At 40.1% G+C, this 66,001-nt stretch overlaps 1 protein-coding gene across 10 annotated transcripts; it reads left to right on the forward strand.

Annotated features, from left to right (window-relative positions):
• The first annotated feature begins 5,778 nt into the window (after nt 1–5,778).
• RNF182 (ring finger protein 182) lies at nt 5,779–37,631 on the forward strand. Of its 10 annotated transcripts, none has more exons than XR_003993890.1 (7): nt 5,779–6,273; nt 12,333–12,471; nt 17,110–17,238; nt 22,625–22,797; nt 29,015–29,095; nt 33,880–33,998; nt 34,459–37,631. XR_003993890.1 is itself a non-coding variant. In XM_030502357.1 (6 exons), exon 6 carries the CDS (start codon nt 34,679–34,681, stop codon nt 35,414–35,416), a length of 738 nt encoding a protein of 245 aa, XP_030358217.1. In that variant the 5' UTR covers nt 5,779–6,025; nt 12,333–12,471; nt 17,110–17,238; nt 22,625–22,797; nt 29,015–29,095; nt 34,459–34,678; the 3' UTR covers nt 35,417–37,631. The 10 variants fall into 10 exon arrangements, 2 of the variants coding, with proteins under 2 accessions (XP_030358217.1, XP_030358225.1); XR_003993889.2 differs by having other exon boundaries at nt 5,779–6,025; nt 34,459–36,747; XR_003993887.1 differs by having other exon boundaries at nt 22,625–22,804; nt 34,459–36,171.
• The last annotated feature ends 28,370 nt before the right edge of the window (nt 37,632–66,001 follow it).

Here is a 66,001-nt window from a genome sequence, read left to right on the forward strand (position 1 = left end):
TGTTCACTCAGGCACAAATGGGTGAATGTGGCAGGGGGCCATCTGTCCATCCTGGATGAGAAAGTGAATCTGCATATCAGGTGAGAACCAATATCATCTGTTGTCACATCTTCTCACCCTAATCACCACCAGAAGACACTTCAGAAGAAGTTTCAAGAAATTCAATAATTTGCTCAAAGAGGAGTTACTGTTAATGCTCCTTTCCCTGTCCCTCTGGCTTAATGACAGGCTTATGCATTGAAATATGATGGGTTTTATCCCTTTACAATGTGTTTTATACAATCTAGTCTTTTCCTTAAATTTTATCTCATGTAACAATGAAAGCTTTCACTTTAATAGATAATATTTCCTTTCATCACTTTCAAATTTAATTCCACTGGATGAATTCTTGTTCTTAAATTATAGGGGGAAGATGGGGGGAAAGTAGCGAGAAATGTAGGATTTATCTTCTTTTTGCCATTCATTATTTTTTATAAAGCTCTATCATGTCCTTTTTTCATGCCAGCCCTAAATATGTCTAATTGTTTCAATTATTTCTCCAGATACAAAATTTTCTCTCTCAGCCTTTAATCATTTGCCTGTCTCCAAATGTTCCCTGTATCTGCTATATCTATTTTGCAGTCAAGTTCCCAGAACTGAACAAAGTATTCAAGACGTAGCATATAACTGATCTGTGGGAATTACAGTATTTCCAGTCTGATTTTTTTCTTTCCCACTAGTATTTTGTTCAACACTGCTATCCGCTGAACTTTCCACAGTAATGCCAGGATCTTTTTTCTAAGCAGTTGCACTCAATTAAGATCCCAGTAGGTTGTGTGAATAACACAAAATACACCATCCAGATTTATGCTTCCCTACCATTAATCCCTTTGGCCACTGCAGTGTTTACTTAGCTACTTAGGCTAGGCTTCTCTTCACTGTCTCTGAGGCTCTTCTACAGTAAGCAAAATTAAATAACAGTATGTATTCTGTTTGTTGCCACATCATTTTACCCCTTTCTGGATCAATAATTTTTTAACATGCCCTTTTAACTCATGTGTTTCCTTGAGATGCCATGTTGTTGCAGGAGGCCTGTAAGCATATAAACTTAACACATGTCTACACTGCCCCACACAGTGAGTATAAGCACAGTCAAGCATGTCTGTAATGGTATAGCACCACACTTCAACCTGTACAATGCCTTTTTCTCTGCAGGCTACTTCACTGAGTAGCTGTGGTATCTCAGCACAGCACTACATAGTAAAGGGCAGGCATGGTCATGTTGAAATTCAACCAGATAGTGGGTAATCATGGAATCATAGCATGGTTTGGGTTGGAAAGGGCCTTAAAGGTTCCAACCCCCCTGCCAGGGAAGGGACACTCTCCACCAGACCAGGTTGTTCCAAGCCCCATCCAACCTGGCCTTGGACACTGCCAGGGATGGGGCAGCCACAGCTTCTCTGGGCAACCTGTGCCAGGGCGTCACCACCCTCACAGAGAAGATTTTTTTTCCTAATGCCTAATCAAAATCTACCTTCTTTCAGCTTAAAGCCATTTCCCATTTTCCTGTCACTATATGCCTTTGTGAAAAGTCCCTCTCCAGCTTCCTTGTAGACCCTTTAGGTACTGGAAGACTGCTATTTGCTTTCCGATAGCTTTAAATGCTCAACAGTACTTTCTCTCCCACCACAAGTTTGGATAGAAGCCATTATAAACCACTGGTAATTATTTTGTTAAATGATCAGCTGCAAGTCTGAACATATTTATACATACTTGATTTTCCTTATGCCAGTATCTCCCCAAAGTGGTAAAAAAAAAAAAAAAAAAAAAAAAAAAGGTATAGAACTAGAAAGGCTGGGAACCCAAGCATGTACCCCACATACCATGGATCTGGTAATGACAGTGCTCCCTCACATGCCCTCCTCCTATTAACAATCTTTTCGTGTCCCTCATCTCTAAAAAACACTTCCAGCCACTGCCACTGCTGCGGTGGCTCTACCCAGCAAGAGGTGCCTGTGAGAATCAGCTGGCAGAGCTGGGGAAAGAAGGCCTGTGTCCCTTTGGCATTCCAGTCCCTTTTGTACTGCTGTAGCTTAGCCTTTTCAGGACATCCAGAAATCTCAAGCAAAGGTTTAAAATACTCATTTCTGCCAAAGGGAAAAAAAAAAGAAAAAAAAAAAAAAGAGGATATGGCTGAAGAAACACAATTGAAAGATATAGCCCTGAGGAAAGCATAGTTTCCTTTTACAAAGCTAGAACCTAGGAGTTCATCCCCTATTTTAGCACATTCATGTTTTATTGCTTCCTTCAATTATCATTTTAACTCATTTTCCAGGTTCTGAAGTCTCTAATTCACAAAAGGATCACTAGCCTATAGACACAGAAAAATGGTTTTGCACCATCTCTTGACAGAATTATTGTTACAATTATTATGTTACTTAAAATTTGTATTATACCTAAAAAGCCACAATCAAATTAGGCCCCACTGCATTTGCCAATACCCAAATGTGTAACTAATGGCATTCCAGGCCCTCAGGAAAGACATTTAATTTCAAGGTAAACTCCTTGGGGCAGAAATTTTTGTCCTGCAGGAAAAAGGTCCCTGCAGCCTCTAGGTTGCACCACAATCCTAATAATAATAATAGTAATTGTAACTAATATTATTAGTATTAAATATTGTTACTTCAATTTTACTGCAGCTTATCCCCCTCTTTTGTTTTAATATGATGTGCTAAGAATGTATTTTATTCCTTCAGCTGAAGCATTCTTTATTTAATGTTTCAGTGTGTTTGCTCTGCTTACAGGGAACAAATAGTCCAACCAAGTGAGTGTTTGATGGGATGAATGGTTGTTGGAGTGAGGACAAACAGTAAAAGAGAGGGGACACCGACAAAAGCTGTTCTGGTCCACATGAATGTTAACACTTGTTCAATGTTCCTTCAGTACACTGAGTTACTGGAAAAAATCACTTATGCTGAGAAAGACGCACATGTCACTGCAGAGTCAGAAGGTGGCAATGATCGTATCAGCACACATTTTTTTAAATGTTCTTTTTCTTTTTTTTGTCACACTCCCTCAAAGAAGTGTATGTTCCCTAAAAAATGCTGCCAGAAGGCATTCCAGTTGTAGATTTTAAAAGTATTATCTTTAACCCAAACTGAGAGAAACAAGAACAAAATGCCAAAACACAAAAGCAGGATAGCTTAGTGATAAAATGTTCCAAAATGTGATGCTGATCTAATACTGATTTGTTACTACAAGGCAAAAGTTCAGTATCTTTTTTGTTTCATTCAACTCATAACTATAGAAATACTGTGACTGCAAATAGCCTGAGCATCAACTTGGCATGTTTGCACTTAGTGCCCTACTTTGTAAATGCTATCGCAAAAGTTATGATCCAAATGACATTAAGCTAGTTAAGATCAAATACATTTCAAGCAGAATTAGAAACAAGAACAGATAACATCACCACCACCACCCCCCAAAAAAAAGCAGTAAAACACTTCACAAACACCAGAATGGTGACCTGGCTAATGATCTCTCCTAAAGATGCAGGTGATATCCATCTATAAAAATGGCTCATCTCTGTGAGTAAAATATCCTTGTAACCTTGACAGGAAAAGTAATCTAGAAGGCACAGATATCTGCACAATACTAAGGCACATCCTATTGTGCCTGCCTGGGAGTCTTTTAAGATATCACCCAATTGCCTCAATTGCACCTTCTGGAAATACTATTCTTTACCTTCAGCCTAAAGAGGGAAACATGATTAAAAGTCCACGTGTAAAACCGCATTGAAGATTAAAAGCTCCAGGAACACATGGGATAATACTAGTACTCAGGTGCTTTGTGTCAGTGAAGACTGGATAGTAAGTCTTTCCTTTCATATTTTTTAGCCCTTCCTGTGCTTCCACCTGGGAGAAAGTGTTATTAAATTCTTTTGTAAGAAAAATGAATGATCATAGCAACATCATTGTGTTTCTTGCTGTCAAAACAATGACCATTTCTTTTAGCAACATCAGTGTGTTTAAATTCTCCCTTCTCTAAATACATCTTAGGCTAAAAAGCATCCTTACTCTTCCAAAAGTTTTTAGAATATGAATTGATTTCCAGCTTTCATCTTTTTAAAGAACTATATTTATCTAGTTCTTTATTTATATTATGAATATTGTTAGTCCATTTGATTAAAAGGATGAAAACATTCTTTTATATACAAGAAAAAAGAGAATTTCTCCTATGCCATAAGATCCCGCACATGGCAGATATTTCACTTCCCTAATGTTACTCTTCCCACCTCAAAACAAGCAAATTTGCTATAAGGTAAAAGAAATAAACAAACAAAATTAATTCAGCTCTGCTATGCTCTGACTGGATTTATCTGTTCTTAACTGTAGAATTAGTATTTAGCATACAAATTAGATAGATAAATATGTGGTGACCCCCTGTCTTTCATACCCAGCCTTCTGTCTCCCTCATTTGTGCCGTCATTGTCATTCGGCTGTGTTACAGTCTGCCAGCAGTTCTGCTGTAAGACACGTTGTTTTGTGAAGAGCTCCTGAGGAGGGGGTCTTTCTTGCCTCTGGCAAACTCTTCCTAAAGAGTATTTTCTGCAGTGTGCCAGCAGCTCTTGGCACAGATGCACCAGCTCACAGTGACTTGCAGTGCTGATACTTAATAGTCATTCCCTGTAGCTTAGCAGTAGCTGAGCTGGATAATTGCAGCCCCTGAGTTGGCCTTGCACGTTGGGTTTCTGCTGTTTGGCAAACTTGAAAGGCCAATTTAATCAGTATAAACCAGGGAAAGACAAAAGGAGAGATCCATCTTGCACTTCGTAGGATATTTTATCAACTTCACTACTACTGAGAGAATAAGAACGTTTCAGGGAGAAAAATTAGAATAGGTTCAGCAAACTGATACCACTGAGCCTTCAGTAGATGAGGAGGAAAGAAAGAAAGGAAGGACTCTCTTTTGTCAGTCATGCCAAGCAGGGAGAAGGATATGAAGATGGCATGACACCTGTGACACACCATAAGCTGTTGCTGTAGGAAAACATGCCATCCCCCAGGCTCAGGATAGTGCAAGGAAGACCCTGAACCTCATAAGTATCAGATGCAATGGTATCTCCCACCCACCTGGCTGCTTTACATTGATGCATTCTCAGCCTTTCCCTCTTCTTCCTTCCCACTACCCGCATTTCCCTTTGTGTTTGCTGTCTGCACAGCACCCAGGACAACAGGTCCTACTCCTCCTCGTCCTTACGGTTTGCTGCATGGAACAAATGCACCGCAGCAGACAAAAACCCCACCGCGCCCCTGGATGTCGCTTCAGCCACCACGAGCTACTGTCCAGAGGGGTCTCAGCAGCAAGCTCCCACAAGAAAGCAGCTCCTCAGCGGAGGAAGTGGAGCTGTATCACTTTTACAAAATGAAACGCTGTTGCTAAAAAAGTTTGGTCCATGGTTTGTGGGTTTGGGTTTTTTTGTGGCAAACTGGCTGCAAAGGGGACAGGAACGGGAGTCCAGATCAAACCCCGACATTTTGTGGTGTGGATGCTTCCTGGGTCCCTGTTACCCTGGGGTCCGCTCTCGGAGTGGGTGAGCCAGGGAGTGAATGTATCCCCCTGTGTTTGGGAGCAAGTGTCCCTGAGGAAGCGGCGGCGATGGGGCGGAGGCTGCTCAGAGCGGAGAGTCCCCATCTTCGCCCAGCGAAGCAGGCTGAGGCGAGGGCGGCAAGGCGCCCTCCCACCCCTCGTGGCCGGGCTGGGCGGTGCCGGGGGCCGGCTGCAGGCGGAGGAGGAGGAGGAAGAGGCCAGGATATTCCTGAATGAACGTCTCCCTCCTCACCCCACACCGGCGCCCGCCTCCCTCCCGCCACTCGCCGGTGTCGCTTCGAGGTGCAGCCAGTTTCTATAGCGACGGCGCTGATCCGCGGCTCTTCCGAGTAGTAACAAAGCCGGCCGGCCGCCCGCCCGCTGCCGCGCCGGGGCTGAGCGGGGACGAGGCTCCCTCTCCCGAAGATACCCCGCCCGCCTGCGGCGCCCCGGACAGGTACGGAGCGAGGGTCTCCTTCCTCAGCGGCCGCTGCCCGCCCCCAACGCGGCTGGGCCATCGCTATGCGGCCGCGGCGCCCCGAGGCAGGCGGCGGGGCGCGGGGACCTGCCGCCGGGTGACGGCTGCGGGAGAGGCTCGGCGGCGGGCGTCGCCTGCGGGGCGGCTGAGGGAAGGAGGAGGACGCGTCCGTCCCTCCGTCCACGCCTGTGGCAACTGATGGAGGAGAGCGGGGAGGAGTGCCTCAGGTACGCCCCGGGCGGCCCCGCTCTGACTCCTCCTGGGCAGGGCCGGGGGCACAGCGGCGGTGCAGCGCCCGGATCGCCGCGGCTTGCCGGGGTGGGCCCGGCGGGTCGGCTCCGCCGTCCCGCGGCGGCGTGAGGGCTGCGCTGGCGGGGAACGGCACGGGCGGGCTCCGCGCCCTGGGCTGCAACCGGTGGACTTGGCTTTGCCTCTCGGCCGGGGACAGCGCTTCCCCTCCTCAGTTAAGATCAGCCTCGGTAATAGTGTTGTTATTGTTGTTGGCTTTGTCCCCCTGGAAATTTGGGGGTTGCAAAGTTTGATTTGTTCAGTTTTATAAAGTAACGTTGATAGCTTTAAAATACGCTACTTAAAAAAAAAATAAAAAAATCGACAGGGTTGATTGGTATTGAAGAAATTACTGCTTCTTTTTAGGAGTAAGTGTACTAGAAGGTTTTACACAAAATGAGTCTGTAGCTTTCAGAGTCAACCTAGCTTATTCGAAGACAGAGCTACGGTAAGATTGTAGAGGTGGTAAATGCTTGCTTATCTCGGGCAACCAAGGTTAGTCAAGATTTAGCCACCCTTAGACTCTGAAATACTCGTGTCAGAGGGTCGATGGGAAGGTCATTAACAGGAAGGACAGTTGCCTGAGCAATGTGTGTAGTGGCTGCATGAATAACATCTAAATCGTAGTGGTTGTATGAATAATCATGCATTTCAAGAGAAGTTTAAAATTCAGAGCAACTTCCCAATGATAACAGAACGGCTGACCTTGCATGATGAGGTCCTAAGGAGCATTAAGGTTCGTTGCTGAGTGATTTAGGAAATAAACTAGTCGATGGGCCAAGGCAAAATTGTACTGTGGCATGTATGCAGCCAGCAGGATGCTCTAGACAAGAATCTTCTTGGATGTGAACAAGAGAAAATAGGGAAATAGTAGGTGAGATGAGGAGAGTGTGGCTATCATAGTTACTAAGTGGGTGGACAAGAATCAAAATTTTAAGTAACACATACTCTAAATATCAGATTTGATATTTAAAACACTATACATAATGTAATCAGCATATCAGAACCCAAAGGCTAAATATTCACTGGAAGAAGTTTGAGAAGTATAGAAAAATAGTGACTGTTAAATGAAAAGTGGAGCTACTGATACCATTTAAGTAAACAATGTGAAAATATAGGGTGGAAAGAGAAGATACAGCTCTCTAGCAATCATGAATACAAGCAGCATATAAAACAGAGACAGGCATCTCTTGAAAGAGATGTGTAACTGAAATCAAGTTTTAAATAAGGGTTAATCAAGGTTAAACATTTCTGAATATAAAAGTTAAATGAGTAATATCAGCAACAGATAAAATGGAATGCAGATCTACTTTGTTAAAAACAAAACCAAAAATAAACAAACAGAAGTGGAATTTCTTACTTATGTTGATTGCCGTGGTTTGCCCAGTGTTTATAAGTGTTTGTTCTTTGCTTCTTTCAGAAGTGCCACAACAGTTGTTTTGTTGAAAAAGTTATAACCTTCTGAATAACCTCTGTTTTTCATGCGACACTGAATAGCAAACTCTCGAGTTTATTAAATGTGTAAAAATGGAGACCTCAGATTAGTTTAGCATGATGGAAAATAGCATTTCAAGACCATACTCTGGGCTATCTGAAATTGAATGCACCTAGCAAGAAATAAAAGGTCAGCTGTATATAATAAAGATCTGGGGACTGCTATTCCCTTAGCTGTGTGGCAGGGAATGAGAAACATCAGAACTCAATATAATCTTGCCTTGAAAGCTGAAGGGATAGGCAAAATATTTATGGTTAATGTTCCCATGTAGCATTTCAATCCTGAAATTGTTCCATGTGGAACAATTGCAAACTCCACTTGATGAAGTTAATTAGAGATAAAAACAATGTAGTAGTTAGTTGGGGCACTACCAGGAAAGAACCCAATAGCCCACTGTAGATATGTCCCATAAAACAGGCTCTGACATGTATAAGCACTTCTAATAGTCTGAACAGTTCTAGCACTTAGATCGCAGTCTTTCTGACAGTCATTTCACACCTTTCTGATGCTCCTTGGTCCAGACTAGGTTTACAGGAAGCCTGTTGTTAAATTGTCATGAAAGCATCCTCTATAGCTGTGCACTCTGCACAGTGACATAAGGCCGCTGCAGGAGTCTGCTTGCCAGTTTTCCTCTTGCTTTAATCAGTCTGAGTTTAACATGTTCGTCTATATCCTAGGTTTAATGACTCTCGGTTAAATGTTTTTCTGGAGATGCATGTGTGCTTGCTGTAGCCAGCGACATCATCTACTGTCTAGAGACTGTGATTTCAGTCCTTCCAGCAAGGTTGCTAAGGCCTATTAGGGATCCTCAGAGAGCAAAGCTCGGGAAATTCTCCTGTGGCCTTTGCACGCATTGTGTGCTGAAGCGCTTCCTATCCAATATAAGCTACTGTTCTGACAATAACATAGTATTGGCATATGCATACCTTAGAGTAGTGTAACACATGATAGCTGTGACTTTCTAGTATACAGAAAACATTTGCAAGCGTGAGTGCTGTGGTAAGCTGCAAAGAGCTCAGGCCTCCTGAAAATATACCTTAGGTTTCAAATTCATTTGCAAAGATACACAAAGAAGTACAAGATTTGCAGCCTTTAACCTATTACAGCTCTACAATTGTTTAAACCCAATCCTCTGTGGTTTCATTCAGCTTGGTTTTCCTTCAGAGATGATGTAGCACAGCATTTTAGTCATAATAAGGGCCATAAGTAAACATGCCTTTCCTTTTCCTGTTATATCTTTTTCACTGTTGACAGATTAATCCAGTTTTTCAGATCTGATGGTGGCTTATAGCTAAATTATTTTGCAATGAGGGGATGTTCATGTGCGAGCTTAACTTTCGTAAATTTCCAGATGAATGGAAGTCTGTGGTAACTCTCCAGTCAGAAGTCTTTTATTACCTGTCTAGACAAGATCTACACAAACATTCAGTAAAAGCTTAGATTACACAGCAGCAATTTAAGTATAGTCTAGGTAGTATGAAAACCTGAGATGCTCCAGTATCTCCAAAGTATTGAGCAGAGACTTGAAATTCATTAAGGCTTTGCCTTATGTCTGTTGCCATTTCCAGGAAATCTAGCCTAAGTGTAACAAAGTTGTGGTTCTCTGAAAGACTCAGGTTCACAAGCATTTGGTAGATACGTATTGCCTTTGAAAGTAGTATCTATAAAGATTACTAATGATGGTGCTGCAGTGTTCAGAAATTGGGGAATGGCTGGGGATCAACTGTCTTATCTTTCAGCTTTCCTGTCTCAATTAGGAATTGCCCAAGTTATTGGGAGAAATGGCAGCCTGGCAGAAAGAAAGGGGGGTGATAATCTGAGATCGAGAGCAGCTGTGTGGAAACCTGAAAGGACCTGAAGGTCTATGGAACAAGGTGGGGTTTGGTCTGCAGTCCATGATGGAGATGTAGCCCTGGAGTCAAGGGGCATGGTGGTAGAGAGTTACCTGGCACTGGCATTAGGAGTCAGGTTGAGATGGGACTGGGACTAGGACAGGCTGATGGAGACCCAGACAGGAAAATTTGTATTTTGCTGTGTGCTCACAGTGGATGGCCCAGTTAGGGGCTGAAGGCTTCTTTTGTAAACCTTCAAGGCTTCATTGACAATATCTGTGGCAAAAGATATTGGTCAGGAAAACCAAACCTTTCCATAATAGTTTCAGGGCAGGTGGTGTTCCAGGCAGGGGAGCTCATCTTGGCAGGCGGTTCATGGCAAAGAAAGAAACCTCTTGTTTCAGATGATAGATGGATAGCCAGTCTGTAGCTCTCAGGCAGGAGATGTGCTCCTGTGAACAGAAAGGAAATATTCCCCGCTTGGTGACTCACAACCAGTGACCTGATCAAAGTCTGCTTGAAAAAGCATCTGTCCTTGAAGCTTCTACTGTGGAATAGCTTTATGTGAAAGTATAGTTTGACCCCTGCAGAGCTACCCTGCAGGTGTTTACCAAGAACCTGCAGAAGTCATTTGCCTCCTCATACATGATGGGGGACCTGGAGTGTCTCCACAGTAGTATTCTGTGGTGGAAGCAAACCTCAAGCTGATACTGGCCTTTCACTCTTTAAACAATTCCTACAAGTAACTCTCAAAAAAGCTTGAAAAGGCTTACCAGTGCTTCTACCACTACTGAAAATATTCAGCTTATTTAACTAGAATTTTATATGAACACCTTAAGCAGAAATTTTGGGTAGTGTTTGAATCACCCTTTGTCCAGGTGGAGTGTTGTATAACATGTGTGTGTAATGAGGGCTTTTATCTTGCTGTATCTTTTCAGTTCACTGAATTACAGTCATATGCTGTTAAAGTGACAGCCAAACGAAAGTCAAAGAAAGAAACAGTGCTGTGTTCAGTGCTAGGTACAATGAGTGGGCTGTGGGGCCCCAAATTAAACAATGAGAATAAACCAAAGCATTCGCTATAATCACAAACTATCCTGCACACTCAATGAAGCTTCCTGTGGAAGAAAATTATGTGTGATTGTATGACTAAAACTGTATTGTAATACTTATATTCAGTGGAAAGCTGATGCTTTGTAATGCTGTAGTACTTGGCTTTGCTTTCAGTATATTACAGACATTTTACTGTGTCCAGTAAATCAAAGAGTGTTTTCGTACCTGATGCTTTATTCCTGTAATCAAGTTGCCTCTTATTCTCTAATAAACTAAACAGATTGAGCTCTTTAAAGTCTTCACTTGAAGGAGTTTTATTCAGCTCCTGAATAATTTTTTTAGTGACAATCTCACTGTTTTTGAAGAAACTGTCCAATCTTTCAAGATCCTTTACAGAATGTGAATATCAGAACTATGCAAAATATCTTTGTTTACTCTTACCAAAGCATAAATGGTAATGGTATCTAGAGCTAAAAACTAGCCATGTTTCCCTTCTCACCCATCCCATGTTGCGAAGTCCATGTTGCTAAGATCTCATACGCAGTGATTTGTCCTCTGTGATTTCTGTGTCCCTGCTCATTGCAGGGGGGATGGACTAGATGACCTTTAAAGGTCCTTTCCAACCCAAACTATTCAATTTCATTATTCTATATTCTTTCAGATTATTTGTTTTGCATTAGACAGTTCCCTATTCTCAAGGACTGGTTTGTTATTTCCAGACTGTGTATCAGGTTGTATTCAGGTGCATTTTTGTTTTGGCTGTTTTGCCAAATAATTCTGTCATCCTAATTATTTACGTTTCTGCCAGATTTTTGTGCAATTCATACAATTTATCTGAAGTTATTTTATATTTCTCTCAAGTCCACTAGTGAAAACACTTATTAGCCTAGTGCTCAGCACCCCCTTTAAAACATCCCTATTTGATGATCCCTTCTGGCAGGCATTAGTGGAGAAATGTCTGTGCATTTTATGACTACATGCTTCGTTCACAGCGTGAGTTAGGTACTCAGTTTATGTGAATAGTCATACCTTTCTCTATAGCAATCTGATACAATAATAATGCAACTAGAAAGTACTTTATTGTTAAAGAGAAATGCTATTTTCTTTTGTTAATTCCTCATTTTGTTTGTATCACTAGAGCAAAGTTCTTAGGTGGAAGCGCTCTCTGCATTTTTTGATATTCTAATGTATGCCTCCTTTCTTCTATGCCATCTCCATGGCAGAATTGGAGTTGTCTTATCCTCCCTATAGGTCTCTGAGATAAATCCTTGATGTTTGTGCTATTAAGTTTAAGGTCAATGCCTTGAATAACACTTGTTAAGTAAATGGAAATAACATATAATCTTACTACTCAGATCTATCTAAAAAGACCAAAAGGGAGAGCACCTTCTAGCGCTATAGCTTATGTTATTCCTCACTGGCCATTAGGTAATATTTTACATTTGACAAGCCAGGCATGGATATCTGTTCATTTAAAGATCATCTAAGAATGAAAAAAATAATTTCTGTCCCTCTTTGTCTTTTAAAAATTAGGAACAATATAAAACCCACTCTCTTTATACCATAAGTTTCTCTTAGCCTGAAATATTAACACCTTTAAATGCCATGTCTCCCACAGGACAAATTGAACAGAGAACATACCAACCATGAATCATCTGGCTTTGTTATTAGTCAGACACTTTGGTCATGGATGGATGGATGGATAGATGGATGAATAGATTGAGCCCAGAACTGTAAGCCAGCCTGGCAGCTAGCAGGTAAGTCCCTGGAAGCTTACCAAAATGCTTTCTCAAGCATCACATCTCTATTTTACATGTTACATTTTGCCAAATCGTATCCTAGAATAGATACATCTTAAGATGATAGGATCACACTTAAGCATATATCTACTTTCAGTTGAACTTAAGCATGTACATACCTGTACATGCTCAAGTAGGGATCTGAAGAAGAATGCTTTCTTGGATGGCAAAACAGAGAAAACAGCTCTTACAAGACTCGGAGTGAGGCAGAGCTGAAAATTAATGGTGTGCAGGTGATGTAAAAATGAAGTAATAATATTGCATATTGATGGATCCCACAAAATCCTACATGAAGTATGTTTCTAGTAAATATTGTGTCGTTGGTGTCTTAAGAATAAATGAAACAAACTCTCTTACATGGCTGCCTTGCCCATCTATGCCATGCGACAGGCAAGTTAAAGCTTTTTATAACCCTAGAATGGAGAAACATTGAGTGCAATGGTGTCTCCCTACCTTTCACTGGTATATCTCCCAAGATAGGTTGTCCCACAGCAGTGTGCTGTGCTTATGGATCTGGCAACATTTGCGTTTTGAAGCTTCTTTTCATGAATTTATTGTAACATGTCCAAAACATCTGCTTCATGCTGGTGTGATTTTTGGGGACTGAGGATAATTTTCCATGTGTTCATCAGCGTAAATGTAAGGCTTCAGTATGACACATTGACATAGTCTTATTAAAATATGACTTCTCACTGACTTTAGGACAGGGAGGAGGGAGGCATGTCACAGTAAAATATAGAAAGAAACTTGCTGGGGTTCTTTTTAATGCGATTTTGTTATTCAGATATGGCTGTGAATAAGTTGAACAGCCTTCTGAACTTAGTTCCCTGTTAAAAATTAAGTCTTCTGCCTATTTTTCTGTTTCAGTAAAATTATTCATAAAAAGAAATGTTAGTTGTGCCAGTCTTGTAATTTGTTTTCAGTTTTAATAACATCAGTGTGATGCTTGAGTCATTCTTTGTCGTGTATATAGATGGCTCATATAGTGTGTGTATTTGAAATTCTGTAGGTCTCTGGAGAGGGTAACAGCTGTAGTTCTAGCCCATGCACACACACACACGTGCACACGCACATTTATATTTGCTACCCTCAAGAGAGTTATCATATTTTAAATTATGCAAATACACACACAGGTATATTTGTATTTGCCAACTAGACTGAGGGTGCAAGTTGACATCACAGATACATGTATGGAAATTGCCTATGTACAGTGCTGTGAATTACTGTACAAGCAAGCTCATCCCTGTCACATTTTGTTTGTCTGTTGCTCAAGGAAAAGAAACAATTTCACACAATATGATCAATAATGAGAAGCTGTGGACATAATTCTATGCAGGTGTCCAAAACAGAAGTATCTTCTCCACTGACTGTAAAATAGTAACAAACAATCCTGCTGCATATTTGATGCATCCTCCTTTTTACTGCTTCACTCTGCACCTCTTTCAATAGCAGTGTTGTGTTGTTACGCTAAAGTTTTTAACACTTTTTTTTTTGCTTATGATCTTGTCTGTGTGCGTACAGAAAACCCAACCTCGTTGGAGCACAGATATTTTTTTGAAAGGTATTTCAAAGCGTTATCCTAGATGATTTATTTTGCTGCTCACACACTAGCAATGTTAGCTAAAGCACTGGTGAAGAGCAAAAAGAAGGATGAAATAATGCTATGACAAATAACTCCTGGGAAACAACAAATAATACAGTGATCAGCACATGACTGTCTGTATTGGAAATTAAGGTTAATATCACCCTATTACTTCTGGCCTACAGCTCTTTTGATCATGTTTGAAAAATTGCATTTGTCTTGGGACATTTGGGGTATTGACAAGGGGCAGCTTCAATCAACATTTGCTTTGATGTTTCTATATGCATAAAATAAAAATTCAAGTATGTATGTGTGTGTTATAGTAAGGCACATAGGTGATGGATTAGATTCATTATTTGTTGTTAAAACATTAGCAGTATCTTTGACGAAAAAGGTGCAATACAGCCCTTGCTGTGCTGAATTTAGGATCTAAACAGACAGAAGTGCAGCAGGTAGGGTATGTCAGAAAATTCCACAGAAGGAGATTAATATTATTTGGCAACAGTTTTGAGCTGAAATGGATTGAAATGGTTTGCTGGGGTTTGTGTGCCTTTTTGTTAGTTTTTGGTTTTCTGTGGTAGGAAAAAAGATATGGGTCTTTGGGGAAGAAACATGAATTAGGAGTGGGATTTCTGGACTGGAATGTGGATGAGAATTAATTTCCAGCCTGGCAGTATGCCTGTAAAATACCTAACTCTGCACTACCAGTACACACTGCAATGTTTAGATCAAATTTTCTAGAGAATACTCTGAAGGAGTGTGAAGCGCTCAGATAATTGGCAAAGTCTGAAAGATTCGTAGAAAAAAAATCAAACTGAAACCATATGTTGCAAGATCATATTATTCTGAGAGAAGAAACAAATCTTGGGAAAGCAGCTTCATCAGCATTCATGGGATTAAGCAGTGCACAATTCCTGTGAAGCCTGCTCCAGAAATGACGTCATGTGTCCACCATGACATACTAGGCCACTCAGACTGGCACACAAATACTGAGCAGCTGCCCTCCACAAATCCAGTTGTATATCTGTAGCAAAAGAAAGACTCTAGTCAGAGATATGAATGGTTATTCACCCATCTGCAGAAAGAAATGCAGGGTGCCAGGCAGCAAACAGCAAGTATCATACATTCACTGATGAGCAAAGTTACAATGGGGAAACCACAGGGAATTGTGTTGATAGGAAATGGGCAAAAATTGTTGGTCTGTTTCATTAAATCCATGGGTCCCAGTGAGGACACTGACAAAGCTCACTTCCTGTGTACAGCTGTGGATGCCCATGAAGCTCCCCACCTCCAAAATTTTACATTCACATAAGCAAAGAATGGCACTGCCACACCAGAGAAGGTCTTTGGTCTGCTGGAGGTCTGAGAGGAAGGGAACTAAAGCAGCAGACCTCTGCTCTGCCTCCCCGCAGAGTCAGCTGCCCTGGAAAGACAGAGGTTAAGAGTTGTGGCCATTGAATTCCCACAGCTGCCTTTAAGGGTCTGGGATATGACAGGCAAGATATGCACAGGCCACAGAAGCTTTAAGGTTTCTCTTAGTTACATTTGGAACCGGAAAGGGCCGTTGTTAATGAATAGAAGAGTATAGAGACATCTTTGATCCCCTGCCTAGACTGAGTGAATTAGCTAAATGCTGAATATCTCACATTGTGCCATCATTATTGTTCATCATTGTGACAGGCCGGAAAGAGCAAACATAATAATTAATATGAGGCATTGTGATAATGGCATTGTGTCTCAGCTTTACATTGTTTTAACAAAGCTTCTCTTTTATTTAAGTAACTCCCTGATAATTCTGTTAAATCTTTCTTTTCTTCAGTCTTGAATCAGCATCTAAATAGAGACATCTTGTGTCCTCTGCCCAAAGTGGGCTTACAGGCGGGGAATGTCTGTGTTGGTATATGTATGTTGCTCTTGCTCCCTCCAACAATATCCCTTTAGAGTACTGACTGTAGAGCACAGCTATAACTGAATATTTTTCTTCAAACATCCGATAAAATTATCTAGCTAAATATTGTTGTACACATTTGATACTTGTAGATGAAAACATTAATTTGTCCAAATTGTTTAAATAAATATATTGAGCTACTTCTGCATTCACAGAAATGCGGTGTTTTATTCCAGTTGAACAACAGTCACTAGCAACAGTATTTTACCTGATGTGATCTTTTTTATGAGGATATAGTAATGCTCATTCTCAATGTGAAAATTGCAATTTCAGCTCTTATCCTGAAGTATCACATATTTCTGTGCTTTCGCCAATATATAGTAATGGATTTAGAAACATGGAAGCGTAATGTCTGAGGCAACACACTCTCGCCTCTGTAACCCTTCCCAGAAAATGCACTGTATGTTAGACCTGCTTTTGAAAATCAGAATCATCAGAAAATATTGCCCAGAGAGGTTGCGGACCTTCCATCATCACTGGGTATATCCAAAACTAAAATGGACAAGGCTCTGGGCAACTATAACTCCAGACCTGTCTCTAGTTCTATTGAGAATAGCACTGGGAACCTTGATTGGTATGAATAAGACTGTGTAGGTCTGGAAGCACCAAAGTAACAATGGGAGAAGGATTGTTGGAATGGGAGAATGGCTGCTGATGGCACCCAGGTTAGCAGGTCATTAATAGAACAGCACACATTTACACCACAGCTTCTCAGGGAACCCACCTCAGGAGACAGGTCAGTAAATCCTGATGACTCACAGAGGTGGGGCAAAAAGAAGAGTTTTTTTGCTGTTGTTGTCTAAAGACAACAGAAAGGCACATCCAGCAGCAGCACGTGGTTGCCAACCTAAAAAGAAACGAGAAGTTAGGATGAGGGCTGGATAGCTGGCATCCCTTGTCCACCCTGTCATTGCAAGGAATGTATGTCCAGTATGAATGCTGGACAGACTATTTGGCTGCATACACCTTGGTTCTTGTGAGTACATGGGTTAGAGTGAGACCAACACTCTCCCTCATTGAGCTGTACTAAACTGTTGGTACTCAGTGTTGGAATATTGTTTTCTAGACTTTTCAGAAACTAAGGTTTGAAGCAGATGACCTCCAGAGGTTCCTTCCAGTCTAAATTAGTCTTTGATTCTGCCACTTGAATGCAGGAATTAGTGGAGTATGTTCCATGATCTTCACCGCACAGGAGGTAAGATTTGTATAGTTTTACGGTCCTTACTTAAATCTTATGGTTTTGTCTTACATTTGTTCCAACTATCCATGTCCTTACTGGTAAGGATTAAAATGGATTTGAGTCATCCAGGTACAAGGGAAAACAAGACCAAAAAGCAACAAAACCAACAAAAAGAACCCCAAAAAACCCCAACAAACAAACAAAAAAAACCCCAATCCAACAGAAAACCAACCAAGAAAAAAAAAAGACAAAAAAACCAAAAACCAACAAAAAAACCAACCCAACCCCAAAGCATTTTCAGAGCATGAAAGTTAGTTTCACATTCACAAGAGGGATTTAGACTATCTGTTAAATAATCTTGCATTTGAAAAAATTCCATTCAGTGGATCGTTTAGATCAGAAACCTCTGAACTTCAGGGAGCTGGGATTGAAATGTCATCTCAGTTGTTGGCTGAGACAGGATCAATCACAAACAATGAGGATTATGTGTCCAGTTAAAAAAAAATACAGCGCCCAGACTGAATTCCTCAATTTGCAGACCTCATCTTGTCATGTTCTTCACTGTGCTGAGCTGATTGTATGAGCCTGAAGCTACAAATTCTCTCATTCATCGGTACTCTTAACATTGCTGTACATATAGAATGAAACCATGTTACTCTAAATCATTCATGTCTGTCAGCTCTACCACAGACCAGGAGTTGTGCTTCGTGGTTTGCTTGTTGTCTGAGAAAATACTGTTTCTTCAAAAGCACTAAAGGTTGTTATGAGCCTCACCATCCACACCTTGTCCAGCCTTTACCTTTAATAGAATTTCCTGTTAAAAGACCAAGCCATTTGTCATGTTCATGATCTGATAACTCAGGGAATAAATGTTCTGAATGCATCTCTTCCCTGCATCCCTCTTCCCCCCGCCCCCAATCTCTCCTGTTGTGTTTTTTTGTTTATTTGTTTATTATTGTTTTGTTGGCTTGGTGGTTTTGGGGGAGTTTTTTGGTTTTGGTTGTGGTTTTTTTTTGGTTTTTTTTTTAATAGCTACTAGCACTTGTATTGCTCTTGGTAGTGAGAGAATTTGGTTATAGAACAAAATGAAGCAGTTTGCTCCTGAATTTTGCTTTGGCTGGTTCTCTAAAATTTCACTGTAGCTATTCTCCTTGTATTTCCAGTATTAAAATGAATTCCACATTTTCTACCTACATTCTCTCCTGCTTTATAATTCTGTTACTATTTACCATGTTCATTCTCATCAATGTGGTGGGCAACAGAAGTCATGTCCGATTTTTCCATTTCTTTTCATATTCAGATTAGTACCAAATTTTCCTATCACCTATTCTGGTACAATACACAAAATTTTCCTCACCTTTCACCTCTGCCTATGTCTTCATCCATTGTTACTTTGATTCTGTAACTTGTAATATGTAACTTATTCTTTCCTAGCTGACTTGGCATTTCCATTGCTTCCCTTCCCCTTACCTAAACTTCGTGTATCTTTTTTGGCTGTCTTCCTAAATCGTGTAATTCTGCATCTTTGAAATTCTCCCCAAATTCACCTTGTGTATCAACTCAAACTTGGCTTTATTACATTCAAACCTTCTCCCCATGTACGTGCTTTCTGCTGTGTTCCCTAGCATGCCAATTTAGAAGCTGGTTTTCCTAAATATTCCCTCTGTCCACTCTATACATAAAACTCTCCCAGATTCATCATAACAGCTGCTCTCTCTTTTCTCTGATTCAAAACTCTGTTCTGTAAGGATCCCAAAACTCTGAGATAGCAATCCTGTAAATTGTATTCTGTGCTCAGTTAGATTCATGCAACGTCAGACAGTCAATGAAACTGAAGTCAGTGGCTTTGCACAGGTATAAGCAAGAGCAAGATTTACTGCGGAGCTCTTAGAAAAGATAGTGGGCATTTACTTTGGAGGTCCTTTTTTGTTCCATTTAGGTCTTAATGATGTTGTTATTAAGGTGTCACTGCAAGATGTCTTGTAGTCTTTAAAGACAATTGTAATACATACTGCTCTAGTTTCATTTTCTGAGTAGCTAAGTTAAAATCTTACCATGTGAAATGGTTAAGGATTGCTATTGATGGGAGTGGGATCTAAAGCTCTTTCAGAACCACTGGTGCAATAAGCCAGAGGTTCCACCTGGTATGCTCAGAGAATATGAGACACATCCGAAGCTGTAATGTCTCATTTAAACATGATACCAAGTCTGTGAGTGTATCAAATACTTCATTCACATAATGTTCGATCAGTAAGTCCTTCAGACTTGATATCCTGCCAGTGGGGCTGCCATAATTTGTGTATTCATAAACACTGTCCTTGAGATCTTGTCTGCTCCTTTCTGCACAAGCCAGTGTATTAAAATAAGTTTATCTTTTTGGATAGAGAACAGTATCCTGCAGTTTTTATGAATTACTAGATGCCATCATAGTTCTTTACTGATGATATTCCCTGGTTGGAGTCATATATTATAAAGTACAGTTGTTTCCAAGATTTAATAATGTGACAATTAAAAAAACACAACTTTTTTTTGATAACAGAGCCAAGGAGAAATTAAATGGTTGTTAGTGTCATTCTCCTAGTCAATTCAATCGACTTTTGCCTTAGCAGGGATTACACAGTTAAGAACAAAATAAATGGGGCAGTAACAAACTTTAGAAACATCAAAAAGGGTTTTGTTCTATGAAACAGAAACCAAGAAAAGTAGAGACCAGTGACGAATGGTGTTCCTCAGGGGTTGGTATCGGGACTGGCGCTGTTTAACATCTTTGTCGGTGACATGGACAGTGGGATTGGGTGCACCATCAGCAAGTTTGCTGATGACATCAAGCTGTGTGGTGCAGTTGACATGCTAAAGGGAAGGGATGCCATCCAAAGAGACCTTGACAGGCTTGAGAGGTGTTGGTTGACAACTGTGGGCAGGGGGTTTGAAACTAGATGATCTTAAGGTCCTTTCCAACCCTAAGTATTCAATACTTCTATGATTCTATGGCAAGAAGCTCAACATGAGCCAGGAGTGTGCACTTGCAGCTGAGAAAGCCAACCATATCCTGGGCTGCATCCAAAGAAGCATGACCAGCAGGTCAAAGGACGTGATCCTTCCCCTCTACTCTCCTCTTGTGAGACCCCATCTGCAGTACTGCATCCTGCTCTGGGGCCCCCAGCAGAAGAAGGATGTGGACCTGTTGAAGTGAGTTCAGAGGAGGGCCACAAGGGTGATCAGAGGGATGGAGCACCTCTCCTGTGGAGACAGGCTGAGGGAGTTGGCTTTCTTCAGCCTGGAGAAGAGAAGGCTCTGGAGAGTCCTTGTAGCAGCCTTCCAGTATCTAAAGGGGGCGCTCAAGAAATCTGGAGAGGGACTTTTTACAAGGGCTTGTAGGGACAGGACAAGGGGGAATGGCTTTAAATTGAAAAAGGGTAGATTTAGATTAGATATAAGGAAGAAATTCTTTACTGTGAGGGTGGTGAAGCATTGGAACAGGTTGCCCATAGAAGTTGTGGCTGCCCCATCCTTGGAAGTGTTCAAGGCCAGGCTTGATAGGGCTCTGAGCAACCTGTGGAAGATGGGGAGTTAGAACTAGATGATCTTTAAGGTCCCTTCCAACCCAAATCATTCTATGAGTCTATGAAAACATGAAGTATTCTTCTAGTACTTAATTCTATCAGCTTTCTTTCTGTTACCCCAATCAATAGGAATTTTGCCTGAGAAAGGCCTGCACGTATGTCCTAACAAAATGTTTGCATCCAAGATTTAATATTTGCTGTCATTTTCCAAGTGAAACTCAGTGAGTAAATTCGATGAACAAATCCCTTACGTTTTTCTTAACACATCTTTAGAACTACAGGCTACCATTCGGAAAGCAACAGGAAGAAGGCATTTTTTCCAAACAAAGGGCTTTTTTTAAGACAAAAGCTGATGTGATTTGTTCACATTATATTTCCAAGTGTTGCATCTCATTTGGTTGAATCACTCTTGATTTACACAAGAGGATCTAGTTTACAGTATTTTGTCGAATGAGTTATCAATATGCCTTGTTGCTGTTCTGCTAATCAAAAAGCTTTTAACCACTCTGGCCTAGAAGTAAAGAATACTTTTATTGCTGAACTATATCATAAATTGCATCACTGAAAATGCTGTACAGAGCTTTTAATTTTGTGCGTTTGAGTGGGATCATTGAAAAGTAGAAGTTTAGGCATAGGCGGCATGATATTCTATCACCTTTTGATGTAGAAATAGAGTGATTCATTAATATGGCCAAACTGCCACTAAGACTGGCTGAAGTAAGTCAGAAATTTCAGTCAGAATCATTCGGTCAAAAGAATTTCACCAAGGGGCAGGCATGTTCTGGCAGTCCTTCCTCGGATACTCTTATTCAGTCCAGTAGGACTACACAGATAGCTCTCATTTACCTTAATACATGCACTGCATTTGGTACAAGAAAGCAGCTTTGTCATCAACAATCAATCTTAGATGTGTATTTAGAATTTGTTTGTTCATTTAAAGCCATAACTGTTAGTATATTCAACTAATGTGCTATCTGGAAACTTCCATTTGAATTCCGTGCTTACAGTTTGCTCATTTGACTTGATCTGATGTATAAAACTGGCCTCAGCTGTGTGATGTGTGACTGGCTTTTTGCAGCAGTCATTTGGTCTGGTGAATATCCTTAACATAAAATTCACTATTGGAGTAGCTGTTTCTCCCTCAGTCCACCTTTGTCTTATGATCTGTCCATATAGTAGTGTTCTGTGGTGGCCATTCAGAAACAGGAGCCTCTTAGGGGAAAAGGCATGAAAGTTAAAGTTTCTCAAGCTTTCTACTGCAAGCCTTTTTGCTTCAAACACACAAGACGTTAATGGGTATGACAAAACTTTAAATGGCATCTGTATGGGGGAACACAGACAGACATGATGTGAACAGCAACATTTGTGTAAAGTTTTGAGTAAGTGGAGATGAAAGTCTCCATTTTCCATGGTTACTGAGCCTCTGAGATACCCTTTTCAAACTGAGACATATCTAAGTTTGGAAACTCTGAGAATGAAAGGTAAAACTTTTTCTGTCTTCTAGGATATCTCCTATCACATTTTAGAATGCAGTCTTCTGTAGCTTAACACCCAGTACAGTGACAGCTTACAGATAGGCAAGATATATTGGCACAGGTTGAAGACAAACCTCAGCATATTAGCATAGGATGATGAAGTGGGAAACGGTACATAAGTTTGGCTGAATGTCCTACAAACCAGATTAATTTAGCTCATCCAGAACTACATGTTATTACTGCTAGGTTGCTTCCAGTACCAGATCTGGCTCATTTACTGTCAACACTGCACTGCAGTTTGAAGTTAGATGTGCTTGCTCTTGCAAAGTATATTCACCACAGTTAATGGGAAATGCCTTTCAGGGTGCTTTTTCTTAGGGTGCACTTTCTGAGAGCCTTCCAGAAGCAGAGAAGGACAAATATGAGCTCAGAAGTCCTCAAGTAATACTGTCATCATTTGACTCTAGAAGAGACACTAGAACTGGATTTTATTCAATTTCACAGAGAGCTCCTTCTGTCAAGAAGCCAAGCCCAAGGTAAAAGGTATATTTTAACTTGCTGCAAATTATGTGGTCTGTGTTTGCAGAGATATGGAAAAGTCAGATTCACAGTGGATGCAATGCTGCCTTTTGAACTGATTATTAATGCAATATTTGTAACTTTATAAACTGTGGTCTAGTAGGCTAACAAATAGCAGTATGCTGTACTGGTACTTCAATCATGGAGCTTTCCATGCAAAAGTAATAGCATAAATAAAAACTAATGCTGCTTAGCTTACAAATAGATACTATGTTTCTACAGTTTGGGGTTTTTTTCATAGATCATCTGTTCTTTGCAAATTGTATGCATTCAGCACACTGGAAATGAAGACATAATGAAATATGTGTTGTCCACTCATGTCTAGTAAATAAGGTCATTTATGCATCTTTCTAGTATCCTTTTTTGAAACAGAGACTTATGTAGTAGAACATTCAGAAGCCTCCTATTCACTTGCTTAAGTAAAAGCAGAGAAGATTCATTATTTAAAATATTTAAAAGAAAACTGTTGTTTAAAACATCTGGTATTTTAAGATGCTCTTGGTTATGTTTCTGTTCCATCAAGAAATATTTTCTTAGTTAGTAGAAGGCAAAAATTGTTTTTCATTTCCTTCTTTATTCCATAAGCCTTGTCCAAGCTGCTCATTTCTGATACTGTATAGAAAACCTTTGTGATACTGTATAGAATATCCTTCGGAATACTTACTGAAAAGCTGCTGTGTTGATGTTTATATTACATTAACTGAAATTCAGAACTTGTTGGTGTTCTATTTTCTAGTTTTCTAGCCTTGTATTATATGTTGCAAAACACTTAAACTGAAATCCCCATTCATTATTACCAGTTACGAAAATACCAATACCTGGTTTCAGTTACTAATTTACACTAAACCAGGTAAATAGGCAAGTGTAATGACTATATGTGGACATATATATTGCTTTTTAATCCTTTAGAATTCCATTTTATGTTCTTTCTATCTGTTTTGTGGTGATTGTTTTTTCCTTTCTAATTAATTTAATATACAAGCAGCGTTTCTGAATATGCCTTGATTACTTCCAAAATTTCTGAAGCAATGCTTTCCTCTCTTGGATTTTGTATTTTGAATATGCTCAACTGGCGCACTTGAAACATTTAGATTTAGTTTAACCCTTCGATTTTTGTAGTTACAAATGGCATCACAATGCTGTAGCTCTGCTCAAAGCAAAGACAATCTCATACCCTCCATTAAGTTTGTAAGACTTCACCAGTGTAACTCTTTTGGATGATGGAAAATTTGGAAAATCGAGGTTGTCCTTGTCCCAAAATAGAAATAGGCAACTCTTGCTGAAACACATTTTCCAACTGCGCAGATTTTCCAATTTTTTGCAGATTCATATTGATCAGATTTAGACTTGATTGGATTAGCTGCTGTTGTGGCAGTATATTTCCATCAGAAACACTTGTGAGGAAGATACACTGCATTTTTAACTGGATTTTGATACATGTTATGGGCAAATTGGCTGCTTTTTTCTTCCTCGTATCCAGCCTGAAGGGTGCTCCAGACCTGAACATGCTCCCAGAAGTAGCACTAGTGTCAGAGCAACCCCTCGTGACCCCGGTGCCTTCAGAAATACCCAGAGGATATCATATTTTAGCTCATTATCAGCAGATTCCTGTGTACTTTAGGAATGATGTAGAATGGGATGACATATACATAGTAAGTAGAGCAAATTCTTCTTCTGCCTACTGAGGAAAATCTGACTTAAAGTCTGAGGTCTGATGTGGGCTAATGCTTCAAAACTAACTCTCAGGGAGACATTGAGACTACCATTGGAGAGGATTGCTTTTGGGAAAACAATCATACCACTGTGCTTCCTTACAGAGTGTAGTCTCTATATTGCTGTATATAGCATCTCAGCCCATGAAGGTTCTGTCCTTTGCTTGAAATACTACATCCAGTAGTACTTAAGCTCTTTCTCTGACAGTTCACAATGGGTAAAAAAATGCCACATTTCACTGCTAAATAGCATGTTAAAAGCAGAGCAATTCATATCGGTTTCCCTGAAGTTTAAGTCCTATATAAGCATTAATCTGAGTTAAGCAAATCTCATGAGCAGAACACTCCAGTGACTCTGAGGCTGGTGGTAGCACTTTATGGAACTCTGACAGTCCCAGATCATTTGCAGTAGTTACAAAGATACACCCAGTCTGGTACTGCTCTTGGTTAAGAGTATTCCTGTATTCCTCATTGGCATAAAATAAAAGCTGTGCATATAATTTGACACAAATTAATTTAACTGCTTTCATCCACTTCTTCAACACACACAGTTTTATTTCATGTACCTGTGTCTAGAATGATGGGTGCACATGCAGGAACTGTCCTTTGTAGTTTTGTAGTTTGTTTGCATGCAGAAGCCCTGCTAGACAGAAGCAGAGTTGCTGTGATGCTTCCTGTGGAGCTATAGTGATGCTGCTTAGTTTTCAGCAGAAACACTCAAAAAAACATAAAAAAAATAACTAAGTCTTAAGACCATAAAGGTCATAGACTGTAATTTGCTTACAGTTAGTATATAAACCTAACAAGAAGTGGTTTTGTCTTATTATTTGAGGAACCTTTCATTGCCAAGGAAAAATACTTCTGAATGTTAGCTAAAAATAAGACTGGTGCAGGATGATAATAACAAGTGCTTGAAAAGAAACAAATATGGACTTAAAAACAAATTTGATACAGTTCTAAAATTATTTCCCTTATGTATAAATCAGGTCAAATTGACTTTTTCCTGCAAGTATTTTGTAAGAGGGCAAAACATGTTACAGTCAGTTAATGTCTCCTTACTGACACTTCCTGTTGGGATCATTCAGTTACCATGAATGCGGTTGAAGACATACAATTTATCTTTACCACATGTCAAGAAGATCTACTAATATTTTTTTCATAGCAGCTGGGGTTTTTGTGTTTACTCATTTTTTAAATACATCAATAAGATTTTTATACAAAATTTTTTTCAGTTACATCATTGCAATTCTAGTCATATACAACAATGTCGAGTGAAGAGGGAACATATGCCAACTACCGCTATATTGGCAAAATAAAAATAATTTTGATCCCAGCAGTACTATTTTGAGACGCGCTTTAGGTGAACTAAATTAAATACTAAAATTACAGCTTAGTGTATCCAGGTTAAAGTATTGTTTTCTCAGACTTCCTCCTTTTCTTTTCAAGCTGTTGGGACTATCTGCAAAATCAGTCCTGAGCACTTCAGTATCAGTACTGCCCTGTATAATCTTCCACCTGTTTTCACTTCCCTATTGAGATAAAATAGACAATATTGTAAAATCTTTATACATATTCATATCCCAAAAAATGCCTGAGACAGAGTGAGCCAAGTTAAACATACTTAAGTGTTAGACAGATTGCTTTTAATGACAATAGAAAAAGCAAGTACATCTTCATTTCAAGTCTATTCTGGGATTATTTTCAGCTCCATTAGGACAAGTATAATGCAATACTTACTATTTAAATCTTATTTTGAAGGTTAATTGGAACTTATTATAATGAATTATTCTCCCATGTGAAGAGGAATTTCTCCCTGAATGATGTAATCAAGATTAATTTTCTGTATTTTGTCTCATCTACTCCCTAACAAATTATATAGCATAGAAAACATGTCCAAAGAAAAATAATTCTGTCATATTTTGGGATCTTACATTTTGTGTATGTCACTTAATAACTTCCAGTAAAACAGTCATTTTTATTAAAAAAGAAAAAGTTACTTTCTTGTATTTCTGGACTTATTTTAATTACTTACATTCAAGCATACAATAGTGAGCAAAACAAGGAAGTAAACTTCCATGGTGTTATCTTCATGTATTCTGAAATTCATATTGGCTTTTAATAATGCCTAATATAAAGATAAATGCTAGACATGTCTGTAGGTCATATGATTAAACATTTATGCCTATATTAAGAAACACTGGGAAGCTTTTTATTTATTTATCATTTTGTATCTTTGGAATCGTATTCTAGAATCAATGTCCCACAGTCTGTTCAATTCTCAGAAGAGCTTCTAAAGGACATGAGCACTAAAGCAGAGAAACAGAACTAAATAATATTTGAGAAACTTGCCGTAAACCACCTTTACTGCCAAAAAGGAGAATGTGTAACTTTTCCCTAAAAGAATAGCAAGGTCATGAGTTCTATCGTGAAATATATTCTTATTTGAGTAGATAACTTCTTGGTTTCAGAGTCATAAAGGAAAAGCCATTGGCAGTGAGAAAACAGTACCAGAGAAAATGCTAAAACAGCCCAAGTAAGCAGGTTGTGAAACAATTAAAAATAATTTTAAAAGAATTCTGTTTAACTAGCATATATCCAAAATTAAATGTTAACATTTTAAATAAAAATTTCAAGCCATCTCTTTTTACTTATCGATTGAGTATAATTAATAATCTGTTTAAGTCAAGACAGCTCTTAAGAGATCAGATCCTTTGCCCTTTATTATTCTTAAAACAGCTACAAAGCAACCCACAACCGTATGTCACATTAAGTAGTCGTTCAGCATATTGCTATATAAATAGTTCATGAATTATATATGAGGGGAAAATTCTTCTGAAGAAATATTGGAAGAGATTTTGCTTGTGTCTACAAGCCTAGACTACAAGCCTAGACTAATGAAACATTTTTTTCTACATCATAGTCAGTTTTAAGATTCATATCAAGGCTGTAGTAGCCTTTAGCTAGACAGAAAGTCATTGCGGATAGTATGTTTCAATAAGGCATTTGCTGTTATTCACATCATTTTCCGGTACTACCTGAACTCACATATTCCAATAACTCACATAATGTCAGTTATTGGAATAACAAGAAAGTATTGCAAACGGTATTGCTAAGAGTAAATGGAGTCTGGTGATATGAATATGCATATGCAAAGGATATAGAAAGTACCCTAAGAGCCAGTGTCACAATATTGAATAAACTGTATTAGACGAAATTTGTATTAGACAAAAATATTCCTGCCTACTTACTGGTGGGGGGAAATAAAAGAAAAAAAAAAAAAAGAACATTAACTGTTGATTTTTAATTTTTTTAATATAAGATGGCACGTTGATATTACATGACTTCTCATACTAAATGATCGGAGACCCATGAAATCCACTTTGAATATGAAAAGCTATTTTGTCTTTCTGTAGTATTGCAGAGGATTAAGAGAGATCAAGCAAGGACTGTACAGTAACTTCTGATATAAATACTTGTATTTCGTATTAGTCTCTTGAGAAGCAGTCAATAATACACAAGTATTTGCTGTATATTTGCTGTATATTTGCAGGGTTTCTCTTTTGTGCTTAGTTATTTAAGAAATAACCTCATTACCTATCCCATGGAAAACTATGTTTTTGTGAAAAGAATCAAAGCATTTTTCATAGCAGTTTGTAGAGCTGACAATAAACCAAGCATGGATCAGTATGTCACATTCTGTAACTCTAGTGCAAAGTCTCACATTGATTAGAGTTGACAGGGAAATGCCCATTGTTAAAACCCATCCAATGTTAGCAGAAATGTGGCATGAAACAGGTTGAACATGTGATGGCTGCTGGCACTATGAGCGTAGTCTATTCAAATGTCACATTAGTAAAGCAGTTTTGGGGTTTTTTTGCATTGTGCTTAGCACAAGCTGGAAAAATCTAGTGTGATGGTCATTTCCTGCTGAGTCAGAATGCAGCAAAGCTACTCAAATGCAAATGCAGTGGTCCACAGGAGATGATTGCTTTCTGGTCTGGAGAAGAGACTGCAGTTTGTTTGGAAAAGTAGAAATGACCAAAGAGCTTCTATGAGATTTGTGAAGGAAAGTATTTTGATGTGGTTTTAAAACTCTTTTTTCAAAGCACGGTTTATCTCTTTAGCTGCTTTGCTTTTGGGTTTTTTTTTTGAGTGAATTGCTAACATTTGTGAATATGTAGTTGCTAGATGAGATCGCACTTCAGAATGTTTAGCGCATAATATTGAAAGAGGCTTAAAATCAACAACAGATCTGTAAAGATAACTCTGGATTATTTTACAGAAATAATTTTAGTAAATGGGAGTTACCCAATATATTCCTCTAAACAGAAATCTTAACATATGGGTATTTCTATCCAAACTAGAGAAGTTGGACTGCTTTCCTCTCTTACAGAGAAACAGACTGAAAAGACTCCCAGCTATATTCCTGCCCTACTAATTCTGTTTCCCTCCTTTCCACCAGTTTTTACCCATGTGGAGAAGAACAGGCTTTTCTTGTGTTCCCTGCAAGTGAACCTTTGCAAGAAGTTCTTTTTCTTGGAAAGTAAGTTTCTCTGTATTTCTCTCTCTCTCTCTCTCTCTCTCTCTCTCTACATATATACACATTCCTTCGTCTTCTTCTCTCATTCCCTAAATACACTTGGCTTGCATTTAGAGGAAACTTTAAAAACCTTTGAAAATATCACGTGTTGGGTACCTCCATGGATGGAAGTTAATTATTGACCTCATGTATTCATTTTAGGTTATATGTGAATTGTTGGCAATTTATTTTCATAGGAAAAAAGTGTGAGAGATGAATGATAAAAGGTTGGTTTGATAAACTGGGCAAGGATGATCATTAGGGATGAGAAGCACAAATATCCCATCTACTTTGCCCTGTCAGCATGACTAAGCTCCAATATTGAGAGTTTTATCTACAATTAATTGCTTCTGGCCTTCTCATAAGAACACTTGTCTATGCAGTATTTGATAGATTTGCGTAAAGAGGGGTCATAACATGTTGCACAACCCATTCACCTTTCTTTCCACACCTGAGATGAAACCCTGCAAATCTGCAGTCTGCAACCCAGCAGTGATGAGAAAACTGATCAATGGCCTCCTCTTGCTCTCAGGGGAGGATATTCCCCCTGCTAATGCGACTGCCCTCCAGCTGGAACACTGTGGGGACTGCTGGTGACCTTCTTCCATCCAGAAGGTGCCTCTCGGTCTTCAACTTTTCTCCATTTCTACTAAAAGGGTCAGGGAGAGGAGTCTGCCAGGTACAGGACAGGTGGCACAAGGAAGGAAGGGGAAGAGAGGGAGTCAGAGCTCAAGCAGCAGCAGGAACATAATGTGAACAGGAACGATTCACACCTGCAGTGCTTAGGCAGAACCCTTACAAAAGACAAGTGCTTGTCATAGCATAACAGATCTGCTTGTTCTTGGATAAACTGGAGTGGATGCTGTTATTGTTGTACGTGTCTAGTAGCTTATATTTTGTTCCAAAGGCTGCTATGTGATACATAGTAGACAGAGGAATGAAAAGTACTGCAATTGGATTGTGTTGATCCCAGTGGTTAGTCTACTGTGGAAGACAGAATAACAGAAGGTATCTAGGCTTTCTTGTAAAAAGGAATTCATATATTATGTGCTAGAATTATTATATATGAGAGATGTTTAGCTACAAAAGCAACTGTCAGCCTGATTCCTTATTCAGTAAGGGACAAAGCTTCTGAAATAGAGCACATAAAGTGAGTTCAGGATACTGAAACATATAATCATAGAATAATTTGGGTTGGAAAAAATCTCCAGCAAGGGTCTAGTCTCCTTTGCTCAAAGCAGGGCCAGATTCTAAGGTAGAATAGCCAGGGTTGTACCCAGTCATGTTTTCAATATCCGTAAGGTTGGAGATTTCATTTCTACTTTGCTCTGCATGTATTCCAGTCTTTGAACATCTTGTGAATATTTTTTCCTAATACCTGATTGAAAGTTCCCTAGTTGCAACTTGTGCCTGTTGATATCAAACAAACAGGTGAGACATCTCTAAAAATAAATAAGCTCAAGCGGAAAACTGGACATAAGGAATAGTTTAAAGTCATGGAAAATATCTGAATTGATAAAAATAAACACAGTACTCTAAAAATAGACATGGGACCTCACTTTGATCTGAAGTCAATAGCAGTTTTGTACTTGGAAGTGAAAGAGGTTAGACTCATCATAGGATTTGCGCTCATGAGTTTTTACTTGACTGTCCTCTGGATGTCAAAGTCAGAAAGAACGTGCATATTGCATCCCAATATTTAAAAAAGCCCAAACATTAATGGAGTATTGGAACATATAGTAGGGATGTACCTTCTCATGTCGTCATAAAAAAAGTGGCTCAAAGAGAGGAGTAGGACAAAACGTGAACATAGAGACATAATCCCTTATTTCTGTGCAATATACTAAATAATTTCTGTGTAATATTGCAGCTGCTTTTCCTTTCAACACACAGCAAGCAGAACTATGTGAATTGCCACCCTTTTTGGGGGGGGACCAGGATTCAGAGGGGCAGCAGTTCATCTATTCCCTACCTTAATTCCTTATTCTGCCTGCTTCCAGTAAATACCCTCCTGGGGAGACATGCAAAGACAAGCATGTCTCTTTGACATAGAGTAGAATCTTCCACAGTGGTTTGAAGGAGTAGCTGGCTGTATTTCTCAAGAAATGTCTGATTTTCTCAAGAAGTAGGGGTAATTTGAAGCAAAAATTCTTTAAAATCCTCAGTTTTCTTATATTTTTAATAAGTCCCTGATCAGAGAACTTTTTAGTATATGTGGTGTATATAATAGCAGGGCAGCATTAATAAAGCTCAAAAAGGTATCAGTTCTCAGCAGAGAAAAAATAAGATGGAATGTGGGTATTGAGAAGGAAAAATAAAAAATTCCCTAAGAAGCATCTAAACCCACCAGAGAGCTGAGAAGCTAAAAAATGTATGAATAACATTAATAGGAATTAGTGATTAAATTTTAATTTGCAAAGGAACAGATGTATAAATGAAGAATAGTAGTAAGCAGTTATCACACTAGAACACATAAGGAAAAATCCAACATCTAAACTTAGCTAAAGAGAAAACAATTAGTGATGTTTTATTACTGATGGATATGTTTTGAAAAGACTCTGTGGAAAGAGAAAGATGATGTAAGTAGTTCTTTCTTGTACAGTACATTAAAAAAAATGTTTGAAAATAATTTGCAGAATAGCTCATGACAGAAACTACCTCAAGGAGGACCATTGTGTTCTGGAAATGAAGTTAATGGTTCTAATCTAGCAGTTGAGACATTGCCAGTCCCAGGGACTTGTTACTCCTTGTATTAATGCTAAATTTGGCCACTTAAAGGGGATAGAATCAGGAAAACACTTTCAGTTTGAAATCTGATTCAGGCAGAAGTGATCCATGTTTTAAGAATATTGGTTAGAAAGTAGACCGTTTTTCAGAAAAAATGGGAAATATTCATTAGAGAGATTGGGAGTTTTCAGAGAAAGATCACAATTTTCCATAAGAAGCAGACACATTTTTGGGCAGCTTTTTGGTTAATCTCTAATTTTATGTCACAGGGCAAAGTTTGCCAGCGTTAGCTGTGAAGCATGAACATATTAGTAATCTGAATTCACCTCAGGTACAGAATTTGAATGATACTCAGGATGTAAAAGTTCAAAACCATCACTTGTTTTCTTTGGCTTCTTAACTTCTCAGTAGTGCTTTGCTTTCATGTAGGTCAGCATTTAACTTTTTTAGGTCCCTTTTGTGGTTTCTTTGTCCTTTGGAAAGTTACCATCTCATGACATTTATGTATGCCTAAAAGTTATCTAGAAGATGATATTTGGAATGAAATAAAAAGAGTAGTAGAAATTAATAAGGAAGCACACAGTGTAACGAAGGATAAAGGATAGGTTATAAGATCTGTAAAAAATGTACTTTTTGTCTTTTATAAGATGTTTAGCTTGTACACACTAAAAATTATGGATCAGTGTTTTCGTGTTTGCCTTACCTAATCGAACACACCACAAATATAGTGACAGTACAAATAATAAAAACAACAGTAAGGCAGAGATGAAAACTTTTAAAGCACCAAAGAAATAAGTTGGAAGAGGCAGGAAAAAAGTTAAGAAAATGGAACCGGGGGGGAGCCGTGTCTGTTAAATTCTTAGAGAAATATGGGGTTTTTTTCTACACTATGTTTTCCAGGTTTTTTCATTACTGCATTGTCTGCAATATCTTTGTTTTAAAATCCAGGAAGTCAGTTTTAGAAATTATGTTACTTACAGAAGCTATGCAGAAAGGTGAGAGAATGCAAAATCCTTAAAGAACAGTAGGAACAATAGGCCCATGAAAGACACTTTCTTGTACCTGATGGTTGGCAGTTAAAATGTATTGACAGAAGGAGCACATTGCTTAAAAGATGGAACTTCCTGCCTTGTTCTTAAAAAAAGGAGAAAGATCGGAATGCTTGGAGTGAGTTAAAATTTCCCAAAGGAAAGGAATCAAACGTTTACTAAAACTAATAGTCAAGAAACAAGTTTATTGAAATAGACCACTTTTTCTGCCCCCCGCCCATATTCTGTGTGCCGGATATTTAATGATAACACAAGTGGGAGCTGGATGCAAGTGCTGACCCCCATTGTCTGACTGTGGCAAGTTCCTTCCTACTCTAGCAGTGAAGCACAGTTTCAAAGCCTGCAAATGCAATGGTGCACCCATCTCTGTTAGCAAGCATATGCCCGAATCTGGAAGAAGTTTTTATCTTCTGGCAAATAGAGGTGGTTTTGTAAATGCTGGTAACTATTGGTCTCCAGAGTACATAGTCCTGGTTGATGTTTTGCTTTTATAATATATGGACTGTTTCATGAACTCATGAAAATGTGCAGTTACAAAATAGGACAATACATTTTCTTAGGCGAACCTGATGGGTCTCTGGTGGCAAAAACGCAGTGCAGAACGGGAGTGCAGCGACACAAGTATGCCACGGGCCTCTCCTTACCTGAGATGTGAGGCAGCTGTCACAGCCATGAAACACTTGAAAGACAGTGTTTCATGGCTGTGCCAGAAAGCATCTGGCTAATGCCCTTGAGAGACACGTTAGCCTTCACCCTAGCATCCACACATTAAAGGAGACATCTGTTGCAAGCTAATGAACCCTCATTTTCGTGATCTAGGTGTCGACAGAGAAATGAGCTGTTCCACAAGCAGTGAAATTAATAAAGCCTGATTTTTTACAAATTTGGCCAAGGTCCCCACATAACTCTTTGCAATAACCCCATCCCTCTTCCATACCCACCTCACTCCCCAAAACTCTTTTATCTCCTCAGAGTATCACCAGCTTCCCCCTGTACTGCCCTCCTCTCTGGCTGAGCAACAGGCAGCATGCTGCCTGTTCAGAGCAGAGGCTGAGTGTGTCCTGGCTGAATATTATCCTTCAAGATAAATGGTAATTATTACACATACCTCTCCTTCTCCTCTACCCAACTGCCAGCGTTCACTGCTTTTTTAGAAACTTTGTTATCTTCAGTACTGCTGCCCCTCTGCTGGTTTGTTTGAAACTGGTCAGCAGGTTCACAAGTTACTGAGAAAGATGAAAAGCACCAGGGGTCAGGTCTCATTTCCTTAGGAAACCAGGGTTTAGACAAATGGTCTAGATCAGTGATTAGATTGCAGCTTCTGCGGAGAACTTCATGGGCTGAGCCAGTTAAAGTTACGAGTCTAAAACAAATGCATGCAGAGCAGTACTAAGTTTTGTCAGCATGACTGCTATATAGGCCCCATATGCCACACCAAAAAAACACCTTAGAGGTATTTTTAGCAAAGGAAGCTAAGCTCGTGAAAAGTAGAACTTGCACCTGCTACAGCTTAGCTTAGCTTCCACAAAAATTCCACATTGTCTTTTTCAGATGGATGCCTGGCTCAAAGTTAAAGGACATGCAGTACACAGCCCCTAGCAGAAGCTGAAAACGGGTGATGCCTACTGACTCTTTTCGACAATGTCATCTTCTCATTTCGTGTTTGAGATGGGTGATGTGATCATCAGGAAAAACTTCTAAAATAAGCCCAAAGAGTGACCTCTTCATCCCTTGACTTCTCTTTCCTCAAGTCTAAAAACCATCAGAAGAAATGACCAGTCAACTACCAGAGGAGCCTGTGGAGACCCAGAGCTCAGATGAGCTTGAGTGCAAGATCTGTTACAACCGCTATAACCTGCGACAGAGAAAACCAAAAGTGCTGGAGTGTTGTCACAGAGTATGTGCCAAATGCCTTTGCAAGATCATAGACTTCGGTGATTCCCCGCAAGGTGTCATAGTATGTCCATTTTGCAGGTTTGAAACATGCCTGCCAGACGATGAGGTTAGTAGTCTTCCTGATGACAACAACATCCTTCTGAATTTAGCTTGTGGGGGAAAGGGAAAGAAGTGCCTACCAGACAACCCAACAGAACTCTTGCTGACTCCCAAAAGGTTGGCGTCTCTGGTTAGCCCTTCTCACACCTCTTCTAATTGCCTGGTTATAACAATCATGGAAGTACAAAGAGAAAGTCCCCAGACCCTGAACTCAACCCCCGTTGTGGAATTTTACAGGCCTACAAGTTTTGACTCTGTTGCAACTGTGTCCCACAACTGGACAGTGTGGAACTGCACATCCTTGCTCTTCCAGACCTCAATTAGGGTGCTAGTGTGGTTGCTAGGTTTGCTGTACTTCAGTTCCTTGCCCTTAGGGATTTATTTACTCGTATCTAAGAAAGTCACCCTTGGGGTTGTCTTTGTAAGCCTTGTTCCTTCGAGCCTTGTTATTCTCATGGTTTATGGCTTTTGCCAGTGTGTTTGCCATGAAGTTTTAGACTGCATGTCATCTTGATAACAAATACAGTAAAATAAGATGTATTGTCGCTTGTGTAGCATAGTTGATCTATCCTGTCTTTGTACTCTTATTTATTCTTATTGTTGTCCATCACACTAAATGGAAGCAGTGGCCCTAGTTATACGGTCCTTTTTTTCTATTTGATTTGATTCCCCCCTCCTTTTTTTTTAAGCTAAATAATGGAAATAAAATTTACATGCTGATTTTAAAAGGTCAAGTTGTAAAAAGGGATACAGCAAAATTGCCAAACTTGGTGCCTGCTGCTGCTGTCACTATTCAATTGAGCAGACCTTTGCTTTCTATTGGCTTGATTATGTCAGTCAAGGCTGCAGGATCCACACTAGAAGAAATCAGTACAACAGGCACCTTCCAGGTCAAAGTACAGCATCTCATGCTTTGGAATATCTGTTATTTATCATTCATTACCATTTACAGCAAACAAACAAAATCTCTTTATTAGTTAATATTATAAGATGAAGAAGACAAGCTGCCATTTCTTTTTCCCAGTTCTTGTTATAGCAGAAATATTTGTTAGGAGGCCAATGGTTACAGATTTTTTGCATTCTGCAACATGAGGAATCTTTTTTTGACCATGCTAAAAACATGTCTCCAAAATACTTTCCCCAGACAGAAGCCCACTTGTCACAGAGTTGCAGCTCTCTCTGAAATACTCTTCCTAATGAGTATTTCCAGGCACCCAGCCACATGTTTGCTCTTCTGTAGGCGTACTTATTTCAGTGTGCATACACCTTAGGCTTCCCTTTGAGGGTTCAGAGCTCTGCAGACTTCTCTAGCTATCTTCTGCTATGCTTACCCTCCCTCCCAGCATTTCCTCCGCCACACCACGTCTCCAACCCATTAGTCCTCCTAACAAATTGCCTGACCAACTTCATGCACATCTACTCTGTGGTAGCTACATGGGAGAATTTGGCTTATGTGACTAGCTATCAAGATAGACTTTTATTCCCAACCATTAGGAAATGGACCTTCAATCACTAAGACAAATCTCAGAAAAAACTCTGAAACTGTTGATTTTTTTTCTTTCTGAGTTCACAGAATGAGCACTGTAAGGAGGTAGCATGAGTTTGGAAAGGTTTCTGTTTATTGCATAGTGCTTCAAAATGTTTAGTACCCTGAACTCCCTCTGTCACCATTATGAGTTGATGGCACTCTAGGTGCGGCAATTAGTATGTCTTGATCAGTTGAGTTCAGAGGAATTACTGATGATTTACCATTCCACAAAAGAATCAGGCCCTGTAATGCTTGCTTGTATGTTGCATGGTTTAGGCTACTTTTGAACTACTGGAAGAGCACCAAAAAAAAAGAAATATTAATGTGTATACCTAGGTCTCGTCAACGCCACAGCTGCAAACTTGTTTTCCTGTGCACAGCAGGGTTAAAACTGAGGAGTAGAGCAGGGCAAGCATGGTTTCTGGGACAGGCACAAGATTCTGTAATTTCAAGGCAGTGTCAGAGGGAGAAGGATTTGTTGCATGAAGACTGAATGTATGGCCTAACAATATATTCTTAGAGCAGACTGACTTAAGAAAGAATGAAAAATGCCAATGGGAAAAGCAGAGCATAAGTGGTTGTTGTGTCTGTCAAGGATTTGAAGTCAAGTTGCTTTAATTTTTGTAGATGGCATGGATTGTATCTACAGTTTCATTCCTATTGCGAACATAGGGAAAATGTGGAAATGTAAAGGTCCTGCTTTTCTTGACACTCATTTTATAGTAATCCATATATATGTGTGTGTATGTACATATAGACACATATGTAAGAAGAAAGCTTACAGCAAAATCATAGTTTTCAAGTGTATGGGATTATGGAGCTATGTAATGAGTGATTAATGGAAATGTTTCAGACTTTTCTGTAATAATTTGATAACAATTATAACTAAAATATTTTCAGAATTCCTAGAAATTACTATTCCTAAGTAATTGTTTTTAATGTTTGTGGTAAAGCACATATAGTTAGAAGAGGCATCATCTCCAGTTCTGGTATACTGCAAGGTTTGACTCATCTATGAACTCATAAATTTAAAGTATCCAACAACAATCATGTCAAAAAGCAAGAAAAATAGAAACCTATGTGGTGTTATAGTACTGCATAACTTTGGGAAAAGATGTATTTGTAGTGTTAGGGATTTATATGTTTTAGGATTTGTTCAATTTGTCTGAATATAGTGTCTCTAATAAAGGGCTGACTAATAGGTTTTGCAAATGTGTGACATATATGTAGTACTTCTGCACAACATGTCTACAGTGATACCTGTTGTCTTTTCCTTTTGATTTTCGGTTGATTAAGATTACCTTAGCTCCAGCACCAGGCATTTTATACTCTCTTTTAAAAATCTCGGCAGGATTACAGTGGTATCAGTTACACCTCACAGCACAAATAAATACACCTGTTGTCATACTTCACTCTTTTAAGACTGCCAGCCTGTTAAATTTATGCTGTTATTTTAGACTATGCTGCAACACTAATTCACTCAAAAATGCGAGAGTGCAAAAACATATTGATTCTATAGCTATTCTGCCGCTCAGACAGAGCACATTATTACAGCTTTGGTCTCATAAAATTCCTATATGACTTATAATATGACCATTGAGAATTGCTAGGAGGTCTAAATCTCAATTATCTGTGGAGAAGATATTTGGTGTGTGACTGAAACTAGAAGAACTTCAGATATTACTCTTTCATTATTTTTATTCTCTACCATCCTTAAGACTTAGAACTGAAAACTCTCGTGCCCTCTACAGTGGAATAACTCTGTCAGTGCAAATGGGGCTAGAATCCAGCCCTGCATACCTGCCTGTCTGTATTTCCTTTCCTTTCTGTGACTTTTTCTCTCCTTGGAGAGTGATAGCACCTGTTGTCGTAAAATACTGCCTACACATCAAGACAATTTCCTTTCAGAAGGATTTTATTCCTGGTTTGCCTGACATGTGACTCAACCGGGTACAAAGTGTTATGAATTCATCATTATTACAGGAGTAATTTTGTCCACATTAGATTATTTTTTTTTTGTTTTAATTCCTGCTTATCCTATGGATGCAGACCCTACCCTCACTAGCTGCTTGTTTACAGTATAATATAGTGGTATCCCCTGAGGACTGGGGCAAGATGCTGTAGTAGTAGCTACTGGGCACAGCATAGGAAGGATGTGCTGCACTGAACCATCCTCTGAGTGGGACCCAGTGAGGGATGAAATTCTGCGAACATGGCCTGAGCCCAGAGCCTAAAGGGCAATTAACAGAATGTGTGTCACATGGAAAGCAGCGCCTGTGGGTTCTTAACCAGGACATGGGGTCTTGGGGCTGTGGGTGAGCTGTGGGTGAGAAGCTGTGTGAAGCGGGGAGAGGTCTGTGCCTGGGACAAAGGGGCTGTGTTTTAAATAAGGAGTTCGGGGTAGAGCTGCTGCAAACAGAGGTTAAATTTTTCATACTTACCTTTCTGGTCATTTGGTAATTAAAAGTTGTTTGCTACTGTTACTACAGTTGACTATTTCTACTTTCCAAATGGCAAAGTATTGAACTTTATAATTTAAAGAGATCCTTAGATTTGGGCATACTCCCGCTATAATGTTAACTACTTAAAGCTAGGATCTTTCAGACAGGCTTGAAGAAAATAAGGGCTGATGTCTTTGATTTAGCTTTATCCTACTATATTGATCACATGCATGCAAAACTCTACATACTAATATAAAACACTTAAAATAGGCAAACCTTTCTCCTAATAACACTATTCGCAAACTTCAGGGTTGCTAGCATTTTACACTGTATCCAAGAATAGACCTTCTTCCCCATGGCCTTTGTTACCTGAAGATACAGATAAGTCCAGCAGCACACAGCCAAGTAGACAAGTACAGTACAGGGAAACTCAGCTTTTCAGCTAAATGGCTACACATAACTTCAGAGAAAGGGGAAGGTGGATGACGTTGTGTTTGAGGGAGTTCCTTGTAATTACAGGACAGAACCATTGTTTTTCCTAATTCTAATCAGTTCCAGGGCTAGATTCAACTCCCTTTTCCCCATTACTTTTCTGCCGCCTCTGCTGGGGCTGGGTAAACAGTTTTTGAAAGGAAACAACCTTTTCAACTACACTGAGTTTGCAGCTCAGTCAAGAACAACAAGATTAATTCTGAAAAGATGGCAAATTGCAGCCAGGATGCGAGAGTGAGCAGGGTGCAGAGGGGAAATGGCAGCAGGTTGTTAAAATAGCTTCGATGTCAAAGCAAGGAAAACATGCAGCTACATCCTGCCTTGTCGTGGCTGGTTCAAAACTAGTGGACAGACTGTCCCAAGCCTGAGGACCACCATGACTCAACACCCTCCTCTGCATTACATCGGTGGCAGTTCACTTCAGTTGTGCATCTTTATTTCTTGTACAGCAGTTGTACATCATGAGCTCATCTTCCTGTGTGGGTGACAGGTGTAGTGAAAGGTCCACAGTGTTCCACTCTTAAACTGGCTCATTATAACTACCCTAAGGTTTCTCAGGTTGGGGGGGGGGGGTGTCCGTATTTCTTTGTATTTCTACAAAAACAAGAGACTGTGCTCTATTTTAAATAGAACAGTGCCTTCACGGGTAAAAAAAAAAAAAAAACCAACGGGGGAAGGAGAAGAACTGAGAATTTTTATATCATTTTAAGATATTCAAAGTGATGGAAAGAGACTGTTCTGAGAGTCTACTTTTACTTACATACTAGCAGATTAGATGTTGAGTGACATCAGTAAATATTTAGTGCTGAAGATTCGTGAGGGAGTTTATAAGGCTGCCAGACCATAGGCATAAACCCCACACTCCCCTGCTTTTCTGTAAAGCACCATTCTGCCTTTTGCATCAGCTCCCCTTGTCAAAAGTTGAATCATCGTACTTTATAGTTCTGGTACAGAGAATAAATCCCCAGTCTGGGGATGGCAAATCATCTTTTTAGAGACTCATGCGGCAGTAGCAAAGCTTTCAGTGCTAGAACTTAAACAAAAAGAAGTCATCTTGCAGTCTGAATTGCTAGCATAAATTTAATTTAAATCAAGTTTCATTGTGTTGGGCAACACTATAACTAAAAATCCTTTTATTGTATTTCTGCCTCTTTCTTGTGTTATACAACTGTGGTTTGCATTTTAAAAAATGTATTAAATCATAGAAATCAGAGATGGGTAGAAAAAAGCCTAATAAGTCATTTTATCCATTTCCTCTGCTCCTGTAGAGATGAGTGCTTTGTCTAGTCTGGTTTTAAATATCTCTAATGATGAGGCCTCCACCTCTTCCACAAGGGACTTTTCAGCCGTTTAATAGGCATCTTTGTTAGGAAATGTTTTCTTCGTACTGTTCCCAATTTTTTCTTCTGCATAATGCAATCCCTCTACTCTGCACCCGCTGTTTTAACTTTCATGAAATCTGGGAAATGTATCGTATTTATCCATTTCATCCTGTAGCTGAATAATTCATAATCCTTGTTGTTTAAGTAATGCAAGAGATAAGTAACCAGTTGCTGAACAGCTAATACTTCACTGAGATGGTGTGCCATGTACCAGTAGACATATTTCCTGGCAAGTCATGGCTGACACTTCTTTCTGCATTAGGGAGAGAAAAATGTCAAGTGAAACTGAAGAAATACGTCTTCCCAAGTGCGTGCGTGCAATATTACTGAAATTTCAAGAGGTGCTGAGGCAAACAGCCTATTTCTTTAGAAGGAGCTTTTCTTTCTAAAAGTGGATGATTTTAATAGAAGTACACTTTTAAAAAGCGTTTAAATGTCCTTTTCAGAAGCAAAGCTCTATGTAGAACCACTCTATGTCAAAACTCTTAACTTGTTGAGAGACAAGGCTGGATTGATTGCTGCTCACTGCAGAGCAGTTTTTGCTGACAGCTTAGCTCAGAAGAGAAATTTAATCCAGCGTTGAGGAGAAGAGTTTGAAAAGATGCCTTTGCAACTGTGTCTCTGGATCAGATCTGTGCATGAAAAAGTGACTCATGTCTTGACAACAGAAAAGTGCATTGTTGATTTAATTACTAACTATTAGATAATCCTCTGCCTATCTCAAATGACAAGAAGGAGCAGTGTGACTAAGGAAACCCTAAGCGGACGGATGGACTTCATACAGTTTTGCATTCAAAAGATACTTAAAGCAATACTATGCTTTATAAGAGAATGCTATGCCGGGATCAGAGGAGCGGTCAGGTGGCTGACAAAGGGTCTCTCTGACCTAAGAGTGGTGGTGGATGTATGTAAAAAAAATATATGAACAGTCCATGTGGATGGCGAGCTTCCAATATACCTCCTCATTTACGGCAATCTGCCATTTGGAGACCTCTTGAGATGGAGGTTATGTCTGTATCTGTGGGTTTGATTCTTGCCTGTGGATTTCTGTGACTCCCTTTAAATGTTGTTTTTAACCCAGTTATAGTGTTGGCATCTATAAAATCCTGCAGCAGCGAGCTCCCTAATTTAATTATATACTTCATAGAAAAGGTCTGCTTTGTCTTAAAAACTCCTAAGATACTAGTTACATGGCCCCTACTTTTTCTGATAGGACAAGCAGTTCCAAGGTGTGATTGCCCACTGTTTCCTTTACACCCCTCAGAACTGCATCTGCCTTTAGAAATATTAACATCATGATTTCATCCCTCATACTTCTCCCCGGCTGCCTCTTTTCCAAGCTGAAGATCCTAGTCAATTTGGTCTCTCCTTAGACAGCAGGCTTTCCATTTTACTTACCTGAACCTTTTCTGCTGCTACTTTTTTTGTTTGAGGCAGGGCAAAACACTCAGAAACAGGTTCTAATTAGTGTCACTTGTGAGTAAGTTTTATGAGCATGTAAGATGCCACTGAAATCACTTTGTCATTGATACAATTCCTGATGGTGTATCTGAGATGGTACACTTGACTGTGTTCATTTATATATATCATGTGTTATACTGAGGGCAAAACCATGTGCATTGATAGACTTACAGGTATTTATTCCAATTGCCCAGTTCACATGGGTGTAGGAGATGGTAGACTCCAGGAGAATTATTTAAGTTAATCTTGGCATAGTCACCATACAGATTTTAGCTCTATTAAGCACGTGGCTTGATATTGCTGGGCTGAGCAGCTACTCATCAGCAGGTACTGTAACATGCCTTCTCTCTCTTGCCATAGTGGTGCACTTACCTCATACACTTACTGCAGCCATCCCACGCTACAGCCTAGAGCTTTTTTCATTTGCCCCATGCAATGCTACAGGCTTGGGGCAGAGTGGCTGGAAAGCTGTGCAGTGGAAAGGGACCTGGGGGTGTTGAACATGAGCCAGCTTGTGCCCAGGCAGCCAAGAAGGCCAACAGCATCCTGGCCTGTATCAGCAACAGTGTGGCCAGCAGGGCCAGGGCAGTGATCATCCCCCTGCACTCGGCACCGGTGAGGCTGCACCTCGAATCCTGCTTTCAGTTCTGGGACCCTCACTACAAGAGAGACACTGAGGTGCTGGAGCAGGTCCAGAGAAGGCCCATGAAGCTGGTGAAGGGTCTGGAGCCCAAGTCTGATGAGGAGCGGCTGAGGGAACTGGGGCTGTTTGGTCTGGAGAAGAGAAGGCTCAGGGGGGACCTTATCTCTCTCTGCAGCTACCTGAAAGGAGGCTGCAGTGAGGTGGGGGTTGGTCTCTTCTCCCAGGTAACAAGTGATAGGACAAGAGGTAATGGTCTCAAGCTGTGCCAGGGGAGGTTTAGATTGGATATTAGGAAACATTTCTTCACAGAGAGGGTGCTCAGGTATTGGAACAGGCTGCCCAGGGAAGTGTTCAAAAACCATGTGACGAGATCCTCAGTGACATAGTTTAGTGGTGGTCTTGGCAGTCCTGGGGTAATGGTTGGACTTGATGATCATAAAGGTCTTTCCAACCTAGCTGATTCTCTGATTCTATTGCAAGAATACTTTTGTTTGTTTGTTTGTTTTTGTCTTTTACTTAATCTTTTATTTCCCCAAGGCATGTGGCCTTTTTCATGTCCTCCTTCGTTCCAAGAAGAGGAGATGCTGGCAGATAATAATAATAATAGTAATGCTGTTTAGAGGGTGAGTCCTTTACATTTGGTCCTTCATATAGCCAGTTAGGGCAAAAGCTGGGGGTCTCTGCTTTCAGCTGCCAGGGATGTAAGCAGGAGGCTCAGCACCTTGCTGTCCTGGGCCCCAGGGAAGCCTCCTTGTAGCCTCTGGAGGACTTCGTGTTAATGCTCTTTACATCAATGTTCTGTCTTTGTTCCTGCTTTTACTTAGAAAAACTGAGTGATTGTAAATAATTTTAAAAAAACCCAACATTGTTATTGCATTAAAACTAGATGGGGCTCATTTTCTCTCAGCGAAGATTTGAATTCTGAGGCCAAAACTCAGGAATTTTGTGTCACTTCCAGGGTCAGCTGCAAATCTCTGATGACTTTTTTGTTTGTTTTGGTAATGAAACACACTAAATAAAACCAGGTCAATGAGGCTGTGTAAATCATGCAGGTAGTTAATGGAACTTTGCAAGGAGGCTCTGAAAGTGTGGGGGGGAAATGGTGGGGGGGGGGAATGTTTGTTGTTCATTTGTTTTAAAGAAAAAAGAAGAAAGAGGCTTAATCACACAACAGGGCTTGGGTGGAGAGGGCAAACAGCGGGAGGTAAGTTGACAAGACATGAGAATGTAGAAATAATGCTCAAAGACAGGTAGAATGTGAAAAATATGTGTGCAAGCTCCAGTGAATTATTGACACATTGCAGAGTATAATTCTTGATCCAGCAAACTAAAAATAAAAAGGTTTAAGCAAACATTGCTTTACTTTATACTTTATCTCCTAAAATCCACGGGTTTTAAATTTCAGATCAGCTTGAGGCTTACCAAATGTAATGTTTTATGAGAGTTTGACTGCTGTAACTTTGCCTTTTGTAGTTGTCTTTTTTAGTTTTATGAAGAAAAGTCATAGTGTGAGGACTTCTTTTGTTTGCTTTCACTTCAGGAGTGGAACAATGAAGTACAACATAATCCTGCAGACATGGAAACTATAACATGGTAGCAAATGGAAAAAGTAAAACTATTCCTATCTGAAATAATGAAGTACTAATGTAAAATCAATTGTTTCACCCAATAAAAATTTAAATTTTTTCAGTAAAGGTTTGTCATGGTAAGCATATTTCTTAATGCCTGGATTTGGAGGTCTTTCAGATTTCATTCCTGTTATTCATCGGAACAGTTTAAAAGTGAAGGTATGTGATAGTATTTCACAGTATTTTAACCAAATAGGACAACATATTTGTTTGCTGCATGAGAATGTAAAATATTTCTTTTAAAGGAAGATTGCAAAAACTTAACCAAAAGCTGGGCAGATTTCTAGATGATCACTCAACCACATATTTTTAAGATAAAATGACAGTGTAATTCCTGGTTTAGAGAAGGATGTTCTTGCCTGGAAACCTTTCGTAAAGGCATCTCTAGAACCTGAGCCCACCAGTGTTTGCCTCTTCTGAAAGGCTGCAAGCTGCAGGCTGTCCCTCATGTTCTTAGGGAGGCAGCAGTGGAGCCTGAGACATGGGTGTGATCTGCACACTGGGAAATGCAGCTGCCTGGCAAACACACGTTCCACCGGTGTGAACCAATCCTTCTTTAGCAGGACTGCAAAGAGTGAATGTGTTGTGTAACTTCAGGCACAGCTGGACCCTATAAGAGCACAGCTCACAGGGTTGTGCTATGTAATCTTGTAGTAGTGGGTAGAATAGGAAGATTTATTCACATTATTATCTAACATGTGACCTTTGGTGTAATCTGCATTTTGAATGGATGAGACTTTGAAGTAGTGATGGTTAGATATAAAATTAATGCAGTGACTTCTTTTTCAAATTGCAAAACCTCATCTGTTGCATTTTGCTTCCTTTTTCTCTATGAAACTGAGGGAAGGCCCAGAACATACATAAGCTTTCTGATTTCTAGATCTCCTGAGCCTCTAAGCTTGTAGATATTTGAACCGTGAGTTGTTGGCTAAACCCACTTTAGCTGAGAGTAAACCACCCTTGGCAAAAGGTGGAGGTGTACTATCTTCCCTATCTCTAGTATAGAAATAAAAGCTCAAATTAAAATTTAGGCATTTGGTTTTTCCACAGGATATTCAAACATGAAGTTTCTTTTCAGCTTCATTTTTACCACAGCAGAATTTCAGATATTTCCCCTGGGTTTTTTCCAACACAGCCTGATGCATAGGTTAAGGAAATGAAGTGCAGTACATAAGCAAATGAGAGCGAGTGTGACTTTCACTTGAAAGTTCTTAGTTTCTTGGTTGAACTGTACTGATAAAATCAGCATTTAAAAAAAAATAAAATAATTGGGAGAAGAGGCAGCTTTGTTACGTATCCAAAGTGCTGAGCTTTTAGTGCTCAGCCAGAACCACTGGAACCTCCGAAGAGGAAAATAAATGAAGCTTAGACCATGATTCTTGATACTTTATAGCTAAAAGCCAGCTCTCTCCCTCCTCATATACAGAAAATACCAGGAGTTGCTTACGCATCACAAAGGAATGCAAACGTGTTCCTCTTGCCACTGACACATTATTCAAAAGGCAAATTATCTGGTGATTAGTTTCGCTAAAAGCATTGGTGTTCTGACCCGGGACTGAGCCTCTGGTAGGAGCAGGGAAAGGCACCTCAGCACCACCTGGTTGTACGTCCCTATAGCAACCGGGTGGGGAGCACCGGGGAGGCTGCTTCTCCCAGGCCTTGAGTGATGACAACTCTTGAAAGATGTTACCTGCCAGCTGCGCCTGCTTGCCGAAACGTAAATCATGGCTGTCTCCTTGAACAAGGAGACACAGCTGAACCATTTGGTGCCAGACGCCTCCGGGAAATGCTGTACAGCAATCTGAGCTGGCTTCAAAGAGAGAACTGGGAGGAAGATCCTTACAGGTACCACAGGCATGCTTTTTACACAGTGTCAAGGGATGAAGTCCTGTGTTCCCATTAACATGAAGAGGAACAGAGCATTCCATTCCCAGCACAGCATTGCGTGCATTTACCCAGTGTAAGTGGCTCATATTGCACGAAGTGTTCTCTCCCCCTGCAGTGCCGTGCACTGGTGGTGTAGCACTAACCCGCAGTCACGAGGCTGGGCTCAATGCGAGCTTTCTCTCTAATAGGCCACATTGCCTGCTGCAGCTTTATCTTCTGCACTGCACAACTATTACAAGCCACAGGGCAGTGGCACTTGGGCATCGGTGGCCCCAGCAGCCACCGCCCTCTCCCCATGGCCTGCCACAGGCCTGGCACCGAGCAAGCATCTCCTCCCATCCTTCCCCAGTGCCAGCCCCTTAGCTCTCCTTGCCTGTTCCCCAAGGGCTCCCTCCACTGCCCCTGCCTGCCTCGCTGCTGGGATTCTTAAGGAAATGTTGCAGCCATGTTCTGCTCCTTCCATTCCACTTTGTGTATTGCTTTTATGTATTTCCTTCTTTCTGCACAAGGCACAACCTCCAAATCACTAGACAAATCACATCACTTAGACCCGACCGACTAATTCAAACAGTCGGTCAAACACTTGACACAGTTAATTTAGACTTTGCTTTTCCCTGCTTGCAGCACACTGTCACAGAGGTCACTGTTCCCTGAAAATAATTTGTTGCTTGCTTATTGCTTTAAAGTGGTATCTCTTTGAAGATTCTCCTCAGTGGAGTGATGACAGATGCTTGCAATTTGAACAGTGTTGTGGATTGCAATTGGTTAAAAAAGTTGGGATGGTGTATCTCCGGTAGCGTGTGGTACAAATGCTTGTAATGCCTGAACATTTGTGCATAGATTTTGAACTCGTTTAAGGATGTGTATGGTTGGGGCAGATTTATCTGAAATGTAAACTAGCTTTTCCTAGGCTAATGGTCCTGCTAAAGCTGATTTGGACCTATGAGTGGTCCTCTTCAAAAATTCAGGAAGGGTGGAGAAGTACCAGGAAGAAGTTAAAACACAGGTATGTGTGCTTAAATTTTTTTTAACGGTGGAGTGGGTAGGAGCAGCGAATTACTGACTGGTCAGCTCTTCATCTCTCTGTGGTTCCCCTGATCAAGCCACTTGTAAGCTTGAAGATCTCAAGGGGTAAGGGAGCAGCTTTGTCAAGGGCAAATCCTGACAAGCTAATTTCCTTCTATGGCAAAGTAACAAGCATTGTCATTAGACTAGCAAATGTCCTACATCTGGGACATTAGTATGGGGTTTGGTACTACCTCATATGAAAAAATAAATATATAATCTCATAAAAAAAGAAGTCAAATGTGGGAACTACTGAAAGGAAGCAAAGCTGGATATTTACACCCTAGATCCTCAAAGGATGACTAAACAAATGGAGGTCAGAATGGGTACTGGACAGGGTGACCCAGAGTAATATTCTGGTCCAGGTCTGGATCCAATATGTGCCTTAACCAACCTGGCATTCAGGATGTACATATTCAAGGTAGGTGCAGGACTACCCAGTGCTCCCTTGGGTAGCTGTGCATAAAAAAATCCATACTTGCTATGGTAAAGGAAAAAGCCAAGGTGAAGGTAAAAGAATAAATGGAAAAATCTACTAGAAAAAATACACTTGTAAGAGTTACATGATCCTGAAAAATCACTTACAATGGATTTAATAACCAATTGTTTCAACAGTAAAAGAAATTTCCTATTGACAAAGCTTTTCTTCAACTGCTGCCAAGCATAAACCAAGGGATGTTTATTTTGGTGCATTTGTCTGACAAAGAAGGATTGTTTCTGGCAAGTACTTTATACTGTATTAAGAAATCAGTCAAAACAAACAAGCATGTGAAAATTACATTTTTAAAGTAATTTAAAGCCACCATGCAGAGTCTCAAACATTAAAGGACACAGTGAGGGCAGATGTGGCTGGTTTGTAAAAACTATGTTTATAAGGATGGCAATATATTTGCCTCTTTTAAGTTCCTGATGTGAGTGAAATTCTTGTGTATCCATGGATTTGTTTGAATTTGGGTTTTGCACAGCCTACTACATTAGATAAGCCTGTACATGCCCTCCAGCTGCTTTGCTTTGATGAGTTCCTCTCTCACTTCACATTTATTGTCCATCTTATACGAGTACAGTGCCCCTCTCTTAAGACTGGTATCCTTTGCCATATTTTTTAAACACAATTACTTAAAAGTCCATAAAAGGAAGGAAATTCACAATCACATCAGCCCTGAATCTTCATAGTAATCTCCCCATAGCGGCTGACCACATATGAGTAAGAACTGTCTTCCATTTATTGGATTTGGTTTGGTTTGAAGTATGGTTTACATTACAACATTCCTGTTAGCATGGTGACTCTAAAATCTTATTTGCCTTGACTGGAAAGTTTTAAAATGAGGATTATATCCTTCTAAGTCAGGAAAATATTCATGTGTCTGCTGCTGTAAGAAGTGTGGTCTTAGCACATGCTAGTGTCAAGCTTATGTTCAGGATATTTATTTTTAGAGAGAGGTGAATTTAAGCAGCAGCTTAAGACCCATCTTGAACTTGAACACAGAAGATAGATAACATTAATCTGGCCAGATTTCCCTACTGACTTCTAGTTTGTCTAAGCCATTTGAACTGCTAGTAGAAGGAAAAAAATATACATGAAAACCTTGCTAGCAATGGTGTTTATACATGCTATAAATGTGTCTTCTGTTGCCTTTTGATAGTGTTTGTAACCCTGAACTGTTAATTACAGTCTTGTGCAGTCTTTAACTAATAATTACAGTTTGGTGTAATCTAACTCTTTAAACTGATTTTTGTATTTGTATTTTTAGTTTACTAAACTCTGTGATGTTGCGCAAGCTTTTCATTAGTACTAGTTGCTGTTGACATCAAAATTAGCAAGTAAATTTAGCACAATACACTAATGTGCAAATAGAATGCTTCTTAATGAGTCTTTGGGGGATTTTTTAGATCATCCCTTTTTCCCCCTTAAGACAGCAGCAATACAAAGCATCTTTACCTTCTGCCATCACGTACTCGTACAGCTTTCTGCCGTGTTTCTGCAGCAACACAGTACAATCTTCACAGTTCAAGCAATAAAATAATTATGTAAACTGTCATAATATTATGATAAGATAAATCTATCCACCTGGCCACAGTTCATCAAATTTTATATGGAATGTGTGAAAACAAAATGCTTTGGACAAGAGATGGAGATGATCTTGGAGTCCTTTATTAACGTGGATGATGGTAACAGAAGACGTGTAAATCACTGATATACTGCTGCTCATTACGGAGATCTTTAAAGATAGACACGTTTACAGCACTTAGCATTGTCTAATTCAGCTCAAATAGAAATCGACCCATAGATTTCCCTGACATTCTGTCTTGGGAGCTTAGAATGAAAATGATAGAGAATGAGGAGCTGAACAAAAGGCAGTTACCTAACCTCTCTGAGTCCTGAAAGCCTGTAGATTGCAGGTTATTATAGTGCCTAAATGATAGGGATATTTTGATAAAAACCTTCTTTTACCTAACTGAAGAGTCACAGATCAAAAAGCAGGGGCTGGAGCACAGGGGATGAAAGGCAATTTAGTCTGTCTGCTTTACTTTATATTTATGTCTTTGCTTTCTCAAACTGGGTTCTAATTGTTTCTTGAAATGCTCCTGCCTTTAGCCCAATACTTCTGGACTCCTCAGTTTATTTTTAAGAATTTGGTCTGGTTCTTTCACCAGCAAAGCAGTAAACTCCCAGGATAAAAACAATGCAAGATGCAACAGTGGCTATTTCTATCTAGAACACATAATCAATACAATTTTAGAGCAAGAAGAACGTATTTTCTTTTCTAACACAAATCAAGCTAAAAGTGAGTAAGTTTGACCTGAGTGTTCTTCTGTGTTTACAGCTCCCTCAGGAATGAAGAGGAGGAGATTCATGTTACCAACAGCAGATTCTTTTTTTAATGCAATGTTTATAGTGCTTATCACAAATATTTATGTACACCGACCATGTGGATTGGTTCAGTAATAAAATACAGGATTCAAAGGTACAGGTACTATTGAAATAAATCACAGTTTGTCTGAACTACATGCATATGTCATTTGAAAGTACTGACTGCAAGATTTCAGCCATTAGGCAAGTTTCTGTGCTCTGTGGTGTCTTTGAAGTTGCAAAGTAGTGTAACTGAGATGAAATTCCAATTTCTCTTCAGCACTAGGGAGAAAGCCACTGCTGCCGCTAACTTCATTTTATTTTATCAGCTTCAGTTTCCTTGTGATGCCAATATTCCTCACCTTCTGACCATCTTCTCGGGAGCTGGACAGATTCTGCCCACTAGCAGAACCCACATATAATAGAGGAGCTGACAAGGAGAGGTGCTGTGCTTGACCTCGTGCTTACCAACTGGGAGGGGCTGGTTGGAAATGTGACGCTCCAGAGCAGCCTTGGCTGTAGTGATCACGAGATGGTTGAATTCGAGATCCTCAGGACAGTGAGAAGAGCATGCAGCAAGCTCACTGCCCTGGACTTCAAGAGAGCAGACTTTGGCCTCTTTGGGAACCTGCTTAGTAAGGTTCCATGGGATATAGTCCTAGAGGGCAGGGGGGCCCAAGACTGCTGGTTGATATTCAAGGATCACCCGCTACAAGCTCGGGAGTGTTGCATCCCGACTAGAAGAAAGTGCAGCAGGAGGGCCAGGAGACCTCCATGGATGGACAAGGAGCTGCTGAGGAAACTCAGAGGGAAAAAAGAAGCTTATAGAAGGTGGAAGCGAGGACAGGCCACCTGGGAAGAATATAGGAGCATTGCCCGGGAAGCTAGGGACCAGGTTAGGAAAGCTAAGGCCCAGCTAGAATTAAGTTTGGCAAGGGATGTAAAAGATAACAGGAAAGGATTCTATAGATACGTAGCAAATAAAAGACAGACTAGGGACAATGTAGGCCCTCTCCAGAAGCTATCAGGAGAACTGGTTACCATGGATTTGGAGAAGGCTGAGGTTCTTAATGACTTCTTTGCCTCAGTCTTCACCAGCAAATGCTCTGACCACACAACCCAAGTCTTGGAAAGCAAATGCAGGGACTGTGAGAACGAAGACCTTAGGCCCACTGTAGGAGAGGATCATGTTCGAGACCATCTTAAGAACCTGAACGTGCACAAGTCCATGGGACCTGATGAAATCCATCCACGGGTCCTGAAGGAGCTGGCGAATGAAGTTGCTAAGCCACTGTCCATCATATTCGAAAAATCCTGGCAGTCAGGTGAAGTTCCCGATGACTGGAAGAAGGGCAATATAACCCCCATTTTCAAGAAGGGGAAGGCGGAAGACCCGGGGAACTACAGACCAGTCAGTCTCACCTCTGTGCCTGGCAAAATCTTTGAACAGTTTCTCCTGGAAAACATGCTAAGGCACATGAAAAACAACGAGGTGGTTGGTGACAGCCAACATGGCTTCACTAAGGGGAAATCCTGCCTGACCAATTTGATGGCCTTCTATGATGGAGCCACGGAACTGATGGACAGGGGCAGAGCAGTTGATGTCATCTACCTGGACTTGTGCAAAGCGTTCAACACTGTCCCGCACGACATCCTTGTCTCTAAATTGGAGAGACATCAATTTGATAGATGGACCACTCGGTGGATAAAAAACTGGCTCGATGGCCGCACACAAAGAGTTGTGGTAAATGGTTCGATGTCCAGTTGGAAAACTGTAACGAGTGGTGTCCCTCAGGGATCGGTGTTGGGACCTCTCTTGTTCAACATCGTTGTCGGCAACATGGACAGTGGGATTGAGTGCGCCCTCAGCAAGTTTGCTGACGACACCAAGCTGTGTGATTTGGTTGATACGCTGGAGGGAAGGGATGCCATCCAGAGGAACCTCAACACGCTTGTGAGGTGGGCCAATGCCAACCTTATGAAGTTTAACCAAGCCAAGTGCAAGGTCCTATACCTGGGTCAGGGCAATCCCAGGCACTGCTACAGGTTGAGTGGAGAAGAGATTCAGAGCAGCCCTGCAGAGAAGGACTTGGGGGTGTTGGTTGATGAGAAACTGAACATGAGCCAGCTTCAGTGTGCACTTGCAGCCCAGAAAGCCAAATGTATCCTGGGCTGCATCAGAAGAAGCGTGACCAGCAGGTCGAAGGAGGTGATCCTGCCCCTCTACTCTGCTCTCGTGAGAGCTCACTTGGAGTACTGTGTACAGTTCTGGTGTCCTCAACATAAAAAGGACATGGAACTGTTGGAGCAAGTCCAGAGGAGGCCACGAGGATGATAAGGGGGCTGGAGAACCTCCCGTATGAAGACAGGCTGAGAAAGTTGGGGCTGTTCAGCCTGGAGAAGAGAAGCTGCATGGAGACCTCATAGCAGCCTTCCAGTATCTGAAGGGGGCCTATAAGGATGCTGGGGAGGGACTCTTCATTAGGGACTGTAGTGATGGGACAAGGGGTAACAGGTTCAAACTTAAACAGGGGAAGTTTAGATTAGATATAAGGAAGAAGTTCTTTACTGTGAGGGTGGTGAGGCACTGAAATGGGTTGCCCATGGAAGTTGTGAATGCTCCATCCTTGGCGGTGTTCAAAGCCAGGTTGGACACAGCCTTGGTCAACATGGTTTAGTGCGAGGTGCCCCTGCCCATGGCAGGGGGGTTGGAACTAGATGATCTTAACATCCTTTCCAACCCTAACTATTCTATGATTCTATGTGGGTTTTCAAGGCTGTTAATTACTCAATATAAACCGAGTGTAACTTTTACCAACACATCCTCCAAGAAGACAGCTCATTGGAGTGGTTTGAACCATTCCCAGATACTCTTCCAAGATGGATTAATTTGGATCAATTAATTAATTAATTAACGTCTTACTGAAATAAAATATATTGCAGAGAACCCAAAGAAACAGAAACTTTTGCAGTAACAGAGACAAGACTCACATGGCCACCTGAACTCTCTGCAGGAAGAGGCAGTGCATGATGAGAGAGCTGGAAAAGAAACACTCTTACCCAAGGAAATGACTGTTAGGAGAAACTGGGGGCATTATCTCACAGCCCTGAGTAAGAAGATGGAATCAAACTCCCTTAAACACCTGCCCCTTAACCCCTCCAAAAAAAATAGGCAAAAAAACCCACAAAGAAGATACTGATAGGCGTTAATTTGAACCATGGTTATCTGCAGAGCTAACAAAAGCCTTGTTTCTCAAACAGAAAAGAGGAAATGTTTCATATAAAGACCACAGAAAAATCTGTGCAATTAGCTTCTCTGCACAGATGCTACTCAACTAAATTCAAATTAGGAAGTAACAACTCCTGTGCTTGCTAGGATTCATCTAAATTTGAAGTATAAGCTTCAAATGTAGATGATCTAACAACGGCATGATTTATCTGTTAGATGTATTGAAAGAACTGAGCCTAGGGCTCAAATGCACAGATGGTTTTAGACCACTTAATGCAACATGGTACTTCTGCTCTCTTTGATCATTTTTTAAGATTTCTTTTTGTGTCTTGAGCAATGTACACCACTGATTTGTAAGGGGGATTGCTCAAATCCCAAGTTCTCCTTTACTTCTGATTTCATTGTGTGAATGGTTTACTCAACTCCTTCCCGTTCTCCATGAAAAGAGCCAGCAGTCACACTCCTGCTGTCTACCCCAGCTGGCCCTTGAGCACCCCATGAGCCAAGCCTTAAACTCTCCCCTCCTGCTCTGCTCCCAACTTGCCATTCTTAGTAGGGGCTGAGCATCTTCCACAAGGTGAGTCACTTCAATTCCTACTGACTTGACAACTCAGCTTCTTCTCACAAGACTTTGCCTTCAAACAATTCTGGGTACAGAAAGGCATTATGAATGTATTCATGTTGCAAAGCTTTCTTTCTGAGACATCTGCAGAAAATACTTTTTAAACCTTGTAAGTCTAAAGCTGTATTTCTGAAGTGAAGAAAATCGTGTTTTCCCCCTTTTTGGTTCTCTGTGTAAAAAATGCTGCTCCTTTTTTTCAATAGTCTTAATGGACAAATAGCTTTTCCTCCTGATCATTATTCATTGTAAATAGAACTTCCTAGTGCATTGGAGAAGATGAAAAAACAAACATGTACCAGATGTTAACCACACTATTTAATGTCTTATTGGAAGGTACTTGGATATTGTGGTGATGACTGCAGTATAAAAACATATGCAGAATAGAAACTAGCAACCAAGAAGCTTTTGAGCTGAAATGAAAATAGGATTAAATTGTCTAACTGTGCAGCTCTGGTATTCTTTTTTCTTGTATGTAATGTGATAGGCTTTGCATTATTCTCCAGAATACTTCATTGGGCCAAATTCATTCTTAGATTAACTGCATTGACTTTAATAGACTTGTACAAGAGCTTAGTTTGGTCTATTGTATGTCAGATGTTTTATGCATGCAGCATCATTCCTAGGAGAAGATTACTTAAGGATAAAAATATTATCTACGTTTCAAGACATGGTCCATCTTCCAGCTGAGACCCAAGAGAGCAGAATAAAAATGTCAACAAATTAAGAATTGGCAGTCAGTCAGGAAAAGAAATTAAAATGCTTTTTGAAATAATATTTTTTTCCATGGTTCCTTGAGAAGCATTTTTATGATGTTGGAAGGAAAGTTGTTTCATAGGGGGGTTTCGTTTATCCTAGATTTAATTCATTTCTATCTTCATGATTAAAGAGCTTCAGTCAGCTACAGAGACTAATTAGGCTATACTATAACAAGGATTACTGAACTGTAATTATTATTTATTCAAATCAGCACAAGAATTACTGAGGCTTACGTTCAAGACAATAGAAGCTAATGGAGGAAGAAGCAAAGGAGACCAGTAGTGATTTCAACTGCATATTGCCAACTATCCCAGCAGTACAAAAGTAGCCATCTAATTTACACCCTGAAATAGGGGCTTGCTGATACTTGTTCACGTTGATTTCAGTCATATTTTTAAACACTACCTCTTTCTAAAGAAATATCCTTCGAAAAAAATTTTATGTAGGCTATGAAGACTAGTATTACTAGCTAGTTGATGAAAGAAAGTGCCAAGAAAAAGCTACAGACACATATTTGCCTGTTATTTTTATTTAAATTGTGTGGGATTTTTGCTCATTTTCTTAAAGAGAGACTTCTTGATTGCTGCAAATACCTATGGCTTTTCATCTGCAGTTTTAACCCACCAGTTACTTCCAAGCTGTACTTCTAGCATTCAGAAAACAATTCCAGTGGCACTGTAATTTCACTGAAGAGTTTCAACACTCCCAAAATGAAACAGTGCCCACTTCAACTGGCCCTGGGCCTCCTTCGCCTCATACTCTTCCCTCCTCACATGTCCAGCTACCAAATTTGTCAGGGCTGGTGCAATCTACAGGCACATTATGGTACAGTACTGAGGTTTAATCTAGGCAAAGATCCTGATGTAGAGAAAAACTGACTGATGCAGAACATCAGTATTAGCAGCCCAGATTTTTCTTGCTCTGATCTAGAATGAAATGCTTCAATTCGGTTGAACAAAAATGTTTTGATTCTGGTCAGTCAAAAAATATTTCAGTTTTACCCAATTGGGTAAAAATTGAGAGTTTGTGAAAACTGTGTTTGCTTTTAGTTGTGCTTTCTGGAAATGGGGTCTGATACCACTTAGGACTTCAGGTGCTAGTAATGTAAGAGAAGAGGCAGCCATTTAAAGCTGCAAGTCCCTTTCTAGTCCTTCTCTACTCCCAAGTCCCAGCCTTGTGTCTCTGTCCCACTGTTACTGTGATTCCAGAAACTCACAAGAGGGAAAGCAGGACATGGGGAGGGAGGGAGGAAGAGAGGGAAGGAGCAAGGTTATTTTCCAGCAGGTATGTCCCACCTGGGCAGCAGTGGGATAGATGTGATTTTGTCATTTTAACAGCACATGTGTCTTGCCAAGGGATAACCAATATGTAAAATCCCATTATACAGATTTTTTTTTCCTTTTGATACGAAGAGACATGCTTGTTTTCCTCCTTTGCAGCCTCATGCATTTCTTTGCGGTCACATGCATTTCTCTAACTTCACGCTGCATGCATAAGGAAGGGCACGTGGCAGGGCACGATTATAGCCTGGGAGGTTATCACAAAAGATCTGAGGTGCAGACATGGCTAGGGCATGGATGCACAAATAAAGGTGCAAATAAAGACTGAAATCTTCTTCACTCCTGTGAATTTGAGAAATGTCACTTGCCAGAGGGATCCATGCACTAGATCCTTTTCTCATACTGAAAGCACAGCTATCACTTTTGGGCTAGTGAAACTCTGGGACTCCAGCAGCTCATCTTTATCTGTATCAGCAATCTCACTGCCACTATGAGGTTTGAAAGATGAGTCCATTTGCCTTTACCTACACAAATACATGTCCATATAGTCCATTTGTCGGAACTATGCAGTGTCTTCAATACTGGCCTACCAATCCATAATGATTTCTTCACTATCAGCAGCATGTCACCTTCAGCTCAAACCTGAAGATATAGGTGATAAAAGTTAATATCCAGATGTATGATATGTATTGAAAACACAATTTTGTATTGTTGTTTCATATAATGTGTCTGATTTTTTGTGTCTGAGCTCCAAAATGCTGCAACAAAGATGCAGTTTTTCTACATAATCTCCGTATTTGTTTTCTAAATCTTTCATTCAGATTTATGCAGATGTTCAGTCTGCAGCTATGCAAAATTTCAGATGGTTGTAGACATAGAAAACATGATCCCAAGTGTTTACATAAGCAAAATCCCTCAGCAATGCTGACTTGAAAACCTGAGCTGACTGTCCCTGCTTCATCTCTGCAGAGTCGGCTGATTAGCATTTGGGTTTTAACTTACCTCTTCAAAGTACAACAAGTATACAGCTTGGTTCTTCTGAAGCATTTATGAGTTTATACAGAGTAGCTGAAATGGAACTTCAGATGTCATCACACCGATCCCATCTGTCCTTGAGCCTGTGTAAAAAGAAAGTGCTGATACGCACTTCCATGCTCGGAAAAATGTTCCTGGGTTCTACTGGCAGACATCACTCCGTTTTGACCACTGCTGTTATAAAAGCCCCTTGGAGCAAAGATATCCTATTTATTTTTGTGCAGTACTTAGCATTGTAATGTCCCGGTCTGTGACTAGGACCCCGAGATGCAGTAGGAATAGAAATAATGTCGTAATAAAGGCACTTGGAAAATTCTGCTCAGCTGGCTTTCTCTTACAGGAATTTGGCTTTCCTCTTAACGAGGTCATGTGAAAGGAGCATTTATTTATTCATTCATTATTTTTGCATATGTACAGAAAGGTTCTGGAAATGCACCCTCAGCACCTTTTACACAGCTACAAATTATAAAAATAACACTAAACCAAAGTGCAGAGCAGCCACTTAAAATAAGTAGTTAAAAATACACTTGGCTAATGAAAAGCTGGAATCACATTTCTATATCAGTGAGATTCTGCCCCCATCACAGTCATGTTCAGGGAAAAATTAGGGTCTTTATACTGAACCCATAGAGTCAACAGATCTAAGCTCCTTTCGATTGTGAGAACTTGAAGAGTTCCAGAGCCTGAAGGCCAAATGTAAGCTTTGTGGAAGAACTTGGGATTTCAAGTGACTCTCTAGGCACAGCAAAGAGGGGTGGTGTCAGTGTGTATGAGATTCCCTATATTGCTCTTCCATGTTCCTATCAATCAATAAATTATAACTATTCTTCCAGTTATTCGTGTCTGCAATATTACATCAAAATAAAAGCACAAGACACACACAGAATATGGAACATTGAGATCATCTTTCCATCAACAGCTGCGTATGAAAGTAAAGATAAGCAAAAATTATTGGGTCATTACCAGGTTGGGTCTCTTCTAAGAGCGAAAAGCTAGCTATTGCTTCTACTGCGTCTCAAAGTGTTTCTTTGGATTACGGTTATATGAAAAATCTAAATACTTCACGAAACTAGCTCTGCTGAAAGTTTTAAAATCATCTTCTGTGTGACATTCTTTGTGAACACAGCATTGTACTCTGGAAAGATGTAGTGGCTTAGTCATTCAGGCTGATTAGTTTTGTCAGGCACTTCATATTGAGTGATCTTTCTTAGAAGCAGTATTTAGGGAGGTTTTGTTTTAAATATAAAGCACCTTTTTACCTTTTTTATTTTTAAATACATCCACATCTGTCTCACTCACCAGTTTGATTCATCAGATGTCATGAACTACAGAAGAATACGCTCAGCCTGGATTTTGGAGGAGATGCTCAGAAGGAGCTCAGGCGGAGCTGTTGCTGATGCTGGAGACCCTCCTCAAGGTCAGCACTGGCCAGTTGTGGGTACTGCCAGCAGGTATGGTACGGGAGGTAGGGCACAAGGAGCTGGGAGTGCTTCACAGAACTGAAACTCCCACACCTGGAACCTGCTTCAGTACTCAATCAGTGCCCAGAAATGGCATAAATGGCATTAGGTTCCATTTCAATGGTAAGAAGCGTGAGTCCAAAGTTTGAGGGACTGAACTGAGGTTTATGAGATTTAATGGCTGGGTGTGCCATTCCTTCAGGAGAAAAGCATGTAAAGCAAAAAATTTCAAGCTTCTTCAGCCATCGACAGTAACTTTAACAAAAGTGAGATTACACATATAATGACTTGTCCTACTGGCAACTGAAGGGACATGTCCTTATTGACAAAAATTTATCCCCAAAACAGTCACTGACCATAATTTAGGGGCTTTACATTTGTAAATGATAATTTACAGGATTTATTATCATTTTATTGATTGAATTTATTTATTGATTACTGATTCCCATAAATGATTATTATAATTTACAGGAATGATAATAAGATTACCATTTCTCACAGGGATGCCAAAAAGAGCATTCATTAATATTTAGCAGGCAGAGTACATCTCTACATAATACTCTCAAGGAAAAGATGTGAAATGAAAGTCTTCAGTGTGTATAAACTAATACAAAACTATTGAAAAACCAAAGCACCTCTCCTCATGTGGTGGCCAAGTCACAATTGAAGTAATTCCATCTTATTAAATTCTGTTATTTCATTTGGGCACACTGGCAGCATTTCACATCGATTAGGTACTCATTTCAGCAGCTGTACCGTACCTAAATATATTTATATGAATGTGCAAACCACTTCTGTCAGATTTTTACAAGATTGACTAGCTTGAACCTTTCAGCAACAACAGGGATATTCTGTACAGTTTCTGCCAAGCTTAGAAAATGAATTTTCTGCTGAAAAGCAATTAGCTTTCTGCTATTATTAAAATTATTCAATGGAAATCTGTAATAATGTGTGCTTTTCTTAAATGCAACAAAATTTGCCACTTAAAGACCAGTGAGGGGAGGGGGGAAATATTTCTACACAAGCAGGACCTACCTCAGAAAAACCTCACAAAAAACTAGGCACTCAGAACTGTAATCTCCTTTCACATATTGCAGAAAATGTGATGCCTTTCACAGATAATTATGTCCCCAAGCGACCTTTCTGATGCAAAATCTATTGGACTGCTTTCTTCCACCTGGAAACCTTATGAAATGCTATAAGCCAGACTGTTGTTCATTAACAAAAGGAAACCTTTTACTTTCTTCTTCTGGCCACAGAATTCATCTATGATAACTTGAGGGTAGGGGCGAGAAGTTGGGTTCTCTGGGAGATGCGCATTTTATTTAGAAAGGAACTGCAGTCTAGTAAAATCCCAAGGAAATGGAGGTTAGCTGTTAGTTGGTAATTTCCTTTCTCTTTCTGAATAGTTAAGCAGTTATCTATCACAATTTAAAACATTTTCTTCTAGGTCTTTTGGTGTCACAATATTTATTTTTGGAAAGCTCTAGGTGATGTTGACATGTTAATGCTTTTCCAACTAAATGGGCATTGCTTTTACGTCATTTTTATGGTTATGAATTTAATTGTATCTCCATCCTCCTGTGAGTCACTCCAAGTGCACACCAGCAGAGATCACTCTTCATGTCAGCTGTAGAGGTGAAAGTCCCCTATTTTTAGATGAGTCTACAGTGCTCTGTAGAGCAACCAGTCTCAGCACAGATGCTCAGTCAGATATTGGCATTTATGTCACCTCCCTGGGAAGTCTATGACCAGGACTCATATTTAAATGATTATTAGAAAAAACAAAGCATTAGATAATATCTAGGATTTTTTAAAGCAGCTTATGCTTGTGTCTGTCTCACCTATGTACCACTCCTTGGAAGGAATGTTTTCTCTGAGCCCTCATTAGGTCTACGTGACTTCTTCACAGGCAACTGGTATTTCAGAGAGTATATCACGGACCTTGACAGGCTGAGGGAGTTGGGGTTGTTCAGCCTGAAGAAGAGAAGGCTCGAGGATACCTTAGGTGCAGGAGACCTTAGACTCGAGGCTCGAGGATCCCTTATTGGAAGGTATTCTAATACCTAAAGGGAGCCTATAAGAAATCTGGACAGGTATTTTTCCCAAGAGCATGTAATGACAGGACAAGTGGGAATGGCTTCAAACTGAAGGGTAGATTCAGATTAGATATTAGGAAAAAATTCTTCACTATGAGGGTGAACACGTCTCCCACAGAAGCTGTGCCTGCCCCATCCCTGGCAGTGTTCAAGGCCAGGTTGGACGGGGCTTGGGGCAACCTGCTCTAGTGGGAGGTGTCCCTGCCCATGGCAGGGGGGTTGGAACTTGATGATCTTTAAGGTCCCTTCCAACCTAAACCATTTTATGATTCTATGTTTCTGTGACCTTCTCAGGATTTTTCAGAGTTCATAGAAAATATTGTTAGATGAGAATAGTAGTTTGCAGCATTTTTACCATGGCTGAACACAAGTAGGGTGGCATGGTATCCAACCACATCAACCTGCTTCTGCTCCAGCAGATCCCATTTTCCTTTACACTTACTTTCATGTCACATTTTTCTAATTCACATATTTCTGTTCTAAGCTTTTTAACAATATTGGCTAATGTTGGTGTCACTGGTTTCCTGATTACTTTTGCTAAAAACATATGAATAGTTATTACCATGTTTATGTTATTGCATCTTAACCTTGCACTTCACTGCTAACCAAAACAATCCCAGCAACTTAAACACTCTAAATGAAGAACATACTGTATCACTGTTTTCCTCTCTATACAACAAATATGACATTAAAATCTTGTTGGATAAGACAATGATTTCTGCATTTAAACATACATCTTGACTAATTTGTGTGAAACAAACGTTTTAGACCTAAATATTCCATGCTTGCATTGCAGCATTGGCCAAGGGGGAGGCTTTAAGTTTTGCTGAGGTAAGACAGACCTCTTCACAACTGCTCTTCTGAGCTGCTGTGGGAAATAGCAACCTTCGCCTTGGTGGGGCAGGGCAATGGGAGCAGCAGGAGTGATATTTTGCCAGGCATCTCAAGAATCCAACTAGTGTCCAGACTTGGAACAGGTAATAGTTGGAAGACATCTAGTTCAGCATGTATTCTAGGTTAGATCCACAAGTCAAGCCAATTTATCATTGAATTAGACAGAAGTGTTCTCTAGGTAAGGGGTTTGAGCATTCAGCTAGTAAAAAGTGTTGTTCTCACAAGGATGTTAAAGATTCCTTTCTCTCTTGCAGAGTTTTGTTTTGTTTTGTTTCTTCTGAGCGCGAAAAACAATGCAACAAAAACATCATACAGCATACTGTGTGCGCTGTATGCATCAGTATACTTCATTGTTACCACAGGAATGAAGACTTGGAAATCAGTTTTCCACCACCTTGTGGTCTGTCTTGTGTTTTTTGTAAGGCAGCCTTCTCTTGAAGCAGAATGCTTACATTTGGTTCCATCAGAGAGCATCATGTCCAAAAGGCTGGTTGTTTTTTGTCCAGCTATAATAGGAGAGAGAGCTGATGAAATGGAAACATTTCTTTTCTGATGGTTGACACTCATTTTGTAGAGATAGAAACACATACAAGGCAGAGGAGAATCCAGCTTTCAGGCTTTCAGGTAGAAGGCATGCCAAGTAGGTTGACTCTGAATAATCCTGGGGCCATGAAGAGCCCTGAGCCTCTCTATGCAGGTTAGATGGCTCCAAAGACCACGGGCTGCTTCTACATCCCACTTGTCAAAGCCACAAAGTTGTCTCTGAACTTCCTTCACCTCACTTTCATGCTCCCAGTGAAGCAACGCATAGTAGAGAAACAGGCTTCCTCTCCTCTGCTTCTGCAATGGCCTCAGCATCTATTGCAACACGGGTGACTTTAGCCCAAAGAAAGATAGGCGAGGATGCCACAGCCAAAGTGACTGAGAACTGATGCAGGGCTTGTATCTTCTTTAGTTTTGCAACTATGGGTTGCAAATTTTTATGGGTTTGTTTTGGATTTTTTCCCCCTTGTGCATGAAGCTCCCTCAGACATGCCCCTTATCACAAAGGAAGACTCTGCATAATTAATTCCCAACATAATGGTCCCACTTCATAATTAATTTATTCACTCTCTTGCTTTATAACTGTTTCTCTACTTAACTGACTTTGGTAATAGTTCTCTGCATAATTGATTCATATTGCTGTTGATTCTCCCCATTTTTATTTAATACCAGAAATGATTTGCTGTATAACTGCTTCATTGCTTAACTCATTATCTACACAATTGCTTGGTATCATAATTGATTCGCTGCTTAACTGTCCCACAGGATAATGAACAGCAAGTAATGGCCATCTACTTTTCACCTCCATTTCCTTTCCCTACATCAGCCTTTTACTTTCTTTATGTGGCAACGCAAAGCTTTCCTGACAACACACCCAGATTTCTTATGCATCCTTGCACATACCATCACACTGCTCCTGATCCTAATTCTCTTTACAACATATTATGTCCTTCTTGAAAAGCACATGTACACTGGTAGCTTTGCCTTGTATATTTGCACTGCCCTGCCTGAGATATCCGGGGGAAAAATGTAAATAATAAATGCATTTCCAGAAAGTTAAAAAGCCAACACACAACCATCTCTAGCTTCTTTCTTTCCTGCAGAGATGACCCCAAAATTCCTATCTACTCTTCCCCTATGCTTGGGGAAATTGCCTGGAAATTATAGTTTGTTTTGAATCTTAAGTGAGTATGAGCCAGATCTCCAAGGAGCAATTAAAACGCAGCAAGGAAAGTCCTGCCTGACAGTCCCACTGCAGGACTCCTTTAGGAAGGAAATAAGACCAGGGCTGTGGGGACATGAAATTCTTATTTGCAACTTAGATGATTCCCTATGTGTAAAAAGAAAGAGAAAATAAGTAACTCCTATGGACAATCTCCTCCCTTATTTCTGTCTTTCTGCATACAGTGATCAGGAGCAGCTGCTGCTGCCTTCTGTGCCATGAGAATTATTCCTCCAGCCTTTATTTAGCCAAAGGTGGTGAATACATCAATATTTTGTATACAAGATAATTCCTGGGGTGGCAGGAAGGGATATTGGTGCAAATTGTTCTCTGTTGTAAGGCACTTAGTTTTGATAGCTTTAAACACAGATGGTGTTTATCTATTCATTCTGCAGGTAAAACATGTCTCACGAGGCTATAGCAAGATTTAATATTCTGATATAAATGCCATTTTCTTATTGCTGTCAGCCACAGCACTTGAATAAATTATACACCCTTCCTTCAAGAAATCACAGTAGGATTATTTCTGGCAACTGAACCAGCTTCTAGAGAGACACATTCTGCTGGCGTTTTCTGCAAGGAGCTGGGTGCATGACCCCATTTGAAGTTTCCCGAAATAGCTGTTTAACAACTTAGGGGATCAGGTCAATTGGTTTAAACCTTGTCTGAGTCCCAAGACTTTGAATCGGAGCGGCACTGACAGGCAGCACTATTAGCAGCTACTGCCATCTACGGGTGGGATCACCTTAGTTTTATTCCTCAGTGATTGTTTCTTCGTTACAAATATACCTGTTCTCATACATAAACAAATGTAATAGAAGAAATGACAGAGTCATCATTGATTGCTCCACTAAAGAGAAAACAAAATAAGAGAGGCATGATTTCACCTACGCATCCACCTGTAAAAAATGGGAGAAGATTTTGAATGCTTAAAATTATTATCTGCTGTAGACAAGGAAAACGATGACATTGCTTTATTTTCCATCTTTAGTATGTTGGGTTCCACCTTTGCTTTGAAACCACTGGTGCACACTCATCCCTGATGTAACAGCACTGAAATGACTTCAAAGGCACCTTATCATTCGCATATTTATTTGAATGCTGTTATAGCCTTTTCTTTATTTTTTTAATCCCTTCAGAGTGGGAAAGCATTCACGCACTGGTGACTCACATTCTTTTCCAGCCTGGGAGGTTTTTAGCTTTTTCCATTTAGAATTAAGAGCAGTTTGGGGTATTCACCACCCCTGACAGCTCTTAATCCCCCTCAACTCTATATGGTCATTTTATGTTAAACATTTGAAGTGAGTAACAGGTCTATTCAATGCTGGTTTGGACTGCGCCTGTGGTCCTTTTAGCTCATTAGTCTTTCTCTGACAGTGGCTAGCCCCAGATGCTTGAACAGGAAAGTGAAAAACCTCTGTAGTGGAAAATCAATGCAAGGGCACAGGAACCCGTCCCTTTCTATTATAGGTAAAATCCTTTTCACAAGCCAACCACATCCATCTAAAAGCTGTCTTCAGTTTTTGATCCCTCCTGATTCCTGTTGGAAAATTTTCACAAGGACTGTTCCGTGGAGTAAAAAACTTTTAATTTCTAATTTAAATGTATTTATGTTCACTTCACACCAAATGTTCCTTTATCAGTAATGTTCTTTTGCATAAACAGTGGTTCTTTCTTCTTTCTCTATCTATTTTGTACTATTTCATTTAGAGATGAAAATAAGATCCTCTCCCAACCTTTATTTTGCCAAGTTAAACAAGCCAATCTCTTTTTAATCACATGTGACAGAAAAGACTCTTCACTCCCTTAATTATCCTGTTGACACTAGGTTGCCAGGTTGAATCTGAACTCATCTTTCCTGTACTGGAGTGCCAGAACTGTCGTTTGTATCTGAAACTACATTATATTCAAGGGTCAATGAAACTTTCCATGTGAACCATTGCAAATACCCTATTTGATACACCTTAAGGTTACATTTGCTTTCCTTGCAGCCATAGCACATTGATGGGTCAATGATACCCCTTAGATCTCATTTTACCCTCCCCTTTGGTTTTCTCTAAAAGTACTATCAGATACTGTCATTAGTCCTTATTTTGCATTAATTCACCATTTCTCTTATCCCAGTTTTTAAGGTCATGCACCACTTCTTAATCCTTCTCTGCAGATTTCCCTGTTACAACCAAGGGGATTATAACTCTGTACACCAGTGAATGCTGTATGCCTGCAGAAACAAAGTTTACAGGACACCAAGCATGTAACCTTCAGCGCTTGTTTCATTTATAGTCTCTAAGTAGGACCTAATGACTTCCATGGGGAAATGGATAGATTAAAGCCAAGCGTTAAGCAATCTAGAACATGAGATAGCATAAATTTGTTCGTCCTGTCCCCTCCTGGCTTGCAACTGCACTGCTGACGCCTCTTCGTGCAGGAATTAGTCCCCAATGTCCAGTTAGTGAAACAGATAGTTCTGAAGCTACTGCAGCCTACTGAAAGTGCCTCCAGAGCTCAGTGAATCTACCTGCTGGTTAGTATATAACAATTTTCGACACAGAGAAGGTCAAAACCCTGCCCCATCCCTGGC

The sequence above is a fragment of the Strigops habroptila genome, chromosome 1 (genome assembly GCF_004027225.2).
Source record: "Strigops habroptila isolate Jane chromosome 1, bStrHab1.2.pri, whole genome shotgun sequence".
Lineage (NCBI taxonomy): Eukaryota > Metazoa > Chordata > Aves > Psittaciformes > Psittacidae > Strigops > Strigops habroptila.

Bases quoted from the DNA above. Each gene is read 5' to 3' on its own strand.
- RNF182 (XM_030502357.1), top strand. From the start codon at position 34,679: ATGACCAGTCAACTACCAGAGGAGCCTGTGGAGACCCAGAGCTCAGAT.